Source organism: Primulina tabacum, chromosome 6, assembly GCF_025594145.1.
Source record: "Primulina tabacum isolate GXHZ01 chromosome 6, ASM2559414v2, whole genome shotgun sequence".
Taxonomy (NCBI): Eukaryota; Viridiplantae; Streptophyta; class Magnoliopsida; order Lamiales; family Gesneriaceae; genus Primulina; species Primulina tabacum.
Window position 1 is genome coordinate 5,644,154 of NC_134555.1, and position 72,089 is coordinate 5,716,242.

A 72,089-nucleotide genomic window follows, 5' to 3' on the forward strand; every position below is an offset into this window, starting at 1 on the left:
TACATTATGTATGCTAGCATGATACTATGATTTACTGCTTTAAAATACATGTTATCTAATTATCTGATTTGAATTGGTAATATGTATTATTGAGTATGAATCAGATCTGATTCATGATCAGCAGTAAGATGATCAGAGAAAGATTGGAACAGATTTGTAGTATTGGAGTACTAATGTTTTGATAAGCAGATATACCTCCACGGAGAATTCCAGAAAGGGGTAGTGCTTCGACTGAACAATAGATGTATCAGAAACTCAGATGGAAATACAGTTGGAAGAATTTCAGTTATTTCAGCCGTCGATTCTGAGTGGGGTCGAGACGTCTGAAGATTGTGAGAACTGGTTTGATGACATAGAAATACTGTTTGATTTACTTGATTATTCAGATGAGCAGAGAATTAAACTGATATTCCACCAGTTACGAGAGACTGTCAGAAGTTGGTGGATTACAAGTAAAAGAATGCTAGAACAGAGAGGTACAGTGATTTCGTGGGAAATATTCAGAACTGAATTTTATCGAAGATTTTTCTCAGTTTCGTACCAGGAGGACAAGAAAGCAGAATTTGAGAATTTGAGACAAAGCCAACTGAATATTGAAGAATATGTTGCTAAATTCTCTACTCTACTGCGTTTTGCTCCTAATATAATTGGGAATGATGAAGCTGTAGCGGATCAGTTCATCAGAGGATTGAACTCGGAGATAGTTGCATTGATGAATATGCAGCGACCTTATCATTTTGCTGATGCCTTGAGTAGAGCGAAGAGAGCGGAGGCGAGTCTGATTAGACAACTAAAAAGGGTGTGTGAGATGCAACTCCAAACACAACAACTCCCTCTTAGATTTGATAAAGGCAGTACGAGTGGAAAGCAAGATTTGCTGAAAGCTCGAAAAACACAGTTTAAGAAGTTAGGAAGCGGACTGAGTGGTTCGTCTAGCTCCAGTGGGTCCAGCCCGAGTTATACTGGAGTATATTGCAGAACTTGCGAAGGAAGACATTCCACAGAGCAATGCCAGGGAGTGACTGGTAGTTGCCATATTTGTAGACAGCCGGGACACTTTGCTAGAGTTTGTCCTCAGAGAAGTTCCCGAAGATTTTAGGGAGCAGAAGACCGAGGAACAGACATCGGACACATCTGATGATAGAGTGGCAGGTACTGTTGTTTTATGATTATATTGCATAGGTATTGATATATACTAATGCATTTCCTACGATTATCTTTGACTGAGTTGCATTGAGATATGCTGTATCTGTTGAGTCTGATTGTACTGTAGTATTGATTCCCTTATTTGTTGGGAAAGAAAGATTGATATCAGAGATTTCTGTGAAATATCGTATACTACAGTAAGATGAGAATGAGGTCGAGTTAGATTATGATGTACTTGTATTTCTGATTTGACTGTATTATTGATATTAACATGCTGAACAAGTACAGAATTATGATAGATTCCTTTCAGGAGAGTATAAAATTCAGACCAGATATGGCTGATGAGTAAAGATTTCACGGTAAGGATTCTAGATTTAGAATTCCTTTGATATCTGTATTGATTATGACTCGATTGATACAGAAAGGAGCAGATGGTATCCTTATGTATTCAGTAGATGTACTGAAATCGAGCCTAGCATTGGCAGATTGCCAGTGATGTACGAGTTGGCTGATAATTGCCAGATAAGATTTCAGATTTGCTTTATATCAGAAAAATAGATTTCAGAATTGAATTGAGATCAGGTACTGTTTGTTTTATTAGAATTCAGTACAGAATGATATTGAATGTGCAGAATGTCACTGAATGAATTGAAAGAATTAAAAGATCAGTAGAAGAGTACCGACCAGGAGTTACATCTGATTTAGTGTTTCTCTTTGGCATATTTCAGTAGGTTCAGAGATATTCTGATGATTTTATGCTCGTTGTATCTATGATGTTTTGATATATTTGCAGCATCTGATTGATTGAATCGAGTATCTAAAGATTGTATTGAATACTCTGAGAACTATGATTATTGTATACAGAAATTTTCAGATATGAATCCTGCTTGAAACAGATTGTATGCAGAATGTGCGATATCTGAAGTTAGTATACCGATTGGTTTTGACACAGCTGAGATCATGATCAGTAGATAAGAATAATACCCGATATCAGAAATTTCAGAAATGTCATAATTGTCAGAAATTTATTTTGGTCTGAGTTGGCAGATTATCTTATACGATTGTTGTTTTGTATCTGCTTGAATATTGTTATTGTTCTATAACAGTAGTTGAGACAGCTTGTATTGTTTAAGTGCATATTATATTTGCAGATGATATATAGCAGTTGATCAGAACGACGTGAAGACATAATTGATTAGTCAGAATTGACAATATTGCCAGAAATTGCCGTTTTATGAGTTTACTAAACTCACTAGATCAGTATAGATTATTGATATTTCGAATCTGATTTGATAGTACCGTTATTCTGAGTCGGTATGTGATACACATTATTCAAACCGAATTAGAGCTGAATTCGAGAATTACGGCAGTTCAGAGATTTAATCAGAGTGTTCAGAACTTAATTTCGATAATCAGAGCAGAACATCGATCAGAGTGACAGATATGTGATTTTTATTGTATGAGAATGATTATCTTGTGATGTCAAATGTTTCAGAATTGTACAACAGAATTTGATATCAACAATCAGAACCGAATACCAGGTAGGTATTTTTCTTTAATTTATATTATTAACTGATTGTTTATACCAAATAGTTCGAATTGGAAATGACAGATAGGGTCAGAAGCGCACAGAAATGGATTCAGTAGTCGTTCAGGTAACAGAAAGTAGATGATAATTCGAACAGATAGTTTTGATATAGACAGATTAAATCAGTTATGGCAGAATTTATGCTGAAATGTTGGCAGAATTGTACTGAAATGTCTGAACCGCCAATAAATGAAGATAGAAAGATAGAGATCAGAAGATTTATTACAGAATTTGTATATTCTTGACTAGACATGGGGAGTATATTTCGATGAATTTCAGTAATAAGACCACTGCAATACTTTCTAGATTGTGATATGATATGATTATGATTGACAGATTGTTCAATCTATATCTATTAGTTTGTACAAAATGACGTACAAACATGACCAAATGACACAGATCGATGTCAAAGAAATGGTAAAAATTCTTTCTTTTTTCTATAAAAAAAATGTAGAACTAGACTATATCAGATTGTGATTTTGATTTAGTTTGTAATTGTGGCAGAATGTACCATGAACTCATTCATATATTATCCACCGACTGACAGATAGCCAGAGCGTACTATCCGGATATTGAGAGATATCCAGAGAGCTGCAGTGCTGGATGCTAGCACTAGTTGAGATGACATATTGTCGCTGTGTGAATTATTGTACGATCATAGTTATCAGATAACTAGATGGATAGTGAAATAGTTACAGACGATACATTGTACAGTGAGTACTGCAGATTTCTTTGATATAAGAATAATATCTCGGAGATACCTGAGATAAGATTTGATACGGTCAGAGATATGACAAAGAAAATGTAGCTAATTCAGAAGAGAATGAAGATAGCTCAGACCAGACAGACTTAATACGCCAACGTCGGATGATGACGATTGGTATTTGGGGCCGAAGATTTAATATATCCTTGATTGGGATAAACAGATTGGATAACCGCTGACGATATTGATTTGGTATGAGCTGTTGATTGGTATATACAGATGTTGTATAGCCAGTATTGTGAGATTGATTCGGTCAGAGTTATTTCGAAGGATATTATGATATTATGCTCTTGAATTATTATTCCAATTTAGAATCACAGATCCGTACAAGAAAAAAAAATATTTCAGAATAAAGACTATTCTATTATTGAAAATACAGTAAGTTGACAGGGCATAAAAGAGACTATCTGAAAGACAGAACTTGTTATGAGATTAAGATTTCAGAATGGATTCATTGAGATGAGTTTTCATTTAAACTCTGTATACATTTCTTCTGATATATCTGAATTGAGTACTTGTGATTTCGAGGACGAAATCATTTCTTAGAGGGGGAGAAATGTAAGGCTCGAGATTTATTAGTCTTCATTGATGTGATATTCGAAAGATATGAGTATGCATGACATATAATAAGAGGCACTGAATGAGATTATGAAGTGGTGCATGAAATATAGACCGCACCCGCGGTAAGAAAAGGACCGCACCCGCGGTTGAGTTCATGAATTGTGGAAGAATTACAGTAGCATGAGTGCACCCGCGCCTAAAGAAGGACCGCACCCGCGGTGGATAGGCAGAAAGTTGGCCATTTTTACAGTAGGGTCTCCGCACCCGCGGTCCAGAAGCAGCGCACCCGCGGTGCTGCTACAGTAGTACTACCGCACCCGCGGTGCAAACCAGACCGCACCCGCGGTCGGCGATGTTAGGATATTGATAGGGTTGCCGAGAGTTAAGCGCACCCGCGGTCCGGGAGAAGCGCACCCGCGGTGCCCTGTGCGAGAAAGCCACCTTTGTTTCTTATGATGACACATGGCATATATATATATATAGAATTGTGATGAGTCTTCATTTCAGCAGTTCCATCAGTCAAGAATCGAGGGAGAGAGAGTGAGAGAAAAGGAAAGGCTCTTTCATCTACAAAGCTAGCTTGTGCAAGATTTAACCATCCCAACTTCAATCCAAACATAGATTATTGCTCCTCTCATCAAGTGCTACAAAGGGATGTAAGTATTGTTCATTTCCAGCATGTTTTGAAATCTATATGTTGGAGGAATGATGATTTGAGTAGAGATATATGTTCTTGAGATTTTGTACATCGTAGAAACGTAAACGGATTGAAGAAATGATATCGCATATGATTGTTCTCAATTTCCAGCATATACATATTCCGATTTCTGCAGATTTCGAAATGCTAACGAGTATATTAGGTTGGTTATGAATTGAGGATTATGGTTTGTTGATATATGTTGAAATTCTTATTGTTTGAGTTGATCGGTATATCGAGAATCCGCCGTTATGCCGTCGAAATGCATTGAAATGAAATATTGATTCCTATGTGTATTGAAGTGTACTAGAGCTTGATAGAATGTATATTGATGATGCCATTTCAGATTTGTATTGGCGACTTTGACATCGAGACTTCGACATCGACAGAGATTGTGCGACGAAAGGTATAATTCATGTGAATTCGGGAGATATGACTCGAATCAGACTTGGTTGGAGTTTCCCTAAATCACATACTAGATTTATTATTTATATTTGATTATGATTATGTCTTGTTTATAGATTTATATTCAAGCATTGAAATAGGAGAGTCATTGGCAGACTTGCTAAACTAGATGTTCGGTGGTATCGACGCTTCGGATCAGATTCAATCCGATTGTAGACATTCGATACAGACATGACCGAAGTCTAGGAATAAGACGTACAGTTACCCCGATTGGGAGGATAGGTAACAGACAGTGACGTCTTATTCACACCGGGATCCCTAGAGTTAGAGTCGAGTCGAGTCAGGATATGAATTGAATTGAGTTGCATGCTTATTTTATTTTGATTCCAGAGATTATGGAATCCATTGTTACTGCATGCTTATTTTGATTTGGTTTCCTAGACTATGAAACCTATTGTTATGAATTTTATGCATGATAATATGCTTTATGATTTATATTGTGTATATGCATGTATACAAGTTTTATACTGGGATTTATTCTCACCGGAGTATCCGGCTGTTGTCTTGTTTTGTATGTGTGCATGACAACACATGACAACAGGTGGGACAAGATCGGGGTCAAGAAGATGATGAGAGATCGAGATTAGAGTGGTGATTCCGAACTTGGATGTAGACTTGGTTTAATACTTGAAATTTAGTAGTTAAACCTTAGATTAGTTTGAACTAGAAGCATGTTGTACAAGATTTGTATTATTATACTGGTTTGTATAATAGATTGATTCCATTACCTTCCGCATTTTAAAAGAAAAATTTTTAGACCCTGTTTATCTTAATTGATAATTAAATCCCAAAGATGATTAAGAAGATGATTAGCGTCCGGATCCCCACAGTATTTTACCTTGTTATCGTTGTTTGCAAACTAGTGAGTTAGCTCATATGTTTAGCAGTGCATTTATTTGATTAACGTTATTTGCAGGTTATTGTGTTACCCTAATATTTTATCCTCAAAGCACACCAAAGGATTAGGGGTGTTCATCGGTCGGTTCGGTTCGGTTTTCGATTTTCATTTTTACAAATATATAATCCGATATCTGAACTATTTTTCTTCGGTTCGGTTTTCTACCGAAATGGTTCGATTTTTTTGGTTTTGATACAGTTATTTAAATTAATAAGATAAATAAATTATAAATATAATATGTTATCTTTTTACATGATTTCTTAGTAAAACCTTTAAATATAAAGTCTAAATGAATTACATAAACAACAATCAACTAAATATTATTCAAAATAATTGATCATTCACTGATATCATCCCAAAAAATATATAATAAAAATAAAATTATTAATTTAATGAAATCTCGATTTTTTCGGTCGGTTCAGTTTTGACATATATAATCCGAAACCGAACCAAATAAATTTCGATTTTAACCTTTATATCTGAATTATAAAATTCGATTTTCGGTTCGATTCAGTGTTCGATTTTTTCGATTTTATCCAAAGTCTGACACCCCTACCAAGGATAATGACCAAGCATGCTTAACGGGACGGTTCGACCTGAACCACCTTGTTAAGAACCGGTTTGTATGAACCAGAACCGAAACCGGTTCAAACTACTCATAAAATAGGTTTGGGCCAGGAAAAACGGAACTGGAACCTTTTGAAAAAAAAAAACGAAAAAACATATGGGGGGCAACAACATATATCGTTGTAATCGTTGGACCCAGTGGTTGTAAGAATTGCAGATTGGCCCCCTAAATTTTTTTATTGAAATTTAATCGCTTTTTTTATTATAAATAAACTGTTCATTTGTTAGTTGTTACAAATTCTATAATTCTCTTAACTTCAATTCTCTTATTTCTAAATTTAAAGCTCTAATCATTCTTGAAAATTTATAAAATTTACTTTAATATTCAATTCAATTGTCTCTCCAAGTTTATTTATATATATATTTTTCACCATATAATTTATTTACTTTATATATTAAAAATATTTAATATCTTTTGTGATGAACTCTTCTTCAAGCTATGGTTGTCCTAAAAATATTTCTAATATTAACATGATTCCTGAGTTCGAAGAAAATTTGAACTTCGAGAATTATGTTATGACGGTTTCGATGGCCAAGACGAAGAAGAAAATTTGGTCGACGACGACAGGACATTGGCGATGCAATTGTTTTGATTGAGACAACTGCCACGGTCGAGAGCAAGGCACCTAGTCGTGCAAAATGAAGAAAAATTTAGGTTAACTTAGAAATCCCAAAAAAAAAAAAAAACAAGGTAATAATGATTTTGTTGCAATTTGTAAACTATGCAAAACTTCTTATGCATATAAAATGGGTGGTTCCGGTGGTGATACCAGAACACTCAAAAGACACACTTGGTTAAGAAACATAATTTTGATTAACTAACTTTGCAACCACTTAGTAGAGAACCAACTCAACAATATAATTTGATCAACTTTTGTAATAACTGCTGAAATTTCTCGTAGAGCTCTTGTTAGATTTGTGGTTAGTTGCGAACAACATTTTTTTTGTAACGTCCTGAAAATTTGAAGGTCCACGTGAACTATATGCATGCAAGTTATCAAATTTCTTATGTATTTTAATTAATTTATTTGAATTGAATTAAATGCATGTTTAAGTCATGGTTTCATTTTTATTTGATTATATTACTGGAATGCATGAAATAGGACTTGTTAGAAGCAATCGACGCTTGAACGAGGAACGTAGACGAGTGACAGTTTGAGGAAAAATGTTTTATTAAATAATTATTTTTAATTATTTAATATATGGTATGTTTATTATTTAATTTTCGAAAGTGAGCATTTGTTTTAGATATTTTTACAAGTTAAACAATATTTTAAATCGGTAGACGATTTTTAGCTAAGCGGATGACTGTTTGAGGGTTCAGATATTATTTTCGAAAATGTACCTAAACGAAATATTTTACATATGTGTCATTGGGCCTAATGGGCTTTTTATTGGGCTTTTGGGCCTAGATCTCTATACTTTAATATTTTTAAACTTAGGTCCATTATCCTAATTAACTATTATGCAAAATTTTCACTACCCAAAACCCGACCCCCAACCTCCCCTCTCTCAGCCGCCCATCTCAAGAAAACAAAACAGCAGCTTTGTGCATTTTTGCAAGAAAAAATCAGTAGAAGCTTGTCCCGTCTCTCGGTGCTCGTCCCTCGCTTCGTTGGTTCGATTTCTTTAAGCGTTTTTATACTAAGGCACGCTGATTCCCTTACTTTCTCGTCTTTCACACCATAATACATGTTTTGGAATGATTATTCACGATACATGTTGGGTTTTACGCAGATGAATCCATCGACTTAGAGCTGATACAAAAGTCACAACTAATAATCTGAATTCAATAAAAGAAAAATGAATAGGTATATGATGATATGATATGCCATGATTTGATATGAATATGTTTACGTTTATGTTCATGCTTTTGAAGATCATGAAAGTTATTTTGCTTACAGTATTTTTCACTGTTGCATGATATATATATGTACTTGTTATAATGGTTCAAGTATGTTGAGTCTTTAGATTCACTAGGTGTGATTGGTACAGGTGAACAGTTTGTTGATGAGGAGATTGGAGGTGCTGAAGACTAAGTAGGCTGAGTTGGGGTGCACGTGAAAACCTGAGGACCTTGCATTTCTTCCGCACATTACGATTTTTGATACATGAGTTTAGATCGTATTTTTAAATGTTTATGAATTTTAATAAGCGGTTGATTTGACAGATTCTTGGAAACATGTTTGAGTTTTTCTTTTGAAACAGTAGACTGTGAGATCGATTACACTTTTAAGATTTGTCAACTGCAGTTATTTTTATTCAGTTGTTGGCTTACCTTTAAAATAGATGGTTGACTTATTTTATGTATATGAGTTTGTGTGTATTTTACGTCATAGATTTAAAAAGATATATATTTCTCAGTAGTATTTAAGAAGTAGACATTTCATTTTTATTTGTGAGCATGATGGTTTTGTCGAATTTGCCACCACTATCCAATAGTTTTCTAAAATTTTCAAGGCTTAGGAAATATTGTCTTGAAACTTATGAGGGATATAAAAAAATCATTAGTTGATCATCTTTCAAAAATTAAGTGCATAGTTAGTTTGACAACTGATACTTATAATAATATTAAAAATGTATCTTATCTTGTCATTACATATAACTGGATTGATGATACTTGGTGTTTGCAAACAAAAAAAAAAGCTTTGGAATATTTATATGAAATACACATTTGTTACACAATTTCTAGATATATCGTAAATATTTGTAGATATTATCATATTGAAAATAAAATTATGTCCATCACATTCGACATTGCATCAAACAATAATGTTGCGATAAGACAATTAAATATCATTCTCAAACCGATGTTAAATGATAAATTATTTTATGTTAAATGTACATGTCATATAATTAATATGTGTTAAATATGGTTCCACTATAATGGTTGTAATGAGATATAAAAATTCAAATGTTGTGGTTAATTGATGCGTAAAAAAACACATGACAACGAACTTAAACATTTATGTGAAAGTAATGATAGATATAAAATGTTTCATACTATAGTTGAAACTTGTTGAATTTTTCTTTATCATTTACTCAATACAATATTATAATATAAAGATTTGCTCAATCTGTTTTATAATTTTATTGCTACATCTTCTTTTCAACTCAAAAAAATTATTGAGATTTATTACTAAATGTATTGCTTTATTAGAAACAATTAAAGACACAACTAAAAAATTTCTAGCATTAATTATTATAGCACTTCCCTTTCATTTATCTTATTTTCAATATGTTTTATAAATTTGTTGAATATAGAGATGATAAGATCTTATCACAATTTGTTGCAAAAATGGAAGAGATATTTAAAAAATATTGGAAGGTAATCTCACATGTGCCTTGTCTAGCAAATTTACTTTACCAAAGTCAAAATGAGAGGTCATAATAAATATTTTTGAATATTATGGTAAATTTCTAGAGAAGAGTCTTGATGATCATAGGGACGTCTACGACTGTAATCTTTCCATAAAATGTTTCAATTGTATTCTAGTGAACATGATTTGATAAGGAGCCAGAGTTGGAAGAAACTTTGGTTGAGAAATCAACCAAAATTAACTTTCTACGAACTTTAGTACACTATAAATGTAAAATAAAAGCAGCTTTTACAAGCTCGTCAAATGAACTACAATTTTTTTTTGAATCAGAATTTTTAAATGGGAGATAACTTCGACCTTTTATAGTGGTGGAAAGAAAATTCAAGACAATATGTAATCTTATCATCAATTGCAAGAGATGTATTTGCATTTTAGTGCTCAAGCATAGCATCTGAGTTGGCCTTATCAACAGAGGAGTAATCGGAGCTCATAAATACAATATTTGTTTAAAATAACTTGTCATGATTCTATTACTACAAAATTGGTTTATCGTTGAAAAAATAAGACGATAGATATTATCGACGTGTTTGGGAGTCAATATTATTTATAAAGAAGAAGAACATTCTAGAAATATATATATATTTTTAATTATGATGAAAACTGATATATAATTTATTTTAGCTGAAATTTGAATGATATTCTAAATTGAAATTTCAATAAATAATACTTATTTTTTTTATATTGTTCGTAATTTAAATATAGTAGGTTGGAATGGTTGGACTTAATGAATTGAAATTAAGCAACGAAAACAAAGAAAGACTCCAACAAAAGCAATGCAGGAAAATAATAGCGCTCCAAAATCCCATCAAAGTAAGGGAAAGGAGACGCCTCCAAAACGAGCGTCCTTGTGCTCCTGTTTCTATCCGATAAATTCTCGAATAGAAATGGAGCATGGGTGAGCCCAAAAGGGGGCACTTGGTCTGTGAATTTCTCAGACAGATCATAAAATGTGGGTGCGTTTCCAGCCTTGTTTCACAGCACGTGGGCTCGAAAACGGACCGGAACCGGTCCGATGATATCGAATTGGACTTATTATGGTTCCAATTGGTTTCAAGATTATACCTTGTAACTGGAAAACCGGTTCTGTCCAATTCCTACAACTCCGACACCGAAACATGTCAGAACCGAGGAACCTTAGTCATGCCTACTATGACTTACATCGAAATATAAAAAATGTCAAATCAAAATAACCGGTTGATAAAATGGGACGTCGGCATAAATTTCAAAGAGTATGGGGACCCAAGTAAATAGATGCACTAAAAGTCCTCTCTATTAAATGTTCGATTGATGATATGAAGACCCGGGCCGAAGCTGCTTGGCTTGGGTTGTCGGATCCAATTAAAACCCACCTTTGTTCTTCCTCATCTCTGCTCGCATTTTCTAATGATCACTCACTCGAATGCTTTCTCTTTCGCAGTATAACCCCAACTCTGGAATCTGCTTTTGTTCGTACAATCAAGATGTTCCAGCTGCTGTTTTCGCTGGTGTTTGCGGAGATGGCTCTGATTGTTGTGTTCGTGTTCAAGACGCCGCTAAGGAAGCTGGTGATATTGAGTCTGGACCGGGCCAAACGCGGCCGTGCTCAATCGTCGTGAAGACGGTGGCGGGGACTGTTTTCATTATGATGATGTCCATCTTGTACAGTGTGGTGGCTTTCCAGAGACGTAGGACCGAGGATGGCGAGGTCCATCCCACGGATCAGGTTCTCCTAACTAAGAACCTTATCGAAACTTCTCTCATGGGTAAAATTTTTGTACAAGAAATTAAAGGTGTGCGTTCATTTATACTTTCAAAAATTTTTAATGATTTTTTTTAAATGATGGATTTTTGTGGAGTTGATAGAATTTTATTGACTTTTATGGAATCTCATGGAAATTGTAAAACAAATTTCATAGATTCTTATAGACTTTTTTTCAAGCTTTTTGTAGACTTTTATAAATTTTTTATAGAATTATGTGAATTTTGTAGTTTATAATTGTAATTTATTTTTTATTAATTTTTTTAAAATAATTATTGGAATATAGATAACCTCTTCAATTTTAAATTATTTTTTTTATTTATGAATGTAAATGAATTTTACTTACTTAAAAGTTAAATCAATTTAATTTGTGAAAAACGACAAATGAACTATCCAATTTATTGAAATCAAAATTTCAATTCTTTATGTCAATTCAACATATTAATGAATAATATTTTTATAAGTTCATAATAAAATTTTATTAAAAGAACACTCAAAATAATGAGTAGTCTTTTATAAAAAAAAATCTAATCATTACTGACAATTTGATCAACATTATTCTACATTCCATTGGCTATGATATTCCATCCATGCATTAGCATTTGCTCGTTGTTGTTTTTGAGTATTAAATAACTGATCAAAGTCGTCACCTTCATAAACTTGTGCTGATGAAGACAATTGAGCTTCAGTATCTAGTTCAATTTGAAATTCATCAAATTGACACTTCTTTCAAAGAAAATTGTGTAATACAGCACATTTCAATACAAACCCTGTTAGGGGTGGGAAAAAATACCGAAGTTTCGGTATACCGAGATTATCATAACAAAAAAATATTGAATTTATCGAATTTTAAGTATACCGAAGATTTCGATACGGTACGGTAACAATACCGAATTTTTCGGTACGGTAACTATATCCAATTTGAAAATTTTGGTATATACCGAAATACCGAAAAATATACAAAAATTTTAAAATATATAATATTTTAAAACAATAAATTATAAATTTTTTTAAAATGTAAGGTTTTTTTGGTTCAGTATACCGAAAATTTTGGTATAGCATCGGTATGAATTTGCTTATACAATAATTTAATATATAGATTAACTAAAATTAAAGAAAATAATTAAAAATAAAATGTTATATAATAATTAATAAAAAAATTAAATTTTAATTATGTTTTTAAAAAGTACAAATAAAAGGAAAAATAAATAGATGAGAAAAAAATGAAAGTTTGTATTGAATTTGGGAGATTTCTCAATTAAATGTACATCCAAATCTTTAGGTTGAATCAAAGACTTTTGTTGACATTTTATTGTTGTACCTTAGACTATAATTCTTGTACTTAATAGAATTCCATAGAGTCATTAAAAGTCTATTGACATTTTGAATACCTATAGACTTTTGTAGAGTTTTTAAAAGTCAAGTTTGAATACCACATGACTTTTTAAAATTCTATAAAAGTTTACATTGAATACCACTAAACTTTTATGGAGTATATAAAAGTCTAGTTTGAATACCTCTAGACTTTTAAACTCCATAAAAATCATTAAAATTCTATAACCAATACACCCCCCTAACTTAACTGATGTATGAAAAATACAACGCAATGTAATTCTTTGCTTGTTTTTACTTATTTATTTGGACCTTATAGTGAATAACTTTGATGCGTGAGTTAATTCATGTAGTTTACTTTTATTTATGTTACTGCAATAAGTGTATTAATGATGGATTTGATTTAAGGTTTGGACCGCTTGAAGTATTAAAATTCAAGGAAGATAAAGGGACCCAACATAAATGTTCTACGTCCGAATTTAGATGCTACCCATACGGGTAGTGATATAATCCTCCGGCATCATATGTGTGTTGAGTGATAAATCATGACCATTCATTCATATATTATCATAATTCACTCAGCGGACATGTGTTGAGCATGTAGCATTACTTAAATGAGTACGATGAACAAAACACCAAAATACCCTCTCATAAATCATTTGAGCTTGGTTCATTGAATCTTTTGGAGTGAATTTTGTATTCAAAGTACATCGATTGATATTTTGTATTGCTTGAGTAGGTTTCTTGATGTATCTATTAATTAATTTAAAAAATACCATTTCGACTGTATTTGTTGTGTTGTTTATGTTTAAAATGGAACTTTTAGCTCAGGTTTTTGGTGGAAGATTTATATTTGTAAGGTTAATTTGTATTAGAATATTATTTTATTGTTGTTCTTACGGACGTTTAACATAAAATTATGAACTTTTCCATGTGAACCATTTTTCAAACTCGTTGATACCCCTGTAAAGGTCCGGGTTAATGATGACCCGGGTTATCGGTTGAATAGCCCGGATCAGAAGCCAGCTGCCCGGGCACTTCTTCTCCACCCAGGTTTCTCAAACAGGTACCCAGGTAACCAACTACCCAGGCCACCTCGAGAATTGCACCACACTCGAGTGTGATCGATACAGGCAGTCTAATCCGTCAGAACCACTTGGGTTTGGAGTGTCCGAGAAGTCATCAGAAGCTAGTATGATAAATCGACTTAGTAGGTGGTGTGGTAATCAAGGTAACTACCCATTCTTCCACTATAAATAGCAGGTATTAAAGTCATTTAATGATTATGAAATCTTTGAACTAAAAGCACTTACATATTTCCTCTCAAATATTGCTTGTGTTCATTAAAAAGCCTGCTGACTTAAGCATCGGAGTGGCCACGCCGGACATCCCTCCGACGCCCATTCACGAGTTACTTTCTTGTTTACAGGTGTTGATCCAAGCCATTATCTTCACTCAAATTCCCAAACATTATAAATTATTGATTTGGTCCGTTGGAGTCCCGTACCCGGCTCACCCATTTTAACGAGATCACATCATTGGCGCCGTCTGTGGGAAAACACTGAGTTCGAGACGTTGATATGGCTCGTACGAGAAGAACCAACCAGGGTAATTCTCACGCCCAGGGTGATGGGGGGCAAACTTCAAGACAAGCTGATGTTAATAACATTGGAACAAACCTCATTACCCTGACCCCGGAAGAGTTAAAGAAAATGATGGCCGATGCCGTTGTGCTAGCTATGGCCAGGAAGGAGGTCTCTCACCCTGTCACACCACCCGGTGATAAGCAGGGACGTGATCAGGGATTTGAGCAGGAGCAGGAGCAGGGGCAGGGAAGGAGGGATAACGAGATGGTAGGAGAAGACGAGGGATCCAGCGCTGGGTCCAAATCTCCTACCGTGGCAGAGGAATTGATGGAATTAAGGCAGAAGATGAAGGTCTTGGAAGGACAGTTGGAAAGACGGAGCGTTGCCCGGGCAGTCCCGAGAGGATGCCCGTTTTCTGATATCATCGTCCGGGAGCCTCTTCCTGGAAATTTCAAATCTGCGAAGGTGAAAGACTATGATGGCAATGCAGACCCGGAGTAACACCTGGCCAGGTTTGAAAATATGGCCATGTTGCACTGTTACACTGATAGAATCAAGTGCAAGGTGTTCCTAACAACACTGGTGGATTCGGCTCAGAGGTGGTTCGAAGGCTTGACTTCCCAAAGTATCAGTTCCTTTGGAGACTTCCAGAAGGTGTTTTTACACCATTTTAGCAGCAGTAAAAAGTACAAAAAGACTGCTTTTAGTGTTTTTGAAGTTAAGCAGAACCCAGAAGAGAGTTTAAGGGTCTATATCAGAAGATTCAACAGAGTGGCCCTAGACGTCCCTACTTGTGCCACCGAAACAAAGACTACTGCATTCACCCAGGGTTTGAGAGAGGGTGAGTTCTTCAAGTCACTGACTAAGAAGGTGCCGGGAGATTTCGAGGATCTATTGTCGCGAGCAGAAAAATATATCAATATGGAGGAGGCCCAGAAACAAAAGAGGGACGCTGTGAGAAAGGAAAAAGGAGACCGGATGTCTAAGCCCGAAGAGAGGGGACAGAAAAGAGGCAATACAGGGCACTTTTCTCACCACGTGCCTCTGAAAATTGCTCGGGAGAGGGAAGTGCAGGAGTACAGCAGAGATTTGGCCCCGGATCATCAGTTATCCCGGCCAGAAAGAGTGGATTTTGCTCTTTTCACAAAGTATGCCACCATAACACTGAAAACTGCAAGGCACTAAAGGGGAATTATGCCTCACCCTTCATCCCGGGACCCAGTAACAATAGTCAGAGGCCGAGAGTGCCACCTTGGACATCTCGGCCACCAGGATCCAGCGCCCGAGGAGGAAGTGTGAGGAATATCCCGAGGATTGAGCCCAGTAGAAGAAGGGAGCCTGAGCCCGAGAGAAAAAAGAATTTGCCCCCTGCCACAGGAATGATCAAAATGATATTAGGAGGCTCTACTTATGGAGATTCTAACCGGGCGAGGAAGGGAAGAAGCAGGAGGGAATGTTTGGAGATAGAAGGAGCAAGAAGGAATGAGGCGATCATTAGTTTTGGCCCGGAAGATTTGAGAGGGGTGAATCTGCCCCACAACGACGCACTGGTGATCCAAGCCCGAGCTGGCGAATTATGATAGTTCTACGGGTCTTTGTGGACTCAGGCAGCTCTGTAAATGTAATTTTTAAAGATGCCTTTGTACAGATGGATTTGCAGGGCTACCACCTAGAGGCTGTGGAGACTGCCCTCTTTGGTTTTGCTGACCATATGGTTTACCCGGAAGGGGAGATCATGTTGCCATTAACCTTGGGTTCTCAGGATCTTAAGAGGACGGTGATGACTTCATTCACCATAGTGGATTCCCCGTCATCATATAATATCATTTTGGGGAGACCGGCTATGAACGAATTGAGAGCCATAGCATCCACATACCACCAAAAGATAAAATTTCCAGTAGGAGCTCGGGTGGGAGAAGTCCGAGGAGATCAACCATCCTCTCGGAAATGCTATGTGGAGGCAGTCCGGGCGGATCAGAGTAGAACAAGGAAGGAAGGGAAGAAGGAAAGGGTAGACGGGGAAAGAACGATGGGGAGAGGAGAGGTGCATTTTCTGGCAGAAGAAGAACAAGAAGTAATAGAAATCGGACCAGGCCAGCAAATCCGGGTGGCCCGAGATCTCAGTATACCCACTCGGGTCAGTCTGATTCTTTGTTTAAAAACTAATATTCGTGTGTTTGCTTGGTCCCAACAGAAGTTGACAGGGATTTCTCCCTTGATAGCAGAACATCAATTGAACATCCTCCCTGGATCTCATCCAGTAAAACAAAAAAAGAGGCACTTTGGCCCTGAAAAGGACAAAGTAATTGATGCGCAAATTAAGGAGCTTCTGAAAACTGGCCACATTCGGGAAATTCAATTCCCCACATGGCTTTCGAATGTAGTCTTGGTACCCAAATCCACCGGGAGGTGGCGCATGTGTGTAGACCTCCGCGATCTCAACAAGGCGTGCCCCAAAGATCATTATCCTCTGCCCAGGATTGATCAGCTGGTGGATTCCACCTCGGGCTATGAATTGCTAAGTTTCATGGACGCATACCAGGGGTACCATCAAATCCCTCTGGCTAAAAAGGATCAAGACAAAGCTAGCTTCATCACCTCGGGAGGTACATTTTGTTATATTGTAATGCCTTTCGGGTTGAAGAATGCAGGGACTACTTACCAGCGTCTGATGGATAAAGTCTTTGAGAAGCAGCTGGGACGGAATGTGGAAGTCTATGTGGATGATATTCTATCCAAATCCCGAGAGGGTGCCAGCTTTATTAGTGATCTAGAAGAAACTTTTGCGACTCTCATGCATTATGGAATCAAGCTTAATCCTGCCAAGTGTATTTTTGGCGTGAAGAGTGGCAAATTCTTGGGATTCATTGTGACAGAACGAGGGATCGAGGTGAATCAAGAGAAAGTCAAATCTGTGCTAAGCATGCCATCTCCCCGATCTGTCAAGGAGGTACAAAAGCTAACTGGGAGAATTGCTTCCCTTTCCAGATTTATTTCCTGATCAGCACACCAGAGTTATCCTTTTTTTCAAGTCTTAAGGAAGGCCCAACAATTCGGATGGGATGAGAAATGTGAACAGGCCTTCCAGGACTTGAAAATTCATCTTGCCGGGCTCCCGGTGTTGGTGAAACCAGAACCTAGAGAAAAATTATATGTCTACCTGTCCGCTGCAGAGTATGTTGTCAGCTCTGTTCTAATAAAAGAGGAAGGAACTGATCAAAAACCTGTCTATTATGTCAGCCATGCTCTGAGGGGGCCCGAGCTCCGGTATAGCGAAATGGAGAAAATTGCTTTGGCCCTGGTCATGACCGCTCGGAAGCTAAACCTTACTTTCTGTCACATCAGGTTATTGTTCTTACCAATAGTCCTCTGGGTAGGATCATGACTCACTCTGAAGTATCCGGGCGAATGATAAAATGGACAGTAGAGTTGGGTGAATATGACATCGAGTACAAGCCCCGAGTGGCCATTAAAGCGCAGGCTTTGTCAGATTTCTTATCTGAAATGATCCAGCCCAGCGAGGAGGAGGTATGGAAAGTATCAGTGGATGGGGCATCTAGCCTGGTGGGGTGCGGAGTAGGGGTGGTGTTAGTGTCTCCCCTGGGAGAAAAGGTCAAATTAGCATTAAGAATTGATTCCCGGATAACCAACAATGAAGCTGAGTATGAGGCTGTTCTTGCAGGTATTCGAGCTGCCCGGGAAGTTGAAGCTTCTCGTATTATTCTATATTCTGATTCACAGCTCATCACTCAACAAATAAAGGGCATTTATGAGGCTAAGGATGACAGGATGCTTAAATATTTACTGCTCATTCGAGCCCAAGCAGAAAGATTCATGGATTGGAGTATTGAACAATTACCCCGGGAAGAAAACAGTGAGGCAGACGCTTTGGCTAAAATGGATGCTTTCTTATCAGAAGTTAATACCCGGGAGGTGCTGCATATTACTCGGCTGGTTCTCTCTACGGAGGAAGAAGCATCACCCATGCCTGAAGATTCATGGATGACACCGCTGATCGCGTACATTACGAACCATGAGCTCCCTGAGGATAAAGCCCGAGCTCAGAAGATCAAAAGACAAGCTCCCGGGTTTGTTCTCTTAAATAAAATTTTGTACAGAAGATCATTCCAAGGACCGCTTTTGAAGTGTTTAAATGAAAAATAGGTGGATTATGTTCTTCGAGATATTCATGAGGGGTGTTGTGCCGAGCACCTCGGAGGAATGTCTTTAACTCGAAAAACAATGCTTGCTGGATTCTGGTGGCCCACCTTAAAACAAGATTCTGCTCGTTTGGTCCAAATTTGTATTTCAGCTACAGCCCGACCACTCTCATGAAGCCTATTTGGGCATCCTGCCCTTTCGATCAATGGGGCATGGACATCGTGGGTCCTTTTTCGGTTGCCCGGGCTCAGAAAAAATTCTTACTAGTAGCTGTTGACTACTTTTCCAAGTGGGTTGAAGCTGAGCCTTTAGCAAAGATCACCGAGCAGGAAGTATTGAAATTTTTGTGGAAGAACATTGTGTGCCGGTTCGGAGTGCCCAGGAAAATAATCTCGGACAATGGAAGACAATTTCAAGGCAAAAGAATTACATCATGGTTCCAGGAAATGAAAATCACTCAATCTTTTACCTCTGTTGCATATCCCCAAGCCAATGGTCAAACAGAAGTTGTCAATAGAGTCATTGTGCAAGCATTAAAGGCAAGACTTCAGGGTAAATGAAAGAATTGGGTGGAGGAGTTACCTAGTGTCATATGGGCTTACAGAACTACTCCCCGGGCACCTACTCAAGAAACACCCTTCAATTTGGTATATGGTTCTGAAGCAGTTCTTCCAGTAGAGATCGGGCAAACTTCTTCCCGGGTAGAATCTTACCCGGAGGACAATGATTAGAGCAGGGCCATGGAATTGGACTTAATAGAAGAAAAAAGGAACATGGCATTATTCGAATGGAGGCATACAGAAATCGGGTGATGAAATCATATAACAAGAAGGTCCGCATTCGAGACTTCCAAGTTGGGGATTTAGTCATGAAAAAAGTCAACCCTGCTGAGGAAGTTGGGAAGCTGGAAGCCCGATGGGAAGGACCTTACAAAATCACTCGGAGAGTCAACTCGGGATCTTTTTATTTAGAAGATGCAGCAGGGACGTCTCCCTCAAAAGGCCTTGGAATGTGTTTAACTTACAGAAGTACTATGCATAATAGATGTAAATGCTCCTTGGTTCTTAAAAGCTCAGGGCACTACACCCTGGTTTGTGGAATCCAAGAAATGCTCCTTTTGAGTTCAGGTTTAAATCTCTACATCTGGAGTATTAGTTAAGCTACTTATTTAACGTATGGATCGGGACCCCGGGTATTCGATTGAAATTACCGTTTTCTCCTACTAAGAAATACTCATAAGTTATTGCATTACCCGGGTTGCGGAAAAATTGTCAAAAATCATATTGAAAAAAGCACAGCGACGAAAAGAAATCAACATTTCCTTACAAAGTTCAAAGGCAAGAAATACAAAGGAAAAAATACAGAGTAAATTACAGGCCTATTCTAAAGTCTACTGCCCTGATGGTTCTCCGGATTCCCCGGGAGTCTTCTCAGCCTCTTTCTCGATAGCATCATCTTTGGGAAGGGAAGCAATGGCCTTATCAATATCAGGAAAGCCCTCCTTATCTGTCAGAATCAGACCTATCTCCTCAAATTGCTCCTGGCATTTCTCAAAGCCAATCGAAAAGTATTTGTAGGCCCTATCTTCAACAGCTGCTTGGAATTCCGCCGATTGAAGGAAAATAGTCCTCCATTCTTCATGGGTCAGCTGAAGAAGTCTGAGCTTATCTTCAGCAACTTCGGCCCGATGTTGCTGGGCACTGGCTTCATCCTCGAGATAGCTAATCCGAGATGCCAGGAACGCAGTTTGCCTCTGAGAAGCCTCCTCCCGGGCTATGCTCTCATCACGAGAAAGTTGAGCCGCGGCCAGCTCTTGATTAACTGCTTCCAAGGAAGCTTGGAGACTGGCAGTTGTCTCATCGTGAAGCTTCTGAGCCCGGGCCATCTCTCCTTGGAGATGGTCATGAATATCCTGAGCCGCCCGGGCTTGCTTACCCTTCTTGGTTGCCACCGCTGCCACCTCTTCAAAGGCCGAGACTAGCATCTGGGCAGCCTGGACAAGAAGGAATCTTAAAAAAAAAAAAGAAAAAGGGGGGAGGGAGAGAGAGGGAAAAGAAATAAAAGAATAAAGCTTACAGACAGAAGACGGTTGGACCCCTCCAAAAACCTCACACTAGAAGGAGTGCTTTTCAGGATAGCTGTCTCAGCAGGGCTGAGCACCTTCTTGAAACGCTTAACACCAACAGCGGAAGCCCCTTCGAAGAAGATGTTAGCCAAAGAAAGCTGGTCGGTTGGAGGGAGCTCTTGGCGAGGTTCTTCATTAGACTGGGGGGGGAGAGGAGGAGGTGGAGCAGATCGGAAGGCGCCTTGGTCACCCTCGGAAGGGTCTTCGAGAATAACCAGCTCGGGTTCTGCAGTAGCTTTTCGTTTTCTCTGAGTGAGGGGAATGAGATCTTTAGATTCCTCCGAGTTCTCAGTCATCGCCTGGGAAGCGCCATCCTGGGGAGGTTCTTCCCGGGACACCTCAGCTCTCAAGGCTGCCGCTTCTGCATCCCATTGTTTCTTTTCTTCCGCAGCTGCCCGACGAGCCGCCATTTCCTTCTCTCGGGCTGCCTTCTCAGCTGCACGCCTTTTAGCAAAAGCTGCTTGCATCTCAAAGTTATCTGCATAGAGGAGTGACAGGGTTATGATACATTAAATAAACAGGATAAAGGAATAAGGAAGCACAGAAGATAAAGTATGTACCGAGTTGAGAGCCCGAGCCAGCCACCTCATCAATTACCCGGTCTATGGGGTCCTCAGCTCGGGCACTCAACCCGTAGGCCACTAAGTTCTCTTCTGAGATAAGAATGGAAGAGGAGTACTTGTGTCCCTCCACGAGGGTTTGACTCAGGAGGAAAGGCTCCTCAAATTTATAGGATGGAGGAAGGGAAGGTTGTTGGGGAAGGGAAGGGAGAAACCGGGTTAGACAAGGTAAAGGACCGGGAGTTGGATGTAAAAAAATCTTCATTTCCATCCCTTTTGAGAGGAAGGGATGTCATCGAGGAATCGGGCGTTTAACCGGGATTTAAGGGAAAATGCATTATCCCAGAAATGGCAAGAAAAATAATAGTGAAGGATGAGGGGGGTGATGAGAAGATTATTCATTTTAAAAAGGACATAGGCCGAGGCCATAATCCTGAAAGAATTGGGATGAAATTGATTGACAGGTACACCAAAAAATTTGGCAACATCAATATAAAAGGGATGAACGGGAAACCGAAGACCATTCCTAACCTGGTCCCGAAAGAAAGTTGTGTACCTAGGAGGAGGGTTATCGGCCCTATCAGAGGGCCCAGGTATCAAGATAGAAATGGAAGAAGGAATATTGCCCAGCGCTCGGAGTTCCTCATCGCCCCCAAGCGTAAGGCGCTTCGCATAGAGGAGAACCAGGGAGTTCCCGGGATCTCGACCGCCCGAGGACTCGAGACCTTGGCTTTACCCTTACCCTTGTTCTTCGCAAGAGCTCGGGCCCGGGAGTGGCCAGAAGATAAAGGTTTAGAAAAGAGAGGTTTGGTTGGAAGTGCCACTGGTTTTTTAGAAGGTTGGGTGATGGAGCGACGTGGGGGAGAGGGAGGAGAATCGGAACGAAGTGCGGAAGACTCAGCGCTAGGAGAGCCTCACGCATTCGCTCCTGAGGTGGAAGAAGTGGAGTGAGACATTTTAAAAGAAGAAAACTTACGACGATATATGCGGTGGAAGGTTGCCGGAAATGATTTCGCACAAATAGAGTCTCGAGAAGAGAATTCGCAAGAGCTTCGCTGCAATTTAAAATTTGAGAGTAATTTTTGGAAAACCTGTTAGTTAGTATATATAGGCGGTGGGGGAAGATCTCAGCCGTTTATTTAAAAAGCACGCGTGGACGACCACGATTTGCCTAGAAAATTGTACCAGGCTTACGACAGGACACACGCAATAATTAAAAATGTCAGACTTATCGGCTCCTCGAAATACGAAACGTTCCTGAACGTTGATAGAAAGGGCACGCGTTATCATGGCACCCCGTGGGTTACCCAAGATCTCATCTTAAGCCCGGGAGGTCTGAGGCCCCGGCATCTTATCTTAATCCCGGGAAAAGTAAGGCCCCGGTACTTCATTTTGAGCCCTGGGAATTTTAGGGCCCGGTTTTTTCAGTTGATCACTTATCAGTTCTGGATATTTATTCTGATTCATTTTATGGTACATATATCATGCGGTGTCAATGAAATACGGACAATAAGAGTAACTAGATAAGCATTTTTTTATTATTATTATTATTATTATTATTCCGGGAATTCTTTACCCGTTACATTAAAAAATTCCTCTTCTACAGAGGCTATCCACTTAATCACAAAACTCTTTACAGAGCTACCAGTGAACGCCTTCATAAAGCTAGCGGAGTCGGCAATCTTCTGCAGCGTCCTCCTCTCTTTATGAAGCAATAGTTGGAGGATAAAGTCGTCCTCAAAGAGGTCCTCCGTATCAGAAATCTGCAAGCGTTCCCGATACCTTGCAAGCTTGGCCACCAGTTCAGGAGTGATAGCCTCCTCCCACTCGTGAAGAAGCTGAAGTCCTTGCAGCTCCTCCCAGTAATGGAGGATCTTTTGGAAGACTTCATCTTCCAATTCAGATTTCCGTTTCTCAAAAGCTGCTTGCATAAACTCTGCTGCCATGTCGGGAGCTTTCGAACCACTGGAACCCGCCATTGCACTTCTTGAGGACTGAATTGATGGAATGTTGGAGAATAGGTAAGCAGGTTACTGTATATATATATAGGAAGGAATCAGTCTCCATCGTCGATCCGAATCCAATCGGACGATCAGAGGGAATCTAGGAAATTGAGCAGGCAGATGAAAAGACGTGTACGAGTATCGAGGAAACAGGCTCATTATTACCTCGGAATACGAACAATTTTCGACGGTGTCACTGTTAACGCATGCAGCATAATGACATTCATTGGATTTCCCGAGAGTACTAAACGATGAATGTTCAAAACCTGAGAGATATGGAAGCCTGACACCTCATCACTTCTGCAGGATATTTAGAGACCCAAGGCTCTTATTCACTCTGGGATATGTTTTGGAGTAAACATGCATGACTGATCGGGACAGCGAGTCAAGCTCTAGCCCGACTATTTTTAGGATGTATGGTGATACCCCTGTAAAGGTCCGGGTTAATGATGACCCGGGTTATCGGTTGAATAGCCCGGATCAGAAGCCAGTTGTCCGGGCACTTCTTCTCCACCCGGTTTCTCATACAGGTACCCAGGTAACCAACTATCCAGGCCACCTCGAGAATTGCACCACACTCGAGTGTGATCGATACAGGCAGTCTAATCCGTCAGAACCACTTGGGTTTGGAGTGTCCGAGAAGTCATCAGAAGCTAGTATGATAAACCGACTTAGTAGGTGGTGTGGTAATCAAGGTAACTACCCATTCTTCCACTATAAATAGCAGGTATTAAAGTCATTTAATGATTCTGAAATCTTTGAACTAAAAGCACTTACATATTTCCTCTCAAATATTGCTTGTGTTCATTAAAAAGCCTGCTGACTTAAGCATCGGAGTGGCCACGCCGGACATCCCTCCGGCGCCCATTCACGAGTTACTTTCTTGTTTACAGGTGTTGATCCAAGCCATTATCTTCACTCAAATTCCCAAACATTATAGATTATTGATTTGGTCCGTTGGAGCCCCGTACCCGGCTCACTCATTTTAACGAGATCACATCACTCGTATATTCTGAGAAACGATGATTTGGACTAAAAGCATTATTTGTGAGATTGTAAAACTCATGGATTCACTTGGATCAACAGAGTCGGATTTGGTTTGTTTAGTGTGTCCCTAAAATAGGCAAGACATTACAGTTCTCTGGTGCACATTCCATTTTTATTTTTGGTCATTCATTGCAAGTGTTCTTTTTTTTTTTTTTGCAGGTTTTTCTCTATTTCTTGGCCTGATGATTGACAGACTGCATCATTATATTCGAGAACTGCGCATAAGAAGGAAGAACATGGAAGCTGCAAAGAAACAAAGCCGAGGTTTTGAGAATGGTAAGCCTTTAGTGTCTGAGGAAATCAGAGCACTGGAAGGAGGGATGACCACTTTAAAAGAAAGGATCAAGAAACTTGAGATACAGCTTGAAGAAAAGGCTAATTAGAGGCGAGCAGCGCAGAATCAAATGCATCAGCTTTGCAAAAACAATCAGAAAGGTTTTTTCTCGAATATGATCGGCTGCTTGAAGAAGGCCAGAATCTTCGTAGCCAGTTACAATCTATAGATCGGAGCTTGTCTCATTCTGATAGTAAGAAGTTTGGGTGACAAACAACGAAGTTTGGTTTTTGTTCCTTCATTTGCTGAAGTTTATGTGGTTGTTCTGGTGTTCATACATGGCAACAATTGTAAGGACCTCGTATTGTATTATCGTAATCATATTTTGATTATCGATAATTCATGAAATTATAGAATTGTGTTATCGTAAATCATATTTTGATTATCGATAATTCATGAAATTATAATATTAAATTATAATATTATAAGTGCATGAAATATATAAGTGACACATGTTACGGTTTTCAGTATAATTATTTGAGTATTATTTCAAATAAAATGAAACCAATTTCATTAAAAAGCTAATACATAGTACTACAACTTTCATGTTTTGAGTTTTGTCCAAAATCATTTGGAAGTAGGGGCAAAATCATTCCGAAGTGTATCGGGTGCATTGAGGTTTGTGCACTGACACATTTTGGGAGAATTAGCATAACTTTCGCATCCTATATCTAAATTGAGTGAAGTCAGTGGAAAATGAAAGGCAAGACATAGATCTAAACTTTCATGTTTACCACTTTTGCTAATTCGAAACCTAGTGTTCTGGACAGAACATGGCGCACTAGGGAGCAACTTCTTTTGCGACCCAACGAGGCAGTATCCCATCTGTTAGACAGAACCCTGACGCGCTAGAGCGCAACATCATTACCGTCCCAGCGCGGCATGGTAAAAATCGCTTCAGGCAGAGCTCGGCGCGCTAGGGCGCCATTCCTTTACCGCCCCAGCGTGCACACCTTGGATTTAAAGTGATAAGAATGAGTTTTCTTTCATTGTAATGCTGTTGAAGCTTCGAACGTCGAAAAAGAAAAGAAATCAAATTCTCTCGTCCGAATCTACCTCGAAACATTGTCGAAACTCGAAACCAATTATATATTCAGAATCCTCGTGTGGAGAGCGTTCTTTTGAGGTAAGTTTCTTCTCGATTCAGAACTTTTATTTCTTGAATCACTGAAATAGCATTTATTTGAAGTGGTTTCAATATATGCGATATAATCAACGGAAAGAAACTATTTTTCAAAGTCGGAATTGAATTATGTTATGATCTCAATTTGATATGGATTTTCAAAGTTTCAAAAGATTAATAAAACTTGAATTATTGATTTTAAATGAATTCATTGATTGAAATGAATATGTTAATGATGTTGATAGATTTTCTATACTGAAATATTAAAGCTACATTTGACTGGAGATGAAGAATTGAGATATATATTGCGACCGAGTAATATACGGTAAGTATCTGTGTCATATGATATATGTTTGATTGATTTGATTGAATATTTGTCTATATGTCTTATTTGTTGAGTTGATGTGGCATATATGACATTCATGATTGGTATATCGATATATAAAATGAATATTTTGTTAAGACACATCATTTTATTCATACATCGATACATGACATGCACGTTGAGCTATGATCTTTGGATACCTTTATATCATTGGATTTGATTCTGGAGTTTGTGAACACGATACTATGTTTGGCATTATGTGGCCTGTAAAAACATAGTCATTTGTGGCCCCGATGATTGTTTGATTGAGATTTGGGATTTGATGGAGCTTTGCCGACGCTATCATACAATCATCCCTTATACTTAATTGAGGACGGTGTGCCAGCTCGAGCATTGATTTGATAGCGATTCGATTGGTTCTGAAACATGCTCACTTGATGGGCATTTGACCTGATATTCGTACGACATGAATGCATTACATATCATATATCATTGTGTAGATACATGTTGTATATATTATTGTTGTTCCATACAGAGCGTTTGATCACCCGCAAGGGGAGCTGTTGTTGTCTTTGCGTGTAGACAATGACAGATGCTCCAGGTTATCACGAAACCGGAGATGATACTTCTGGAGGGAGTCACATTTGAGTTAGGTTGAGTGGTCTATCCCAGTGTATATATGTATCTATATATCAGGGCATGTCCCGAGGATATGAGTTGGTTGTATGCAGTCGATTTTGATTATGTGTGGGCTTATTTTTTATGTGATATATTTAGACGATACTTTATTATATACTATTTTTAGTAGTATAATTATAGTTGACACATTTTGGGCTCATTGTAAAGAAATTTTTTACTCTTTTTCACTATAATTAATTAACTCTAATCAAATTGCATTGTAATACAATTAAGAGTGAAGTACCCAACAACAATAGTGGCCTCAAAACAAAGAAACAGTTTAAAGGACAAAAAATGCATTTTACCTGTGAAGATGTAGTAGTATCTATCCAGTTGCAACCAATTAATTTTTCGTTCTTACAAAGAAATTGAGGTTCATAAATTCCTAGGAATTGGAATTTTTTTTTTTTTTTTGCTAAGGTATATAGAAATTGTACTATTTATTAATTTTTAAAACTATTCTATAATGAAATTTCAAGAATTCACTGATAAAATAAGAAACAAACTAATATAATATTGCAAAAGAAAAGATATTTATAAGTATTCGAAACAATAATTTTTATGGCAAACAATGTTTTGAAATTTTATTTAAAGAACTTGTGAAATTACTCGACACCATAATTTTATGACAAGAATAGTTTTGAAAATATTTTAAAAATTTTATACAATTCTTTATCATTGAAAAGTTTAAAAAGTTAAAAGGATTATTATTTTTTAGTTTATATTACAGATGTTTAAATAAAATTTGAAAAATATTATAATAATATTGAAGCTCTTGATAATGTGAATGTACTTGTATATCCTTGTGTTCTTTCATAATTTTTATGATTTATGGATGGTTGGTATTTTCAATGCATTTTTGGAGGTTTTGTTTGTCATTTTATTTGTTATGTGTATCTTATTTATTTACCATTTGATGTGTTAAATAATGCATTGATTGGTTTCCGCTTTCGGTGCCTTTGTATTTTACATGGGCTTGATTTATTTAATTTCCAAATAATTATTTTATTTTTATTTGATGAATTATCGATTGAGTAGAACAAATTGTGTATGATATAAAAATTTTCTTCCAAAATTAATAAAAAAGTGTGGATGAATTGGAATTGGAATTGGAATTGGAATTGGAATTGGAATTGGAAGTGTGATATATATCAAAATTATTGCAGTAACTTTTTAAATTGTTTCGATAAATTTTTTTTTGTTAAAATTCTTTAACATTCATCGCACAATAAAAATTAAGTATTTTTAAGTTTATCTCCTAGCTCGTCTGGACTTGAGGAGAATGTGAAATTTAATTATTTAATGATTAAAATTATATATGAAAAACAAAGAAAATAAAAATAATTAATAAAAAAATTTGTTTTACATTTTATCGAGTAAGAAACAAATTGTGCACGATAAAATCTATTTTTGAAATTAGTGAAAAAAAATTCTTTATGTTAAAGACAAAATTGATATATAAGTTTTAGTAGTGTCAAACTAAACTGATCTAACTCAAATTTATATTAATGCAGATTTTTAAAACTGAAATAAACAATACTACAAGTACGACAACCTACGTTGTTATAAGCTAAATTAAGTAGACAGATTGAGCTACTTAAATATTTTGATCTGATATAGTTTCTTCATCAGCATCACTTGAACCAAGTTGTTCGAACAAAACAGATCAACTTGAGACCAATCTGTCAACATTCTCTGGAGAAAAACAGTATATCTATGAGTTTATAATAAAGTTGTCAGCAAGGACTAGGGATGTAATCGAGTTGAGCCGAGCCGAACTCTTGAATGTTTGAGCTTGGTTCGTTTATAATCGAGCCGAGCTCGAGCTTTATTTAATGAATATATGCATGGCTCACGAGCTTATTCAAGTCTTTATCGAGCATAAACAAGCTTAATATATATGAATTATACATTTAAATTTTCATTAAATTAATTAAAAAGTAAATTATATATTTAAAGAAAATATATTATTCTTATTAAAATTTATAATAAATAAATTTAATAGATATTTCTATATATTTCATAAATAATATGCAAAATCAATAAATCAAATATCAAAACTATTATTTTTCATCTAAAAGATTACTCATTAACTTACCAACAAACATGTTCACGAGCTAACGAGCCGAATACTGTAAAGCTTGAGTTTGGTTTGTTTATCTTAACGAGCCTCATTAAACGAGCTCAAACGCGCTCTTATCGAATCGAGCTTCGAATAGCTCACAAACGGTTTGGTTCGTTTACATCCCTAGCAAAGACAAAGGAGACAAGGTGTATTGGTTACCTTTTTCAACTAGTGTCTTAGAATTTGAATTAGATGGTACTATTTTTGACAAAATAGCAAGGACACAAGGCAATATCTGCGTAAATATCTATTACCTAGTATATTTGTGAGTACCATATATATTTATTAATGTTGGGGACCAACACAACAAGGAATGAATCAAGACTGAAAAGATCTCTCGGAACAACTACTGCTTTATCAATCTTCTTCAAGCATTTAAATAGCACAACATCCCTCAAAATATTCATCTTTAAGTTGTTTTTCACACACTCAATTTCCTGTCAAATCTATATTTTGTATTATCACTTATCTATTACACAAGAATGTTGTTGTATTGTAAGAATCAATTGTAATTTTCAGAAGCTTGTTTCTTAACAGATCGAGTTGAAGTAAAAAATGCAAGGAATTTCAACTCATTAAGATAAGACCTAGACTTATAGTTTTGAGGTTCAACATATCCTAGTCCTTTATGCTGAGCTTTGTTTTCATATGACATTTTTTGATCTGCTTGGATTTCAAACTTATCAAGTCCATATATCGTATTGGATCGAATAAAGTTTATTACTTTAGACTTGCCAAGTGTTGATTCAATTTTATCAACTTTTGATCTTTTTTTCAAGGTGGCTTGGAACATTTTGCACATATTATCATTCTCAGTGGTTAACAGACTTGGTTTCACCTTAAGTTCGTCGAGTTCCTTTCGTTGCATGCAACTGGATTCACATGACTTTTTTTATGCTTACTTTTTCTGTTTTTACTTCCTCGAATGATTGCGACAACTTCATCTCGTTATTCGTTTCATGCAGTGCAGTGACAAAATATTCATGTGTAAATTCACTATAGCCAAAATCAAATGCCTCATCACTATCATTTTCTGCTTGTGAGTAAGCCATTAAGCATTGGACTTGTTCATCGTCACTCTCGCTTGAGTTGGTGCTAGATTCAGAAGACTCACTATTTGAATCCGCCCATTTACTTTTATTCTCCGCAGCAACAAAAACAATCTGGTCTTTCTTCTTCCCGAAAGATCTCTTTTCATCCTTCGACCATCTTCTCTCGAACTGTTTATTGTCTTCATTCTTAGGTATGTTGCATTCTGTAATAAAGTGGTCCTTCTTGCCACGATTAAAACATGCTTGATCATCTTCTGTATGGTCTTTTTTATAGAATGATTTAGTAAATTTAGATTGATTTTGCGCATGATAATGTTCCGCGTGATTCGTTTACATCCTTGTGCAATAATCATCATTTTCGTTTATCAAATTAACTAATTTTATTTCAAAACAAACAGGTTCAACATGCAACTCACGTGCACATTTCTCTAGTGTATACACACACACGAGTGCTAGCTAGTTAATGTGTTGGTTTTATTGTTAAAGAAATTTTGATTTGAACTTTTTTTTACAATCAATACCAACAAAATCAATTTTAGATTAAAAAAGAAACACAATCAATACCAACAAAATCAATTTCAGATTTTTAAAAAGTTCAAATCAAATTTTTTTTTTACAATAAAACCAACACAATCAATTTAACTAGCTAGTACTCGTATCTTGTCAAGATATTATAGCAACGCCATACCAATTTCCAAGAATCAACAAGAGTTGGGCTACTTTATTGGATCAAGAGAAAATGTTTACACCTCAAGAATCAACTAGATTTGGGCTACTTTATTGGATCAAGAGCAAATGTTTACACCTTAAAAGGCTATACACATTGCGATATTCCTATTTGTTTAAGTTGAAAACTTTTGCACGTTTATAAGTAAAATCAGCTCTAAAAAAACTGCAGTTTGGTTTCAGATTATCGAATGGAAGTTAAAGCTGATGAGGATAGAATAGGAAGCACATTTCAGTAATCTAAGAACCAAGATTAATGGGACTGTTCTGGGAGGGAATTCTACAGAGCTGCATGCTGCTACTGTGAAAGCCCCCCGGTTCTCGAGGTCCATATCTGTGCTCTTTGATTTTCCAATTTTTGCTTAAAACTTTCATCCCAGCAATAACATTACCTTGGATGATTCTTTCGTTATTCTGAGTCAGAAAGAAAACTTGAATTTACAACGTCTAGATTCCTCAAGTTTGAAGTTCGGCGGGTGGCAACAACTTGTTTTCGCCATTCACGAATTGGAATCTGATGAAATTGATAGAAACATCAAAAGAAACTTAAAAAATAATATAATCAAGAGAATATATAATGAATAGGTTAACGTAATCATTTAACTGCTAGACAAATGAAAAACAGGATCGGAGAAAATGCTTACAGCAGGGAAGCCACCATAGTCTCCTGATTTATTGATGTTCTTGGTGACGCAGCTATTAGCAGCTAATCTGACCTGCGGCAGAATATGAATAAGCACTTCCAGAAATTTTAAAAATACAACTGAAGGACTTAATACAAAAGTACACCTTTGATGTGATGCAGACATGATCGCGAATTGCGACCCTTCCACCTAATGTCACATAGTCTCCTATCCTTAAATGAAACAGTGTGTAAACAGCATATTGTCGGTGTGAAAGCTAAGAAAATGGTCTCGAGGATTTAGAATAAATAGTGGTAGCTTACGTCACTGAACCTGCAATACCAACTTGTCCACAGATCATACAATTTTCTCCGATCACTACATTGTGGCCTATCTGCATAGTTAAGCACACCTATGACTTTAAAGTTATTAAGTATTAACCCATTTTTTCAGAAATAAGAATCACACCTGCACCAAATTATCTATCTTCGAGTGATCTCCAATTACTGTATCTCGCCAGCTACATGTAAAAATAGTAGCAGTATAACGTGTTTCAGGTATGTGTAACGTAGGCCCTAACACATTATAATGGATAAACCAAGAGTGGTGACATAGCAATAAGAAATAGTCACAGATATCACATATTTCACCTGCCCCTGTCGATGCAAGTATTTGAGCCTATTTCCACATGGTTTCCTATCCTTGCTTTCAAGCTCTGGAAACATGGAAGTAGGAAATAAAGCTTTACAACGAAGAGAAATATTGAATGCTAAAATACAGGTCTGATACACCTAACGAATATGTAGAGTAAAATACAAAGAAAAAGAGTGAGGAGTATGTCATCATAAACAGCCTCAACCCCTATAGTTCCATGGCACCTCGGACTTGAACAGAAAGTTAAAAGTGACTAAAAATTGGTAGAAATAAAGCATTTTAGAAATTATCTATCACACGAGTACTTAGAATACCCATAATCAACTCGCTACTAATTACCATACTGAAGTTCAAAAATTTAAGACAGAGTGGATAGGGAAATAAGTTATACAAACTTGAGGCTTCTTCATCATGTCACCTTGTTCATTGACAAAAAACCCAAAACCTACAAGGAAAAGAAAATTCATCATTGACTAAAAGCGACGAGGAAAAGTGAATGTGGACACCAACTTAGGATCTTGGTAATCGGATGTATAGCTTATACCACATAAGGTATTGAACATAAATGCCATTTTGATAAAACCCCAACATTTAGCAAATATCATGTGACAGATAGCAAAAATAATCGAAATTCATGCCTTACCATCTTGACCTATGCAAATGCCACTGTGAATAACACCAAAATCACCAATTGTGCAATTAGTAAGCACAACATTATACCTGGACAAAATATTTAATCGGATCAAAGCCTAAGGTTGGCGTAAGAATATGCAGTGATCAATGTGAACATATTAGACTTTCTCATGTTTTTTGTGCCTGCCTATGAACAATTATATTAAAAGCTAAAATCTAAAAGGTGGATAGGGCCAATTCTATGCACATTTTGATGGCATGATGTTATATTGTTATGGCCAGAGTCGAGGAAAGTCAAAACTAATGCATTTTCAGAAGGGATAAACGAATACCCTATTTTTGTTGATTGGCCAACTCTAACCGCAGGTCCAACAATTGTTCCTGACCCAACGTAAACATTCGCTCCTATAACAGATTCTGAATGAACTATTGCACCTATTTCAATTACAGCAGTTGGATCGATGGAAGCAGATTCATTAAAGGTGCCACCTCCGTTGCACCATTTTCGAAACTCTTGATAGCTGATCTTAGCATCAGCTTCAAATCTTGAGCATAGAAAAAAGTAAAGGAGCAATTAGAGTTAAACTCTAATGAATAACTGAACCGGAAGCATTCATGTTAGCAAGGTTGATTATAAATTATAAATTATTCAACTGGAGAACACCTCAATGCATATATTAAAACAAACAAGATAAGATAATTTGTTTAAACATTCACCGATCGATAACTTTTGACCATATAAATTAAATAACACAGTGGAAATTAATCCTTATCCTGAGCCCAAGAATACCATAGAACTGCCATCATCCTAACCCCCTAATTCAAATTTGAGCACCCTATCGTCATTCTCATCCATTATAATTCAGCCATTTTTCTTTTATAATTATAATATAAGTTATGAACACTTGCATCCATCCACTAAGCATACCGCGAAATATCCAAACAAATTCGTTGCCCTTTAAGAAGTATCCATACTTGGTAAGTTCGAAAACAGAATCCAATATGAACGAACGATAAACATATAAGCGGAATTTTTACAAACGGGTGGAGAACAAGAAAACACATTCATCACTCCGTCCTCAAATACAAAGTTACAAACTTTAACGAGCTGATTCACAGCAAATTTCAATTTTGAGGGACATACTTGGGATTTGAATGACTCTGACAACTTGAAGAGTGACACCGGCTTGATGTAGGCCTTAAGACGAAAAGGGGTTTAGGGCCATTGCGTTCAGTAAAGCTTCGAAAATTGAGCATGGGAATAGAGAGAGTGTAGAGATGAGTGACTAATTTTTGTGCCCGAATCGCCATGGCAGATGGACTCTCACTCTCCGAGATTACATGGGAAACTTGAGAGGAAATCCTGTTGTCATTTAACATTCGTAGCAATTAGAGGTGGGTGATTTGAATTTTATATATATATATATATATATGTATATGTGTGTGTGTGTGTGTGTGTGTGTAAATATGTATATATAATTTGATTTGCGAACTTACGATTTATTCTAACATAAAATAATATACAAAGTATGAGTATCGTTTACAAAAGTTGTATTAAATAATTACTATTTTCAGTAATTTAACTTTAACCAAATGTACGAATATTTGACATGAATTATTCTACTAAAAATCCAACGAAAAAAAATTAGTTGTAGAGAAATTAAAATCATATTATTGAGAATATTAAAATCAAGTATGAATGAGTTTGTTGGGAATTTTAGCTCATATACCTTTGATTAATTCAAATAATTAATCTGACAGTTATATATACCATAGACAAGATCCCCTAATTCGGTAGCATGCTCCTTCAAGTTATGCTAAAATAATATAATATAATGAAATATTTAAATGTCTTTTATTATTTATCAAATGTGATTCATTAACTTTTATAGAATCTCACAGTCATACTCCCAGAAAAAGCTCGAACGACCTTTAAACAAAAGACCTAGGTCCGACAATGGATTATCACTACTAAAGTGTATTTAATTTTATATTTCTATACAGACATGTAAATATTCGTTCATATTGCAAAATAATTTTTCGAATTCAATCATAATATAATATATTATAGAAGTTAACTGGGCTTCGATAATTCAAAGAAAAACATTAACACAATCAAACATAAAGAAAAAGTCGAAAATTAAATAAATTTAGACCAACATCTTGGGGTAAGATTCCTTAAATCTCAACAAATAATGAAAATTAGCTACTAGCGTTCATCGCAAAAAGAACCAATTAAATAAATGTTTTTCACCATAGAAAAGAAAGAAAAGGAAAGGAAGAATGAGAAAACGTTGCGCGAAATTTTGCTCTCTCGACTCCAGGATCGTTTCTTTACATGTGACGGCTCTCTCGTGGCTGCGTAGTGAATCAGTTTCGTGTATCAGGGTAACCATCAGATGTAGATGTGCCCAAGAGTTCTCAAAAGTTGAAACAAATCGTGCAGATCTTGTTTCCTTATCGGGCGCACTAGGGCGAATCGATTTATGTGGCCACAGCACGAGCTGCTTGCATATTCAATTTTTTCTTTCATTCGAGCATGTTGGGCGGTCAATTTCCCCCGCCTTAGCTTGCCCTCATCCCAATTTAGCTGATAATTCTCATATTTTTTTAATCAAGTCCACTAACAAATCAACTGAAACAAGTGAGTGACGAGCAATATGCATAAATTATAAATAAATATGTTAAAATACAAACTTGATATCAAACTCATGCAATAATATACTCAAATAACATAATTAAAACATGTAAAAATGACAATTATCAATTTTATTTTTTTAAGATTTGTTTTGTAAATTGGATTCAACTCAGACTTTGTTTCAAATTTTGGACATTAGTGTCATGTGATAAGACGTCTTTAAAACTTATAATTCTAAAAAAACTTCTGCTAGAAACGTATAAGAACATGACAAAGCCACGCTTTGTGTTCATATAATTTGGATATTGACTTTAAGCGTGTTTTCATCAATTTTTGGAATATAATTAAAAGTATTATTTTATATATCTACAATTTAATATACTCCTAATTAAATAATAGTAAAAATGAACTAATTATATTTTAATAATTTTAAAACGCAGTAACACACATACAATTATTCAATGTATTTCAACAATAAAAAATTCTTGACAATGTGTTCTGAACTCACTTTTGTTTTCATTCTTTCTTTTTTTAAAAAAAAAAAAAAAGATTTCTGAACAAACATCTTTTTATTAGATTATTAATAGACAATAGTCATCTCTTGAATAAATGATTTAAAAAAGTAAATGAAATATTGCAACCAAACGGACACTAAATTGCATTTCCCTTTCAAAAGTTCTTTTGGCAACCAATGTTTTGTTTCTGTTATTTTAGCCACCAAAAAGAAACCAATCTACATCATATATCAAAAGAAAAATGACATTATTCATGCTGCTAAAAAAACTTCAACACAATGGTTAAAGGATACACGTTATTGATTGATCGACCAACCATATAATATACATCTATAGCATATAAAAAATCACAGCTTGTTAAGCTAGACATGACAAGTTAAGCATCAACTCAAACGAAATCTTCCCAACCGTATGAATTCTATAGTTCCAATAGCAAGTGTGATCACAACAATCAACTTGCTTTCTAATATTTCTCATGCTACCTTGAAGAGATGCCACGAAAACGAAAAGGAAAAATCTGCTATTACCTTCCCTTAGGAATTTTTAATGAGTTCAAGGAGCATGATGGCCTCCTTTAATCTCTTCTCTACACGTTCTCTTGCCACTGAGTGACGCAAATACCTGCATCGATACAACATTTTTACAATTCTTGAACCAGTACAGAAGGTAAGTACAATTTTTACAAAGAAGATAGTAACAGATAAATGACTTCTAACCCCTTATCATTTCCTGCCTTTCTTGCCAGTACTTCTGCAAGGTTGTTCAACCTTTTTAAATGAGCTGGTAGATTGCGCATGGCATTTAAACCTTTTTCACTACAACATATTCTTTTCAAGAGTTCAGATGCAATGAAATATCCCTCTTCTTTGTTTCTGGTGAGTCAAAAAGCAGAAGAATGACATAACTCTAATGAGAGGAATGAACTGGTAAGCTTAAGTCATAAAAATTGGGCAAACCTCAAGAATTCCCAAAAGACTACTTCTACACATCTATGACTCTCAATCAATATCTCGGTGAGGTGTGGATAATGGGCAAGATTTCTGAGAGTTGAAAGAGCATGCTTTAGTACTTCTTGATCTGGTATGCTTCTACTGATGGAACGGATTAGCTTCAGTATAGTGCCAATAGCTCCTGCAGCCACAAGCACCTCACAACATCTCTGGGAATGTTTTGTTGCCACATCTGTAAAATATAACAATTAGAATAGTTTCCTGTCATTAGTCTACATGAAAATCTAGTATGAGCTTGTAAATATTAGTGACAAATTTCTGCTAATGAGTGCTTACCTAGAGTTGCACAGGTATGCAGAATGCCGCTTACACTTCTTATTTTAAGTAGTTCTGAAAGTGCTGCCACAAGTCTGTTTATCAGACGCATGCTATCATCAATATTTGAAGCAGATTTTTGCATTCTGAAGCGCAAGTCTTGTAAATGCCCTTTTGCATTTTTCCGTACAAGGTAACCTTTCCAGTATGACTGCCACATTGAAAAAGTCAGATAATATAAAGGAATCAAGGATGACAAAATTGGCCTGAATCCTTAGCGTATTTCTAAAAAGTAATTCCACACATACTAAAACAAATTTGTATCTTAAATCAAGAAAAGTGCCTCGTTTAGTGGCTAGAATAGAATGAATTATCACTCCAGAGTTCCTAGAACGGAGCAGCAGTCAGTAACTTGAAAATCAATGCAAAGGCATTAAAAATGAGGCTGACAAGTAATCAAAATTTATTCCTCCTCAAATCCAAAGCAGGAGAAAAGAACTATCTTTATGAGAGGTCAACTTCATTAAAGACATCTGTTGTAGTTCTTTGCAACATATCTGTTCTTATGCTAACAATGGAGCTGGCCAGAATCATAACTTGAAACACACATAATCAAGATGCCTATATCAATGCCAAATAACAATCAACAAAGTGCAAGCTTGAGATCATAAGGTTCATTTATTCCTTGTCACAAGCCATTAAAAAAAACGTGATCATGTACGATGAAACGGACTCACTTGAATCAAAACCACACGCTGCTTCTCTTTCTTAACCATTTCCCTTGCCATCCATCCTCGAAAATGTGATTGGATTATAACTGCTGAATTGGTTTCCTTCTTCGCTCTCAGAATTTCCCGCCAGCATCTTTGCAACTTCTTGATAGATTGCAGAAATATTTTGAAGTTAAGACTGGGGAGGAAGACATTCTTGAATGCATTATGATCACAACAGAGTGCTCCTGTAGTAGGGTACATTCAAGGTAAGTAAAATAGAAACAATAATAATCCCACAAAATAAAATTCACTAAAGCATAACTTACCAAAAAGCCTTTTCCTATCATTCTCGCCCCTCACAAATCGTTGTAAATCTACAGCTGCGTGCTTTTGAGCAATGTATGTCTTGTGAATTCTCATGCAAAGGAAAGCACCTTGGATCCTCTTGGCAGCATCATGAAGGATTAACAACTTCTTTCTCAGTAACCACCCACGACAGTAGCTCTGATCCATATCAACAAATATTTTATTGTTACCACCATGTGCAATGTCAGAACTCAGAAACCAAATCATCGAGGAATATGACTTTACTCACTTGAATGACAACCACATGTTTCTTCTGTGTCTTTGCCATTTTCTTTGCCGTCCATCCTCGAACATGTGATTGGATTACAATAGCCGACTCTGTTTGTCGCTTGTCTTCCAGAAAAACCCTCCACCATCTTTGCAACTTCACAACTGATAAAAGAAATATTTTGAATTCAAGACCATGGAAGATATACCCTGACGTGTTCAGATAGCAGGACATTCCTGTACATGAAAGGTGAATAGAATTGGCAACAGGAATAGTCTGCAATATAGTTGGACTTCGCGAAGAGATGAGATACCAAGAAGCCTTTTCCTACTATTCTCTCCCCTGACAAATCGCTGAATTTCTGTAGCTGCATGCTTCCGAGTAATGAATGCCTTACGAAGTTTCATGCAAAGGAAAGCACTTTGGATACTCCTAGCGGCCATATTTTGGAACAACTTTTTTCTTTGCAACCACCGACGACAGTATCTCTGATCCACATGTTAATAAAATAACATTTTTACAGATGCCACCATGTTTAATGGCAGGAAACCAAGTAATCCAGGAACATAATTTTAAACTTACTTGAATTACAACCACCTGTTGTTTCTCTCTCTCGGCCATTTGCTTGGCAGTACATGCTCGAAAATGTGACTGTATAACAATGGCTGACTTTGTCATCTGCTTGGTTCTCAGAAAATCCCTCCACCATCTTTGAACCTTCTTAACTGATTGAAGAAACATTTTGATTTCAAAACCATAAATGATATGCTTTGATGCAACTTGATAGCTGCAGGACGCTCCTGTATTGGATATGTAATGCAATGAAGATAAGTAGATATGCAAACAAAAACAATCAGAAAAGATAGACTTCAGAAAAGGATGACTTACCAAGAAGCCTTTTCCTACAGACCTCTCCTCTGACAAATTGTTGGATGTCTATGGCAGCATTCTTTTGAGCAAGGAATGCCTTACGAAGTTTCATGCACACAAAGCACTTTGGATTCTCCTACAAGCATCCTCTAGGAGCTTCTTTTTCTATACGCAACCATGTTTATAGTCAAGAGACAATGAATTTAACCTATTAGTTACAAACCTAGTTATATGACTTTTGGCAAGTTACTAATGTTTGTAAGTTACCCAACTTGCCATTTTCTGCAAAGATGGAAAATTTGATTAATATATTCATCATAGGATCATGTAAATACAAAGGCAGAGCATTTCACTTCTCTGTTTCCTACTTCAAAAAACTTATGTGGAATTGACTCTGTTAGTTAGCAATCCAGAAATATGAACCCAAGTGACACTGTCTGGGGAGAAAGCCTCAAAAAATAAAGAAGCAAACCCCAGTTCAAAAACTTGTTAATTCTTTGTGATAGCCTTAAAGGCTGAAGAATATTATGTTCAGTAATATGTATTTTATTTGAATTATCAACGAGCTAATGCAACAAGAAAGAGATGATAAAAACCACTCAAAAGATACTTCAACAATTAGGGAACCACTTACCTGCATCCTAATAATTATATTCTTTTCTCTATTAGCTTTTCTACGAGCCATCCATCCACGGGCATAAGATTGAAGGATAATTGCAGAAGCATTTTCCTTCCTTTGGACATGGAAGTGCCACCTAAATCTGAAAAATCGGAAACTCCTTTGAATTGTTATTACTCCTTGCTTCTTGCATGCAAAATACTTTCTCATCAACCAACCACGGTAATAACTCTGAATTTTAATTGCAGCATACCGCTCAATTTGATTATTTTTGCAAAATAAGAATTTTCTCCAAGCATCCTGAATTGTTATTGCTGCTTTGATATGCAAACTATTCATCATATTTTTGGAAAGAACAGAAGATTCCCTTTTCTGAGCAACCATTTGAACAAACCTAGACCTCACAGTGTATCCACGAATGTGACTTTGGATAACAGTAGCAGCATCGATGAGATTTGTAGCATAACTTTGCTTACAGGATGTATTTTCATCATAATCACTCTGAGTGTTCCAGTTTCCCATGGCATGTTGAATAGCAGCGACAAACTTATTCAAGTTTAAGTAACTCCTCTCATCCATTGAGACGACGAGTGCTCCAAACTTTCGGAGATGCTCTCTCCTAGCTGTATGGTAGTTAAACATAAGACAGGGATAAAAGAATAAAAATTCAATGCATAGGCTATGATCAATCAGAAGAAATACACACTAGATAATGATAATCGTTCACTCCTCGCCCGAAGCTCCATCACGGATATATTTTTCTTCAAACACAACAAAGCCAATGCAGCACTTTGCAAGAGAAGAGCTGCTTCCATTATTCTCAAATAATTTTGACGTGCAACAAATCGTCTAAAATGAGACTGTATTATTGTGGCAGCACTGTCTGAAATAGAACATAAAGTTGGTAATCAAGATAAGCATCAATGACTTGAGAAAAATCAGATATAAAGTACTGTGGAATTGACAAAGGTTCTGGACATGCTAATCAACGTGAAAATTATTTATTTATTAAAAACATTTTATAAATTGAATAGAAGATCAAATAGAGTTTGGCATTCCACCAAATTTTGCGATGAACCTGAAATTTTTGATTGCGAATTTCTAAAATATTTTATATACAAAAATGTTCGAGCCAGATCAAAAGGCAAGTCACCCAAATAAGGTAAAATATTATAAACAATGTATTTAAAAATACCCAGTCAGTCAAATTTGCAGCAAATGTAGAGGTTTTTGTCACTTGCAACATATATTACCTTTTTGAACTTTGTTCATGCTCTTTCTGCCAGCAAAGAAGCATTGTGTAGAAAAAGCAGCTGGCTTTAGATTGCACTTGCCATTCTGTTGAGCCATCTCTTGCCACCATGCCATTATTGCCTTGAAATCTTTCGCTCCATCTTGGTCAATTATGATAGCAAAAGGAGGCAATAAACGAACATAAAAACTTTTATTAGATTATGAAGAAATCTGAAAACCTGAATTACACATCAATAAAACATGTACATTTCCACATCAAAAGTAGAATTCCTACCACTTATTATATTTATATAAAGAAACAACAGGGGTACAAAGTCACCATTCAAAAATTTGACATGTATTACAAAAGGATTAATCCATCACTTGTGTAATGAAGTACGTGAATATTGTTGGTCTCACGTGCGGTAATTTCTGATAATAAATATGAAAATAAAGAATAAATTGGACACCGAGATTTACATGGAAAACCCCTAAAAATTATTTGGGTAAAAACCACGGGCAAGATGAAAAGATTTTCACTATAATATTTTATGATGTACAACTCACTCACTGTGTTTCCAAAGAGAACACACTCTCTTAATACAGAAGAACAAAACACCTCACAAATATTATAGAACTAAGCATTCAAATGCTTATAAGATGAGAGAAAACTCGACGAAGGGATGATTTCAGAATGAAAAGAGGAGCTCTATTTATAGAGCCCGAAGACGCGTAAAACGCGTCGTCTGAAAATTCCTCGTCAAAGTTTTTGCCACCAACCCTATTAAATATAGTCTGCCCACTTTCTTTGACACATCACTTGCCGACATTTCTCCCACTTGGAGATTTGGTTGATAATCAAACACATCTCCACACATCTTTTCAATCTTTTCATTCCCTGTTGTTCACGTTTTCTCTAGGCCACTTGAGGATCTACACCAATCAAACTTATCAGTGTTCACTGGCTTGTCAGAAAATCAGCTATGTTATCTTTTGTATGGATCTTCTACATATCCACAATTTCTTCTTCTTCTACTTCTCGTACAAAGTGAAATTGGACTCCGATGTGTTTCGTCCTAGAATGAAAGGCTGGATTCCTTGCGATGTGAAAGGCACTCTGACTGTCACAAAACAAAATAACATTATCTTGTTTGTGTCTGATCTCCTCCAATAACCTTTTAATCCATATTGCCTCATTGCAAGCTTGAGTAGATGCCATGTATTCTGCTTCCGTCGTAGATAACGCAACAACTGTTTGCAGTTTTGAAACCCAACTTACTGCTCCCTCGCAAGTGTAAAACACATAACCAGTGGTAGATTTCCTCTTATCAAGATCACTTGTATAATCTGAATCGACATAGACCCTGAGTGTAAAATCTGATCCTCCATAACATAATACTTGATCTTATAGACCCATCTTTTTCCAATGGCTTTCTTCCATCGTGGTAGTGTAACAAGATCTCAAGTTTTATTCCTATCTAATGCCTCCAACTCTTCTTGCATTACTATCATCCACAAGGATACATCCGAGCTTTGAGTAGCCTCATGGAAACTCGATGGCTCACCATCCTCTGATAATAGACAATATGCAATATTGCTTTCAGTGACATAATCTGAAAGCCAACCTGGTGATCTTCTGTCGAGTTGACTGCCTCACATTAGAAATCTCAGACTCAACAGGTTCTTGTTCTTCGTGCTCTGGTACTACTTCACAAGAATTTTGACCTTCGTGCGTCTTATTTTCCACCTGAAATATAGTAGTTTCTGAATTCAGTGTGTCTTTGTCTCCCTTTACTTTATTTTCCTCGAAGATAACATCTCTGCTGATGACCAGCTTGTGGACAGTAAGATCCCACAAGCAAAACCCTTTTACTCGATCAGCAGAGTGCAGCATTTGAGGTACCTTTAATATATCTAAGGATCCTCTTAACCTGCAAACCAAGTTTTCTTTGCCTTTTTCCGCAAAACCTTCTGGCTGCAGCATATAGATTTCTTCTTCAAGATCTCCATGAAGAAACGCCGTTTTCACATCTAGCTGTTCTAGATGTAGGTCAAACACCGCACATAATGCCAGCACCACTCTGATTGTTGTAAGCCGAACCACAGGAGAAAATATCTCATTGAAGTCAATGCCTTCTTTCTGAACATATCCTTTTACCATCAATCTAGCACGATACCGCTCCACTTGGTTATTGACATCATGCTTGATCTTATAGACCCATCTATTTCCAAAGGCTTTCTTCCCTCGTGGTAGTGTAACAAGATCTCAAGTTTTATTCCTATCTAATGCCTCCAACTCTTCTTGCATTGCTATCATCCACAAGGATACATCCGAGCTTTGACTAGCCTCATGGAAACTCGATTGCTCACCATCCTCTGATAATAGACAATATGCAATATTGCTTTCAGTGACATAATCTGAAAGCCAACCTGGTGGTCTTCTGTCGAGTTGACTGCCTCACATTGAAAACTTCAGACTCAACATGTTCTTGTTCTTCGTGTTCTGTACTACTTCACAAGAACTTTGACCTTTGTGCGTCTTATTTTCCACCTGAAATATAGTAGTTTCTGAATTTAGTGTGTCTTTGTCTTCCTTTACTTTATTTTCCTCGAAGATAACATCTCTGCTGATGACCAGCTTGTGGACGGTAAGATCCTATCCTACAAGCACAACCCTTTTACTCCATCAGCATAACCCAAGAAGATACATTTTTTAGATTTCGAATCCAACTTCGATCTTTCTTGCTCATTGTACAAAACGTACACAGAACTTCCAAATGTATGCAATTGAGAATAATCTGTCGGTTTCTCAGTCCACATCTCTATCGGAGTCTTCATATCAATCACCACTGAATGAGAACGATTGATAATATAACAAGCGGTTTTGACTGCTTCCGCCCAAAATTACTTGTCTAGACCCGCAGTCCTCAACATGACTCTTGTTTTGTCTAACAAGGTTATGTTCATCCACTCCGCCACTCCATTCTGTTGATGTGTGTAAGCCGTTGTGAATTGTCTTTTGATGCCTTCATGTTGACAATATGCATCCAATTCGTCACTGATATATTCTCCTCCATTGTCAGTTCTCAGACACTTGATTTTCTTTTCAGAATCAAGTTCAACCCGCGCTTTGAAATCTTTGAAGATATGGAAAACATCTGATTTCTTCTTGATTGGATACACCCAACATCTCCTAAAGAAATCATCAATGAACGAGACAAAGTATCTCGCTCCTCCTAGGGATACAACCGGTGTTTGCCAAACATCCGAATGAATCAGTTCCAATATGCTTTTGCTCCTAACAGTAGAAGTGTCAAACTTTAATATGTGTTGTTTACTAGTAACACAATGCTCACAAAAAGGTAGTGACATTTTTGTAAATCCCGGCACCAGCTTCCATTCTAAGAGAATTTTCAACCCTCTCGAATCTTTTCGTTCTCGGGTGGTGGCGAACGATGGGCCCGAAAGAACCATTCACTAGCTAGCCCGACTAGTAGGGGCCCTATCTGGAGACCTACTGAAAACCATGCCTTTCGAACCGAATGCAACGCCTATCTTCAAAATCAAAAAAAAAAAGGGCTCGTTTGGAAGAAAGATGGAGTGCAGCCTGTAGAGCACATGTAAGGCACAGTCGGGTTGCTCACGCAGCGGATCTCTCTTTATCTATAGATAGAGTGTAAGAACCGGATTTTTCCATCTTGTAGTTAAATAATTGTAAGGAAATTTGTTTAGCATAAGACTTTATTAATAAATAGGATATGATTATAGGGAAATTAATTGTTGGAAATCTTGATTACCAAGTCAAAAATACCTACAATAAGGCTAGCATATTCTCGAAAATATGCAAAGGGATATACTATATTGGGTAGAGACCATCCAAGACTAGAGGAATCAAGGCATGGACCTAGCAATTTTCGAAATTATCACATACAAGAATAAACTATAAGGAAATTGGAAACAAATCCCATAAATTAGCCATCATATTTTTCGAGAATGGCAAGGAAATTTGGAGCCAATATTAGGGGATTTGATATGATTTTTGGTATGATTTTTAGTGCCAAATTTAGCTCCACCCTCCTCCCCTATAAATAGTGCATCAACCCCACTCATTCAACACACATAATTTCGAAATCCTAGAGCTGAAAAACTCGAAAATTCAGCAACTCTCCCTAGCCAAAATACTGCACAAAAATCGTCCCGAAAATCGTCAAAGAAATCGAGCCGGAGCGCTACCCGGACGAGGAGCGCGAAGTGATCCAAACCAAGCCGTTCACTCCACGTTTTTTTAAGTACATCCAAACACTGTAAGTGGGCTGTTTTAAATTTTGTTTTATGCACATGAAAATTTCGGTTTTGTGTTTTAAAAATACGGTCGAGCACCGTCGTTCCGTCTATACGTTTTTACGAAAGTTTGGTATGTTATGTTTGACACTGTGAGGATTCCCTGAAAATGGGTGGAATTCCAACATATGGCCCTAAACAGTGGGATAGAACTGTTTTATGGCCTCGCCCCCTTAGAGGATTAAAACTTAGGGACTGACGTCAGTAAACCGTTAAAGGTGAAAAATCGCAGTGTTATTATGTTATGGAATTTACGTTACGTTTATGAAAAGCATGATGTACGTTTATGATATGTTTTGAAAATGTTATTAAATTGGTTATGTTGTGTTCAAAGTCCCCTATTTACTGAGTATTCCCAAAATACTCACCTCCCTTACAACCCTTCCCAGATAAGTCCGAAGAACAGGTTGAGGAAGAGGAGTCCGAACGGTTCTGGGGATGGTGATTCACGAGACCAGTAGTAGTTATGTTCGAATTTATGATTTAATAATTGTAAGACGCTTCCGCATTATTTACTATTTCGTTGGATTTCGTTATTGTAAAGACAATGTTTATTTCGTGGAAATTATGATATATAAACTGGTTCGGTTTATACTGTGCTACGAAAGGCTTGTTGTTTCGATTGTGTTATTGTTAAACAACGCCGGTGTCAATCCCGAGTTTCGGGGCGTGACATAGAGAGGTGTGAAAGTAATACCTTATGTTATGGCTACCCCTCAACTTACGGTCGTTCCTACGACTGTGATGTGAGCGGTTCAAATTCCCTCGTTCTAATATATGCCCGAGCTTTCTATGCCATAACACTGTTAATTCTTCTCCTGAATCAATTGATGCAACAGCTAGTTTTGCCTCTTTGTTATTTCTCCCAAAATTACATACAGATTTGCAGCAAATTTTTCCGCCTACACAATTTTCATGATCTCATTCTCGATACGAGTTTTGCACCCGATGTCATCCAATTGCCCCAAGGACAAAAGATTTTTCGTTAGTCCCTTCAGATGCAGGACAAAAGATTTTTCTTCAGTCCCTTCACATGCCGTACCTAGTGTATGGTGTGAATGGTGCCATCAAACATTTTTATTTTGATAATACCGAACCCAACGATTTCCAAGGCATGATCATTTCTCATGAATACAGATCTTCCTGAGACTTGTTCATATTGATCAAATCATTCTCTCCGAGATGTCATGTGCCACGTCGCTCCTGAATCCATAATCCATGTGTCACAAAATTTGTGTCTGCTTTCTGCAACTATTGCCGCGCTGAATAATATTTCACCACCGTCTTAAGTACTAGCCACATTTCCTTGAGAATTTTTTTCGATACTCATACACTTTTTCTTGAAGTGCCCTTTACCGCACATTTAAAAAGCGGTAAATATTTTTCTTCTTACTTCTCGACTTTGATCTACCTCGTCTTTGGCTCCCACTGAAATTCCATTAATCTTCCTCTTATCATCGGTAAAGCTTCTGCCTGCTTCGATGTTACCAACCTATCTTCCTTATTCTTGCGACGACTTTTTTCACCGAGAAACGCAGTTAAGACATCATCGAATTTTAGAAAGCCCATAAGAATATTGTTGGTTATGTTGATGATAAGTTGATCATATGAATCTGGTAGATTTTGAAGTAAAAGCTCTCTGCACGTTCATTTTCCCCTATTTTATGCCCCATGGAAGTGAGTTGGGCAAATAGAATATTTAGTGTATTGATATGAACGGTTACCGATGATGATTCCGCCATCCGAAGAGTATAAAGCCTTCTCTTTAGGAAAATCATGTTGTGTAACGACTTGACATCTTACATCTTCGTCAAAGTATCCCAGATAACTTTTGATGTTCTTATCTCAGAGATACTTGATAGTACTTCGTCTGATTTAGCCAAGTGTAAATTGGCGACAACATTATCATTCATCTTATTTCGCTTTCCATCATCCGTAATTTCCATCGTTCTATCTCCAATAGCCGCCAAACAATTCTCCTTTCTCAAAACTGCTTGTATCTTTATTTTCCACAGCATAAAATTGCTTTTCGTTGAACTTTGTTATCTCGTACCTGCCCGCCATTATGTTTACAACAATTTAGTAGACTGAACAAAATAATCTCTTCTTAATAAAAAATCTCAAAAAAATTTTCTGATGTGGAAGATCAGTTTAGGCTGCAACCACAGAGCATACTCAGAAGTTTAAGAAATTTTAAACCAAGGCCCTGATAACACTTGTTGGTCCCACGTGCGGTAATTTCTGATAATAAATATGAAAATAAAGAATAAATTGGACACCGAGATTTACGTGGAAAACCCCTAAAAATTATTAGGGTAAAAACCACGGGCAAGATGAAAAGATTTTCACTATAATATTTTATGATGTACAACTCACTCACTGTGTTTCCAAAGAGAAAACACTCTCTTAATACAGAAGAACAAAACACCTCACAAATATTATAGAACTAAGCACTCAAATGCTTATAAGATGAGAGAAAACTCGAAGAAGAGATTATTTCAGAATGAAAGGGGGAGCTCTATTTATAGAGCCCCTTGTCCGTGTGAAGACGCGTATAAAATACGTCATCTGAAAATTCCTCGTCAAATATGTCAACCCATGTTTTATAAACGTTTTTGCCACCAACCCTATTAAATATAGTCTGTCCACTTTCTTTGACAAATCACTTGCCGACAAATATTACTTGTATTCTAAAGATCACAAACTGAACCTAATTTTCCAATGTGCATTGGACCTTAACAAGAGATACAATAATCCAATATCTTAGCACCATATTATTGGACAAGATGGCACTTTCCAGTTCACATTATTTGAAAAAACAAGATATGCTGAGAATAACTGCAGCATTCCAATAGATACAGGACTAAAATGCACCTTGTCCATTGTTCCACTCTGTACTTATGCATCTGTCATTTGGACTTTGATGCTGGACGCCCAGCAACTTATAAAAATTAATGTCATCCTAAAATGAAAAAACCAAAACGCAAAATCATTTCCGAAAGTCAAGTGACAACTCTGCAAAATAACGTGTTTAGAACAATACCATGTTTCTTTTTACAAGAAATTGAACTGAGAGAAACACCAAGAGGATAATTACGCTCTGTCCATTACATGCACCATTATGTTCGAGTAAGTCACTGACTTGTATAACCTGCATCCAGCAGTACTATGTCTCGTTCATACCTTAAATTAAATGAAAAGCTGCAAAAAGAAAATGTATACAACAGTGAAAGTACTAGAAGAACTAATAGACTGGGTGCCCAACCAGCCAGACACTGGTTACGGGATTTGTACCAATTTTCTGCATAACATTCAGTGTTCAATAAATGATAAATTTATTTTTAGCACACTTTATTTGTATGTGCATAACTGACACATATATAAAGACTGGATAATGCTATGGTCTACCAGAATGTAATTGAGTAGAAATAATAAAATACATTCTTAGTGACCACAATATCGATATCTAAATTTGTTCTCTGTCAACTAATAGCAATGAGAAAAAGGGTATTCACCTTACTCAGTAGTATCATATACAATTACCTCATTGATAAATTTTACAAGCATCAATGTAAGAATATATGGGCACATATATAAGTGCTTATGAAAGAAAATTTTCACTTTATATTAATTTTTAAAGTGGCTCTCAATACTCACGTAGACAATTTAAGTTGTGGTTATGCACCACTAATGCTCACAACCCAAGACATTATTGTATCTCCACTTGGTGAGCACGACACCTTGTTTTCCAACATCTAAGACTCACAAGGTATCAAGTATGATGTTGGGAAGTAAATTGTGTGTCGAAGTTGAGTATTCTCAGTTCGTATAAGTGCATGAATGTCCTATATGTTTTCTTGAATGAATGATATTTGGCCAGAGCAAGATGCATGGTTAGATAAAATGATTACTCAAATTATATATAAACGTGTTAAGACATTTTGAAATATACGAATAGCTATGTATTCATACAAGGGTACAAACAAGCCAATGTTCCAAGAGGATTATGGCGCGATGTCTCAAACCATTCATCAAAGTCTAGCCGGTTTAACTGAAGTCTGACTTTAACAATCAACAATTAAAAAATATATTTCATTGATCAACAATACACGGATTCAAGTATGCCCAAAAAAGAGAACTTGTTTGATTATGAATTCACAAAGTTTGTGATCCCACAGATAAGTTGTACCAATTACCTATGATTGAAGGTCACATATAATATTAATGCTTATAAAAAAACAGGAACACCTATTTTTGTCCCTATGGTTTACACTTCCTGGTTCATTCCTTCTTCTTTCTTGTGTATTAAATCAATCCTTAATGTGTGACAAATTGACGAAATTACATCCCTAAACAAGAATGTAACATCAATGATGTATACTTGTCAAACATTAGGGACGATTTTAGAATGCAAGATAGAAGATGGATTGAAATGGGAATAGGAAAAACTATAGGGACAGATATTACACGATAAGTAAAGATATTTTATGAAATTTCATCCTTATATCCCTCTTAACCTTGTATATTTTCATTAATAAAAATAGAATATTACACGATAAGTAAAGATATTTTATGAAATTTTTCATCCCTTGTATCCCTCTTAACCTTGTCCCTTTCTCTGTTTATTAGCATTATTCTTGCAATCTACTTTCTGGATTTTAGTGGATAATTTGATCTATTTGTTGGACTCTCAAAATATTTCTTCTCGACCTTGTACATGACAATAAATTTCTAATTATTTTGATGCAACGTTACAAGGCTTTATTTCTATGAATTCAAGTTTGCATTAGTAGACATTAATGTGCCACAGTGTTGAGCACAAGATGTGACAATAAGCAAAAAAAAAGTGATATTTAACTCATGGTCAATAACTTAATGTTACCTCGGGAAAGTTTCCAAGCAAGGATGTTAATTTTTGAGAAAGTATGAAGTTGTGTACTGCATCTGTATATTCAATTTCTGACATAATCGAAACTTCTACTTTGGTTCCATCAATGTCCTGTAAGACCACAACAGAAGACGAATAAATTAATGCAATATTTGTGCAAAGAAACTTGGATCAATGGTAAAAATGACCACCTTAGAGGAACATGAACGACTATGTTGTTTGCGAAAGTAAAAATCAAGCAAGCACCACATTGCCTTTCCGTCCAACAAGGAAGATTGATTTTCGACTTTCAACCCATAAGTTTCACAAATTGCCTGTAAGCGGGAAAAAACTACTTTTATGTAATTTTAACAAGTTAAATCGCTGTCAAATAAAACCTATATAGAAATGTTGTGTAATTTATTCCCATGATTAATTTTAAATCAATTTTCTCTTTAATTTGTTGATGACAACACTTAAATTGGATGTTTAGAATATGACAATCAATACATAAAGAGTATCAAATCATATAAAACCAAACACCTGAATCCAAGTAAGGAGCAAGTCCAAGAGTGTCCGGGTGCTTGAATTTTCCTATAAAATGGCATAGAAAAAGTTACCAACAAATTACTTCTTTTCAGTTATATAGATGAAAAGTAGAAAAAATTTAAAATAAATTACAAGTAACAAAGAAGATTCATAAGTGCAAGTTTTGCACGTAAATTACCAATGGAAATAGCATGAAAGTTTTCTAATATCAAGCGGATTTACGTGTTTGGTAGTTGTTTAAGTCGTTTGCAGGAATCAAGCACTGAGCGCATAACTTGCGACCAACGAGGAAGTCCAGGACAGAAGCAGGCGCGCAGCTGCGCGGAAGCGCGCGGCCCAAAATAGAAGCTAGCACGCGGCTGCGCGCAAGATGACGAACCCGCGCGCCCAGAAGACACGCTAAAAAAATAGAACCGTGCAAGCGGTCGCACGGAAGTTCGCTCCCGCGCGTGACGCAAGACCTTTACGGGCTTCTTCATGGGCTCTAGGAACTTAGATTGCAAGTGTAAAAAATTTAAACCCTAGAAGCGAAAAACAGAGAGCAGCAGACGCACGAAAGAATACAGAGAGCGAGAAACAAGAAGAACGAAGACAAAGCTCTGATTCAATTTTTTCTTCTTCTTACTATTACTTAGGCGATTAGTTTTATGTTCAAAAACATTAATTTGTTTTATCGTTTTTCCTCCATATACTAATTTATTTGATCTGGAGGACGACATAGCTTTGTCTAATCTATATTTATGAATTGTTGATTTACGTATGCGAATTTCTTCTTGGTTTATCTATATTTTGAAGATTTTATCGAAATACTTGATCACCAATTGGAGTGTCATATTTATTTGAGATTTATCACGCGGGAAAAGGGATTCGAATAAGACAATAGGAAAATATATCTTTGGCATTTATAGAGTTCAGAAGGCCTATAACTCCATCGAACCCATTAAAAGAATTATTATGCTATTGAAATCATTTACTATTTGACTTTTAATAGGGATATTGAAATCGACATTAGATAATTAATTAATATGCTTCACTTGGGAAAAGGAGCAGAAATATTTGAGAATTCTTGAGTAGTAAATGATTCGAATTTAGGAATATAGATTTCAATTATAATTTAATATAATGAAGACCAAGTGAAATCGCACATCTAGATTCTTATTCTCAGTGATTTTAAGTCGTTTGTGTGCCTCGATTCATTTTAGTCTATAATTACCAATCAACACTCAATTAAATTTTCTAAATAAAGTCTAACAATTTTAATTTTAGTGATGATTAATATATTATTAAATTGCACTATCAGTGGGAACGATATTTGTGCCTAACCGAGTATTAAAACTTGACATTATACAATTGTGCTTAGCAAAATAGTGCAACAAAGATATGTAATGTTTCATTCTATCTAATAATAGGCAGTAATCATACCATAAAAACTCCTCGAATATTTGAAATTTCTTCTAGTAAAAGCTTCCGGCTGATTAAGAGAGGTAACTGTGGATAACACACATGTTAAATTAAGTTGCTTACACTTGAAAGAGACGATTTGAGGGAATAATTCTTTTCTACTATTGAGATTGCTTTTATAGTAATTTACAGCATAAATACAGCCCAATATCAGGGATAGAATTACTAATTTAAAGGGAAAGAATATCAACCTAAAATAAAACTACCTATAATAAACTTGACAACCTATTTACCATATTTACTTGATTTACACCTCAAACCTTTCCCTAAATAATTCATATTCTCGACACTCCCCCTCAAGCTGGTTTGAAGATGTCTTCCATACCCAGCTTGCTCACTAACCATTCGAACTGTCTCTTGTATAATCCCTTCGTAAGTAGATCAGCTACTTGTTCCTTAGTAGGGACATAGTCCACACAAATCACACTATTGTCTATTTTTTCTTTGATGAAGTGCTTGTCGACTTCCACATGCTTTGTGCGATCATGAAGTACTGGATTATGTGCAATTGAAATTGCTGCTCTGTTGTCACAATGCATCTTCATTGGCACTGACTTTGAAATCTTCAACTCTAATAATAATTTCTTAATCCACAAGACCTCACAAATTCCCTGTGCTAAGGCTCTGAACTCAGCCTCTGCGCTGCTTCGAGCTACCACATTCTGTTTCTTGCTACGCCAAGTGACTAAATTGCCACCCACAAATGAGCAATATCCCGAAGTAGACCTTCTATCAGTTAGACTTCCTGCCCAGTCTGCATCAGTATAGGCTTCAACTTGCAGATGTCCCAGACGTTTAAACAGAAGACCTTTACCTGGTGTTCCCTTCAGATACCTTAGGATCCTGTACACTGCTTCGAAATGTTCTGACCTAGGCGAGTGCATGAATTGGCTGACTACACTTACGGGAAAGGCTATATCAGGTCGAGTGTGCGATAAATAAATGAGCCTCCCGACAAGTCTCTGATAGCGCTCCCTCTCCTTTACAGATTCTGTCCCTGCTGGTTGCAGTTTGACGTTGGGCTCCATAGGTGTCTCAGCCGGCTTACATCCTAGCATACATGTTTCAGTCAACAAATCAAGGACATATTTGCGTTGATTGACAAATATACCTTCCTTGGATCTTGCAAACTCCATTCCAAGAAAGTATTTCAACACTCCCAAGTCCTTGATTTCAAATTCTTTTGCAAGCCTCCCTTTAAGTTCTCCAAGTTCCTCGTAGTCACTCCCTGTTAAGATGATATCATCAACATATACAATTAACACAGCAGTTTTACCTTCCTTTGAGTGTTTGTAAAACATGGTGTGATCAGCTTGACTTTGAACATAACCAAGTCGCTTCACAGCCTTGCCGAAACGTTCAAACCATGCCCTCGGAGACTGCTTAAGACCATACAGGGACTTCTTCAGTCTACACACCTTGCCAAGTCCAAACTTTGGTTCAAAACCCGGAGGGAGTCTCATAAACACCTCTTCATCTAGATCTCCATTTAGGAATGCATTTTTAACATCCAACTGATACAAGGGCCAATTGAGATTAACCGCAAGTGACAGTAGTACTCGAATTGAGTTAATTTTTGCAACAGGAGCAAATGTTTCCTGGTAATCTATTCCGTATGTCTGCGTAAAGCCTTTTGCTACAAGTCTTGCCTTATATCTCTCTACACTACCATCCGCTTTGCTCTTTATTGTGAAAACCCATTTGCATCCTACTATCTTCTGATCCTTAGGTGCTTCAACAATTTCCCAAGTACCATTCTTCTTTAAGGCCTTCATTTCTTCGAACACTGCTAATCTCCAATCCGGGTCCTCCAGTGCTTCCTGAATGTTTCTAGGCACATCATGTTTCGAAATATTAGTAGTAAATGGCTTATGTGTTTCGGATAAATGATCATAGGTTATATATCTGGCAATGGGGTATTTGGTGCAGGTTCGAGTACCTTTTCGAAAGGCAATGGGAAGGTCCAGATCATTTTCTTGTGGGACAATTGGGGTAGGACTCTCGAGACTGACATTGGAAGGCTCAGGAATAACAGATAGAGGAATGTTTTTCTGTGAGTGAGGGAGAAAAGAGGTACCTGGAGTATCCATAGTTCCTTTGCCCGGGGCTTCCAATGAAGCTTGTGCTGGAATGATTAATTCATCTCCGCTTCTTCTGAGGACATTTCTCCTAGAATAAACCACAGGTTCAAGGATATTTCGGTTCTTCTCCATTCGTAGTATTTTCTTTTCCGACAGACCAATTTCACGGTCGACAATTGTGGATTCAGACTCCCCATTTTTTTCATTTTGAAAGTCAAGAGGTTGGTCAATAACCAAATTTGGAAGAGGTTCGGATATTTCCCAAAAATTTGATTCCCTTAGATTATTCTCCCCCTGAATTAAATTTTTGGTGAAATATGGTTTTGTTTCCATGAAGATGGCATCCATTGTCATAAAAAAACGTTTCGTGAGAGGATTAAAAAATTTGTAGCCTTTGCGATTTGCAGCATATCCTAAAAAGACACATTTTTCTGCCCTAGGATCCAATTTCGATCGGGATCTTTTAGGTATGTGTACATATGCGGTGCAGCCAAATATTTTTAGTGGTAAATCCGAATTGATTCGAGATTCCGGAAAAAAAGTTTTCAAACAGCCCAGCGAAGTGATGTATTTTAAAACTCGTGTGGGCATCCTATTAATCAAATATGCTGCAGTTAAAATTGCATCTCCCCACAAGTATTTTGGAACATTCATGTAAAACATTATGGCCCTTAGCAACTTCAAGTAAGTGCTTGTTTTTCCTTTCCGATACCCCATTTTGTTCTGGAGTGTCAGGACAGGTTGATTGATGTAATACGCCAGTTTCCTTCAAAAAAGTCTCTACATATTGATTGAAATACTCTGTTCCATTATCGATTCTCAAAATGCTTATTTTTGTCTGAAATTGGTTTTCAATCAAATTGTAAAATTCTTTAAAAAATTTTCCAACTTCAGTTTTTTCGCTCATTAAAAATACCCAACACAGTCTAGTATGGTCATCTGTAAAAGTTACAAACCATTTTTTTCCAGATGATGTAGTTACCTTTGAGGGTCCCCACACATCACTGTGAAATAAGTAAAAAGGTTTTGATTCAAGATAAGGTTTAGAAACATATGTTCTACGTTGACTTTTTGCAAGAACACAACATTCACATTGAAAGTCTAAGGGATTCATTTTTTTAAACAAATCAGGAAATAGATGTTTCATATATGAAAAACTGGGGTGGCCTAAACGGCAATGCCAGACCATTATTTGATCACGAACAGAAAGGGAACTCATACTACTAAGCCCTTGAACAATTTTATTACCAGATAAAATATTCTCAAAATAGTAAAGACCATTAACCATTCTAGCACTGCCAATCGTCTTCCCCGAGCTCCGGCTCTGAAAAATACAATGAGAGTCACAGAAAACCACACGACAGTTAGAATCTTTGGATAATTTGCTAACTGACAAAAGGGTGCAGGTGAGTTTAGGTACATAGAGAACAGACTTAAGGACTATTTTTTCAGAAATTTGGACCAAACCTTTTCCGACAATAGGTGAAAAACTCCCATCTGCAATCCTAACTTTTCTATTTCAGAATACGGTGAGTATAGTTTTAACAAGTTCAAGGAGTTGGTCATATGATCAGATGCTCCAGAATCAATTATCCATGGAGTAGAAATTCCGAAACCACAAGAAAAGGCATTTATTTCGTTACCTGTATGTGCCACGGAGACACTAGGAGCACTGGACGATGAATTAGGTTTTACCAGTGCTAGAAGCTGCTCCAGCTGCTCTTTGGTGATGGTGCTGGCAGTAGTCTCGGCCTCATTTGCAGTGGGAAAGGCACGGCCAGTTTTCTCCCCTGTTCTCCCCTTGAAGTTGGAGGGTTTGCCATGAATCTTCCAGCAGGTTTCTCGAGTGTGACGCGGCCTGTTGCAATAGTCACACCATACACTTGGTTTCTCCTCTAGTTTACGTAGGTTGGCAGCACCTCTGCGCACGTTTAGGCCTGTAGAAGTAAGAGCAAAACCTTCAACGGTAGCAGCAGGTTCCCTTCTTGCCGAGCATAACATTCCTCCGGCTCTCCTCCCTCCTAACTTCAGAGAAGACTTCGCCAAGGGATGGCAGCGGCCTCCTACCGATAATTCTCCCCCTCACCTCGTCGAACTCAACATTGAGGCCAGCCAAGAACTTGAAGATACGATCATCTTCCACTGTTTTCTTGTGGTGCTGTCCATCTTCAGCATTCTTCCACTCATAAGCATCAAAGAGATCAAGGTCCTGCCAGATTCTCTTCAAGGAGTTGAAGTACTTGGTGACGGTTTCTTCTCCTTGCCGTAATTCACCAAGTTTGAGAGTCAACTCAAAAATTTGGGACTGCTTCCCTAAATCAGAATACATCTGATTTATATTTTCCCATAACTCATATGCCGTAGGAAAACACATATAATTTGCGCCAATCTCTTCTTCCATGGAGTTTACCAGCCACGTCATTACCATGGAATTTTCTGCATCCCATGTAGCATACATTGGGTCATCTTCTGACGGAGCTTTCTTGTCACCCGTTAAATATCCCGTCTTTCCTCGCCCCCGGATATACATTCTCACCGACTGAGACCATCGCATGAAGTTGTCGCCGTTCAGCTTGATGGTGGTTATTTGAACAGGGTGTGAATCAGAGGTTGTTTTTGGCAGATCTCTAGTCACTGTGGGTTGTGAGGAAGACTGGGGAATGGTGGTGGATTCGCTAGAATGTTCTGACATGGTTCTGGCTTAGGGTAATGGCGCAAAAAATTTTGGGCAGAAAAGGGTGGCTCTGATACCAACTTGAAAGAGACGATTTGAGGGAATAATTCTTTTCTACTATTGAGATTGCTTTTATAGTAATTTACAGCATAATTACAGCCCAATATCAGGGATAGAATTACTAATTTAAAGGGAAAGAATATCAACCTAAAATAAAACTACCTAAAATAAACTTGACAACCTATTTACCATATTTACTTGATTTACACCTCAAACCTTCCCTAAATAATTCATATTCTCGACACTTACTGAATTCAGCAGATCACCTTAATTGCAATTGAACCTTCAATGACGTGCAGAAAAAAACTACCTACAATTATTTCTAATGATATTTTTATGAAATTAGGACACCGAACACAAGAAATGTATGGATCTAAGAAAAATTGCAACCTACCTGTAAGTGAACAAACATGTTCCATAACAAGGAAATTGTAAGCTCCTTCTCTCCATTAACAACATCCTCTCCAATTATCTCAATTCCTTCCTCATCAAGCAATGGTACCGCAGCCTGATTCAAATATTCTAGCGCAACACCACAATTAACCAGATTTTTCTTCGGAGTATCTGATGGAACTAACATTTTCTATTCAACAAAAAGTAAGAAATCCACGGTTACCTTCATTATATGCTGAAAAACATAAACCAAGAAAATAATGAATTTAATATACGTCGAACCATGAGAATTGAAGGATCGTGTTTTAGAAGCTCAATGGCTCTACAGAGTCGGACCCCATCTCGGAGATCTTCAAATAAGTCGGTGATTTTGAAATCATACTCAACCAAAGGACTCTGAAACGTGATGAAAATAACCGCAACATCAAGCTAGTGAAAACTAAATTGCATCTATTTAAGAAGAAAATAAACTGTAATTTTATTTAAATCTAATAAAAGTTCGGATAATATCAGATAAAATTATTGTACAAAATAAGAAAAACATGACCAGTGAGGTTGCTTACTTGCTGATACAATAGTTTATACCCAACAATCACAAGATGCGCTAGAAGATTTCCTTCCCCGTGCATCACATCAGAAGATAAGAATTCTAATTTTTAGGCCAAAAAAACAAAAATGACGAAGAGATAAAGGTCAGCCATCAAACTAGTAGTAACAACAATTACCACATTAGAAAAGTACTGGCATAAACACGGCCTCTTACCGGTAATTAATTGGCGGCTTGATTTAATATTGGATTTTGAGGAAAATAATAGTGGTGATCCACCATCTAGTCCATCAATACCATATTTAAGGGGAAGGCTGGTGTGAGATTTGGCTCTATCAACTATGATGGCAAGCAACAAAATTCTCTTCAATATGATATTTCCTAACTTTTCATAATATCCTGGCCTGTATAACCCCTCGACCTGCTTATTATAAGCATATGTTTTTGCTAGACCAGTGTGAGAGAAGAATTGCTTTTCAACTACCATCCTCAAAAATGCAATTTCTTGGTCAGAACTGACATCACCACTTGGAAACAAGGAGTCTCCACCCCATATAACGTATAACCCTATCCGAAGCCATACCGGGTTATAAGACATAAGAATTTTGATGGCTTTTTCCTTCATCCCAACATCACTTACTATGGGACAATTTGCCCTCATCTTTAACCTTCCATCATCAATAATCTGAAAAGGATAAATGATGGAAAATGTAAGATAGTCGGCCATTATGGGACTGGAGAAGACGTTGAGATGAAACAGTGAGCAAAAAACAGAATACAACTTCAACCAAAATTCACTCAAATCAATAATCAAAATTGGCAGATTTGATTTTACACTTGTGCAGAAAGATCTCTACACGCAAATGTTTCTCATTCCAAACCCCAAAAACCACAGTACACTCTTTGTGGATATTTCATCTTCCATCACTGAAGATTATGTGTTGAGTGCCATCAAAGATAGATAATTACATCCAATGACATATTATCGGATTGAGCATAAAGAAAAATGGCATGATAACCATGTAATGTATATCATATGTAAACAAAATCTATAATATATTATCGGCATCGCCGAGATATAGAAAAATACAAATCTTTGAATTAGATATAAGAATCGACAGTTCTAAATTGGAGGTTCAGTAGTAAACTACTCTTAAATAAAAGCTATTTATAAATACAAAATTCAACAATGAAAACCAAGTGTTATGGCCACTCATTACACATAGAGTGTAACTTTCCTTAAACTAACAAAGACTTTCCATTATATGACAGTTCTTAGGAAATAAACTAGTTACTCTGTCCAACGACAATTTAGAACGCATATTAAATTAAAATACCATTTAAGAACATCAACAATCACTTTGGGAAAAGCAAAATCAAACCTTTGTTACTTGAGACATTGCGACAGAGATCTCTTTGCAACTAGCCAAACTCAGATACATCCTCATTCTAATCTTAAGATCCTCAAAACTACATATCTCCTGCAGTGAATCCTTCAATCCAGAAAGCATTGAATATGAAACCCCTTCCTCATCTGCGCTCCCCCCACCTCTCCACAACAATCTCTGCCTCTTCGGGCCTCGCCATGGTCCATCAACTCCCACTTCATGTGATGGCCTGATTTCCCTCTTCCCATTATTCACCAGAGAGTCCTTCGTGACACCAACTTGACAGCAAATGGAAGCATCAAATTCTCCAGTAAACTTGGCCGTATCACATCCACAAGATATAGGGTTCTTAAACAAAAAATTGAGCCACACGGTTAGTGATTTGGAGAAGGTTCGAAGTGAATTTTCTTTCTCCATTTGAACCTTTCGAGCAGACTTGAGCTGCTCAACTTCAACAGCCTTAAGTTTACGTGCGGCCTTCGATTTCAAAGCCGAGGTTTTAAAGCAGCGCCTGGAAGAGGATAACGGGGTGTTCCTCGAAGCGGTGTAGTAGTTGGATTGCTGAGAGGAGGGTGAAGACGGGAATTTAGGGATTCTCGGTGGATTCTTGGGGGTTCTGAAATTGGACAAGTCTTTGAATACTGAAGTTGGAGGGTTCCGCAATGGCGAAGAATCTGCTGCATTTGGTTTCCGATTTCGCGACTCCATTTTCGTGGAGCTCTGGTTTGATGTGTAGAGTTCAGTTTTGGGGAAAGGGAAAAAGGGATTTTGATTCTTCGTGTTTCGAATTTGAATTTAAATGGCAACGGGATGGCGGTTAGCTGGATCGAGTATATGAAATTACAGAACTGTCAACTTCGGATTGGAAACCCGATGGGTATATTTGGAATCATAATTCAAATAAATTTTTTACTCTTTCCTTCTCCGAACTGTTTTTTTCCATTTCTACGTTTCCATTTTGTATAATTATCACTTTTCATTTACTTTTTATCATCCACAAAATACTATAATCTTTCTGAAATATTATAGGCTCAGTTTGATAAGTATTATTATGTCGACAAGATCAATAAATGGAGCAGACAACTTTGATAAAAGAATTTAGTGGTTGGCAGAATTGACAAAACTTATCAGACAACGCGTTTTTAACGCGTCTTCACACGGACATAATAATATAGCCCCCTTCATTCTGAAAGCATCCCTTCTTCGCGTTTTCTCTCATCCTATTTGTTCTATAATATTTATGATGTGTTTGTTCTCCTGTATTAAGACAGTGTGTGTTCTCTTTGGAAACACAGTGAGTGAGTTGTACACCACAAAATATTATAGTGGAATTCTTTCATCTTGCCCGTGGTTTTTTACCCTTATAATTTTTATGGGTTTTCCACGTAAATCTCGGTGTCTAATTTATTCTTTATTTTCGGGTTTTATTATCTCAAATTCCACATGTGGGACCAACAAGTGGTATCAGAGCCTTGGTTTAAAATTTCTTAAAATTCTGAGTATGCTTTGTGGTTGCAGCCTAGACCGATCTTCCATATCAGAAAAGATTTTTTTGAGATTTTTTATTTAAGGTGGGATTATTTTGTCTATTCTACTAAAATTGTTGTAGACATAATGGCGGGTAGGTACGAGATAGCAAAGTTCAATGGAAGCAATTTTATGCTGTGAAAAATAAAGATACAAGCAGTTTTAAGGAAGAAGAATTGGTTGACTGCTATTGTAGATAGATCGGTGGAAATTACGGACGATTGAAAGTGGAATGAGATAAATGATAATGATGTTGCCAATTTACACTTGGCTATAGCAGACGAAGTTTTGTCAAGTATCTTCGAGATAAAAACAGCCAACATTATCTGGGATACTCTGACAAAGATGTATGAGGTCAAGTTGATACACAACATGATTTTCTTAAACAAAATGATTTATAATCTAAAAATGGCGGAATCATAATCGATGACCGACCATATCAACACACTAAATATTCTATTTGCCCAACTCACTTCCATGGGGCATAAAATAGGGGAAAATGAACGTGTGGAGCTTCTACTTCAAATTCTACCAGATTATATGATCAAATTATCATCAACATAACCAACAATATTCTTATGGGCTTTCTAAGATTCGACGATGTCTTAACTGCGGTTCTCGGAGAAGAAAGCCGACGCAAGAATAAAGAAGATAGGTTCGTAACCTCGAAGCAGGCAGAGGCTTTACCGATGATAAGAGGAAGATTTATGGACCGTGACTCCAGTGGGAGCCAAAGACGAGGTAGATCAAAATCGAGAAGTAAGAAAAAAAATATTTACTGCTTTAAATGTGGCGGTAAAGTGCACTTCAAGAAAGAGTGTACGAGTATCGACAAGAGCTCTCAAGGAAATGTGGCTAGTACTTCAGGCAGTGGTGAAATATTACTCAGCGAAGCAGCAACAGTTGCAGAAGGCAGACACAAATTTGTGACACATGGATTATGGATTCAAGAGCGACGTGACACATGACATCTCGGAGAGAATGGTTTGATCATTATGAACCAGTCTCAGGAGGATCTGTATTCATGAGAAATGATCATGCCTTGGAAATCGCTGAGGTTGGTACTATCAAAATTAAAATGCTTGATGGCACCATACAGGAGGTACGACATGTGAAAAGACTGACAAAAAATCTTTTGTCCTTGGGGCAATTGGATGACATCGGGTGAAAAACCCGTATCGTGGACGGGATCATGAAAATTGTGAAGGGTGCGCTTGTGGTTATGAAGGCGGAAAAAGTTTCTGCAAATCTGTATGTAATTTTGGGAGAAACACACAAAGAGGCAGAACTAGTTGTTGCATCAATTGGTTCAGGAGAAGAATTAACAGTGTTATGGCATAGAAAGCTCGGGCATATATGAGAACGAGGGTTGAAAATTCTCTCAGAACGGAAGCTGCAGGACTTACAAAAGTGCCACTACCCTTTTGTGAGCACTGTGTTACCAGTAAACGACACAGATTAAAGTTTAGCACTTCTACTGCCAGGAGCAAAAGCATATTGGAACTGATTCATTCGGACGTTTGGCAAGCACCGGTTGTACCCCTAGGAGGAGCAAGATACTTTGTCTCGTTCATTGATGATTTCTCTAGGAGATGTTGGGTGTATCCAATCAAGAAAAAATCAGATGTTTTCCAGATTTTCAAAGATTTCAAAGCGCGGGTTGAACTTGAATCAGAAAAGAAAATCAAGTGTCTGAGGACTGACAATGGAGGAGAATATACCAGTGACGAGTTTGATGCATTTTGTCAACATGAGGGCATCAAAAGACAATTCATAATGGCTTACACATCTCAATAGAATAGAGTGGCAGAGCAGATGAACAGGACCTTGTTGGACAGAACAAGAGCTATGTTGAGGACTGCGGGTATAGACAAGTCATTTTGGGCGGAAGCATTCAACGACGCTTGTTATATTATCAATCGTTCTCCTTCAATGGCGATTAATCTGAAGGCTCCGATGGAGATGTGGACCGGGAAGTCGACAGATTATTCTCATTTGCATACACTTGGAAGTCATGTGTACGTTCTGTACAATGAGCAAGAAAGATCGAAGTTGGATTCAAAATCCAGGAAATGTATCTTCTTGGGTTATGCTGATGGAGTAAAGGGGTTTCGCTTGTGGGATCTTACTGTGCACAAGCTTGCCATCAGCAGGGATGTTATCTTCGAGGAAGATAAAGTAAAGGGAGACAAAGGCACACTGAATTCAGAAACTACTATATTTCAGGTGGAAAATAAGACGGACGAAGGTCAAGTTTCTTGTGAAGCATTACCAGAGCACGAAGAACAAGAACGTTTTGAGTCTGAAGTTTTCAATATGAGGCAGTAAACTCGAGACAGAAGACCACCAGGTTGCCTTTCAGATTATGTCACTGAAAAGCAATATTGCATATTATTATTATCAGATGATGGTGAGCCATCAAGTTTCTACGAGGCTACTCAAAGCTCGGATGTATCATTGTGGATGATAGCAATGCAAGAAGAATTGGAGGCATTAGATAAGAATAAAACTTGGGATCTTGTTACACTACCACGAGGGAGGAAAACCATTGGAAACAGATAGGTCTATAAGATCAAGCGTGATGACAATAACCAAGTGGAGCGGTATCGTGCTAGATTGGTTGTAAAAGGACATGCTCAGAAAGAAGGAATTGACTTCAATGATATATTTTCTCATGTGGTTCGTCTTACAACAGTCAGAGTGGTGCTGACATTATGTGCGGTGTTTGACCTACATCTAGAACAGCTAGATGTGAAAACTGCGTTTCTTCATGGAGATCTTGAAGAAGAAATTTATATGCTCTAGCCAGAAGGTTTTGCGGAAAAAGGCAAAGAGAACTTGGTTTGCAAGTTGAACAAATCTCTGTACGGTCTCAAACAGGCGCCGAGATGTTGGTACAAGATATTTGATTCCTATATCACGAGCCTTTGATACAACAGACTCACTGCAGATCCTTGTACATATTTCAAGAGGTCTGGTGATGATTATATTATTTTACTATTGTTTGTGGACGACATGTTGGTAGCAGGCCCCAACAAAGATCAGATCAAAGTATTGAAGGCACAGTTGGCTAGGTAATTTGATATGAAGGACTAGGGACCTAGCAAACAAGATTCTAGGGATGCAAGTTCACCGAGATAGAAGTAACAGAAAGATTTGGCTTTCCCAGAAAAATTATTTGAAGATAGTTTTGCAACTCTTCAACATGCAAGATAGTAAGCCAATATCGATCCCTCTTCCTGTTAACTTCAAGTTATCCTCGAGATGTGTCCTAGCAGCGAAGCATAGAGGATGGAGATGTTTCAAGTAGCATATGCATCAGTAGTGGGAAGTTTGATGTTCGCCATTATAAATACAAGACCGAACATTGCTCAAGCAGTAGCAGTTAGTCGGTATATGGCAAATCCTGGACGAGAGCATTGGAGTACTGTTAAGAGGATCTTTATATACATTAAGGGTACCTCGAATGCTACATTATGTTATGGAGGATCATATTTTACACTTAGGGGCTATGTCGATTCAGATTATGCAGGTGATCCTGATAAGAGGAAATCTACTACTGGTTATGTGTTTACACTTGCAGGAGGAGCTGTAAGCTGGGTTTCAAAACTGCAAACAGTTATGGCGTTATCTACGACGGAGGCAGAATACATGGTAGCTACTCAAGCTTATAAGGAGACAATATGTATTAAAAGATTATTGGAGGTGTAATGCCCCGAAAATTTAAAAATCCACGCAAACAACATGCATGCAATTATTAAATTCCTTGTGTATTTTAATTAAATGTTTTAATTGCATGAATTAAGTATGTGGTGCATATTTACATGTTTAAAATATATTTTTCTACATGGTTGCATTAAAATATATTTTTTAAAGGTTATTAGAGTTGCGATCGAGGATCGGAGACCGATGACCGAAAATAGAAAATGTTTTTATTAAATAATTGTTTTTAATTATTTAAGTTAAGGGGGATGCTTTTTCTTATTCTTGAAATAAGGGGTTTTTGAGATAATTTTATACGCCGAGACGTAATTTTTATCGGTGTTGGATTTTCAACAAAAATGCAAACGTTCTGGCAACCCGGCTAATAAATTCACAAACTTATTCAAGAAAAATTATTTTTAAATCCTTTAAATATTTTAATTAAGCACTAATCGGACCTAACTAACCTAGTTAATAGGCCTAAGCTATGATTAGTGTTTTAATTATTATTTAAAAACCAATACCCACCCCTTAACCAATCAAAAACTCACGCCACTTTCCCCAAACAATACAAACTCCTTCCTCTCAAATTCACACGGCACACACATCATATTTTCAAGGAAAAATTCGAGAATTGCAAGGGTTCAAGCCATCGTCTTTGTGCCGCCATTCTTCGCAATCGTCAACGTTTAATCGTGCGTTAAATACGCAAAGGCACGCCATACATCTCCTTTTCTCGTCTATCACATCGTAATATTGTTTTGAATCACATTTGTATGAAAAGCATGATGTACTTATGAATATTTTCGAAATATTTCACATACATGTGGTAAACTTATGGTTTTATATCCCAAATTCATGTTTAATATATGTTGAATGGGCTGCCATGATTAGGGAAAGATCAAGTAAGGTTTTTACACGCTTTAGGGTCCTAGACACACACCATACACGCTGCTAGCATGAAGAAAACAAGGCTGGAAACCATGGGCAAAGAACCACAAGAAGGGCCGAGAGTTTTGTAGAAGTGGGTGTATGCTTGTTAAGGTTCAAGGCTCGTGGGTTTGCATGGGGACTCACGGCTTGGCCAGGGCTAGACGTGGGTCAGGGTTAGGTGCAGTCCTAGCAGGGCCATGGCTCAAGGGGAGTGGCTAGGGAAGAGTCCACTTGAGCAAGGACTCTTCCCGAGCGTGCAAAAGGGAAGGGCTGAGAAGAGGGGTTGCGGCTGGCCTGGGCACGAGCCAGGCTGGTCTGTCAGGGTCCCAGGGAGATGGCCAAGGGTTGGGGTGGGGGCTGGAGCGGCATGGTTCGCTGGTGGCTTGAGAACAAGTGGAAAACCGTGAGGGAGCACCATAGCAAGCGCGCAGGTTGTAGCAGTTTGTGCAGGGCTTGCTGGCTCGGCCAGGGGATTTGGTCTGAGCTAGGTCAAGTGGTTAGGGTCCTAGGAGGGTTCTTGAGGGGTTGGTTCAAGGTTGGCTTGGTGGTTGGGGCCCTAGCAGCAAAAACGTGAGAATAGGGAGTTGTAGCAGCAAGGGAACACGCAGGAGTGCTTCTGATCCAGGAGGCTTGTGCGCGTGGCCAGGGGCTGGGCTAGGTCTGGGTAGGGCTGGGCTAGGTCTGGGTAGGGTTGGGCGTGGTCCAGGAAAGATTAGGGTCAGATGGGCTCTGTGGTGGCTCGGCTGGGAGAGTCCTATTTGGGTTAGGAGTCCTAGACATACAAGGAAGCACACACATACACACACACACACAGGCAGATTTTGGGGTCAAGTTCCAGCAAGTTTTGAGCTGGCCAGGGCTGGTTATTTTGGCTGGGCTTGGTCAATAGGGTTCCTAGGTGGGTTGGCTAGGTTTTGGCTCAGGGTGGCTCGGGCGTGACTCGAGTAAATTGGGAGATGGCTCGGTGGGTTCGTTAGTGTGTCAAAAACGAAAATTAAAAGGCTAAAATTGAATCCATGGGTCCACGGGCGTGGCTCATGACTTGGAAGGGTAGAACAAATCATAAAAAGGTTATGTTAAAAATTTGGGATCAAAATAACGAGTTTTGGATTTATTCGGGATTTAATCGCCGCACGAAACAGTAATTAACGAATTAATTGAAACGCCTAGTTTTAAGCATTATAAAATTATAGAAAATTATATTTAAGCTCAAATAATTATTATAAGTCTAATTTTTTAGATTGGGAAATTTATGTTAAAGTTTGGTTTAATTCGGGATTAAAACGCATTAATATGTTACATTTAAAGATTAATTTAAAAATCCTTGATTTAAGATAAATAAAAATATGAGAAAATTCATGTAAGCTTAAATAATTATTTGGGACATGTTAGAGTCAATGAAATTAAGAAAAATTCAAAAACGTGAAGTTTTATGTCTAGGGGTAAAACGGTCTTTTATACATAAAAATTAGTAAACGTCATGGCAGTGCTCTAAATGCTATTTTTATGATATTATGATTGTTTTTAAATGTTTATGAAATATTCATGAACAAATTATGATTTTTAAATGTATATGGGATTTTTATGATTTAAGGAAGACATTTAAAAGACATGTTGCATTCTTGGTTTCAAAAAAAAATTATATGTTATGCATGATTTTTATAAAGTAATGAGAATGTAAACGTTGAAGGAAGTGGAAGTAATTGTGACTAATTCGATAATGTTGGAGATATCGTGAGGGTGACGATCCCAGTGGGAGCCCGACGATCGTATTTCCATTATTACGAATATGAGATAACGGTAAGAACGGAATATCGTGAGGGAAAAATGCCCTAGAGGGAGCCCATTTAAGGGAAAAGGCCCCAGAAGGAATCCCGACGATCGTATTCTATTCGAAAGAGGATAGGCGAGGGCCCAGTTGACCGGTGAGAGTGTTGCTGGTGTCCCCCGCCGCCCAGTACTGCGGTTTCGTGTAGATGGATCCATCGACTTTTTGAGGTTTGAGGAAAGTCACAATTAACGATCTGAATTCAACAAAAGAAAAGGAAAAGGAAAAGGGAAAGGAAAAATGTTTATGATCATGAAAAATATTTTATGTTATGTCATGTTGAGGAAAAGAAAGGAAAATGTTAAGGTTTATGTGATGCATGTCATGAAAATGTTTATACTTAAAGTTGATGCATCATTATCAAAATGTTTCTATTTAAGGTTCATGCATCATAAAAAGGTTTACGAAAATGTTCATGTTTGAAGTTTATGCATCTTCATGAAAACGATATTTTAAGTACAAGTATTTTTCACTGTTATATTTTGACTGTATTACGTATTACTTGTTACCAATATTATGGTGTGTTAAGTCTTTAGACTCACTAGGTGTGATGGATGCAGGTGAGGTTGAGGGTGGGCTTGACGGATTATTTGACTGGACTGAAGGCGCACACAACCCGAGGACCAGCGCTTTTACTTTTTCCGCATTTGCGATTTATGAATCATGATTTATGCGAAAGATTTTAAAACTATTTATTTATGCTTTTGAGAGATTTTTGAGAGGTTTAGTATGTGTTATATTTTTCAAAATTATTGCTTTTTAGGCTTGGTAAAACAGTTGACGATTTCATTTTATGATTATTGCACTTGGTTTTTAAAAATGTTAGATGGATGATGTTTTATATTAAAAGGGTAAAATATTTTATAAAAATATTTTCATGTGATAAATATACATGGCCGAAAATTTGGTGTTTTAAAAAAAATTTCTAGTACTTTTAAAGCAATAAAAAAGGCAGACGTTTCAGGAGGAGATCGGGCACAAACAAGAGAATGTTTCTTTGTTTTGTGACAGTCAGAGTGCCTTGCACATCGCAAGGAATCCAGCCATTCATTCCAGGACGAATCACATTGGAGTACAATTTCACTTTGTGCGAGAAGTAGTAGAAGAAGGAAGTGTGGATATGTAGAAAATCCATACAAAGGAATAACATAGCTGATTTTCTGACCAAGCCAGTAAATATTGACAAGTTTGAGTGGTGTAGATCTTCAAGTGGCCTAGCGAAAACGTAAGCAGCAGGGAATGACAAGATGAAATGTTGTGAGAGATGTGTTTGATTCTCAATTAAGTCTCCAAGTGGGAGAAATGTCGACAAGATCAATAAACGAAGCAGACAAGTTTGACAAAAAAATTTAGTGGTTGGCAGAATTGACAAAACTTATCAGACGACGCGTTAAAAACACGTCTTCACACGGACAAGAGGCTCTATAAATAGAGCTCCCCCTTCATTCTGAAATCATCCCTTCGAGTTTTCTCTCATTCTATTAATTCTATAATATTTGTGAGGTGTTTGTTCTCCTGTATTAAGAGAGTTTGTGTTCTCTTTGGAAACACAGTGAGTGAGTTGTACATCATAAAATATTATAGTGAAATTTTTTTCATCTTGCCCGTGGTTTTTTACCATAATAATTTTTAGGGGTTTTCCATGTAAATCTCGGTGTCTATTTTATTCTTTATTTTCGGGTTTTATTATCTCAAATTCCGCACGTGAGACCAACATATTAAGGTTGGATTATTTATTAATATTTTTTTGCTTTGATTCGCAAATTTGATATTGATTATCTCTTTGACTATTTTTACTGTTTGCGTTGGAGAAGAAATCCATGCCTTGAAGATGGATAATAACTATCCGGCTACACTCAAAAAGAGTAATCACCAAAATACCCCTGATTGTAAATACAAAAATTGCAAGTGGGTCTTCTACACGTCATTGTCTTAATTTCTTCAGAAGAATCGTGCAGATGACTGCTGCTGAATCGCTTCGAAATTGAAATGAGTCAACCAAATCCTCATTTCTAAGACAGATCTGAAGAAATTTAAAGCTTATTCGATGGTAAAACGTAAGAAATTACAGCTTTGAAATTATGTGTGATTATTGATGTTGCATCTGATGCATAAAGCCTTTGACAGCAGATAAATCTGAGGAACATTAGCCACTGATGAACAATTTCTTGTTGTTTGTTTTCGATTTTTGGTACAAATGTATTGTAGAAGCTGAATATTGTTATGTTGTTGTTTGTTTGATTTGTTCTCCTATTGTACTGAGAACTTGTTTTTTTTTAAAAAAAAAATCCTCAAAAATTTTGCTCATGTGAGATTGTAGTAGACATTCGTTGTCATTTTGTCTTGGGCTGTTGTACAACAAATATCTCTTTTTGTAACTTGTAGAATTTTTTTGTAATGCTACAGAGTAAAATGATATATAAGAGTTAAAATTTTATTAACTATGTTTCTGAGATTAGTTAATTTTTATGTATTGGCTTGTTCTAACTTTTATTATATTTGGTAAGTAAGTGTGCAAAATGGACCGTAGACGTCATAACATTAGAATTTTCTTGCTGCTACACCAAATGATGATCCGTACAATTTTTATGGTACGTATTTTAATACGACATCGCACAAGATTACTCGTCGAACGACATCGTCAAGCACATAGAACGTCAGCTTCGTACAGCATGACGGAAAGAATGCACAAATGAACCATTTGAGAAGAATTATTGAAACCGGAGATGTTCAATGTGTGGTGAATTTGAGGATGAATAGAAATTCATTTGCACAACTATATTACTTGCTAACTCATGTCGGCGGGCTGGACCATTCTAAATATGTTAGGACCAAAGAAAAAGCGGCTGTGTTTTTGTCTATTTTGGCGCATAATAAAAAAACCGAGTCATCGGTCATGATTATCTACGAAGTGGTCAAACAATCAGCACACATTTCCATGAAGTGTTGGGGTCAGTACTGAAGCTACATACTATACTGTTTGTGAAGCCTTCCCCTGTCGATGAAACCTGCACCGACGAGACGTGGAAATGGTTCAAGGTAATATGAACATTTTCTGAATACTTACTAATTACAAATTCCACTTATAATGTTGTACATACAATACCTTTTATTAGACATCTGATACATATTATTCATTATTTTGTAACTTATTTTGCTAGGTTGTGTTGGTGCTTTGGATGGTACATAAATAAATGTTCATGTGCCTATTTAGAGAAGGGAAAGTACAGAACCAGAAAAGAAACCATTGCAGTGAATGTTTTGGGAGTGTGCAACTGAGATATGAACTTCATTTATACGCTCTGTGGGTGGGAAGGATCGGCAGCGGATGCCCGAGTTCTTCGTGATGCATTATCACGTGATGACGGACTTAAAGTTGAAAGAGGTTAAAATATTGTTTCATATTATCATGTTATTTCACCATACTTTTTAATTGGATTACTGTTTCATTATTGTTTTAAATGGAAATTTATTAACAAAATATATGACTTCGATGGTAGGTTTGTTACTATTTGTGCGACAATGGATATGCAAACGTCCAGGGATTCTTGACTCTATATAGAAGAGTATCATACCATAGGAATGCTTGGGGCAATCACACAAATGCTCCACATAATTATAAAGAACTCTTCAATTGGAGACACAGCAAAGATAGGAATGTGATTGAAAGAGCTTTTGGCTTGCTTAAGAAAAGATGTTCTGTTCTTCGAAATCCTTCTTTTTACCCACTTAAAACTCAGAACATAATAATGGCTTGCATTTTGTTACACAACTTCATCCAATCTCAAATGCCGGATAATCTTGTTGACAAGATTGAAGAGGAGACATTAAGCCCAACGCCACAGAATGAGAATTACTTTATTGAGGATTTTAATTCCTCCGATGCATGGGATATGTTGAGAGATAACTTTGCAATGTCGATGTACCACAACTAAGACAAGTGTTATATGTTATTGTATTTGGATTACACACTTGATTTTCTTTGCTAGTTACGTACTACTGATGTTTGTGAGAACAATTGTTTTGTGAATTATGTATTGGATTAATTGTTGTATTTTAAATTATATTTTCAAATGTGTTTATCACTTTTGCAATATAATGTTGCATCTCTCATTCTAACTTATCACATTAATGTGTAACATGTTAACATAGCAATAACATTTGAAGCAATGGATTAGCACAAGTGTGACTTCGAAAGGTAAAAAAACAGATAAATTGTGTCGTAGTTGGACAGGCCCTGAGGAAGAGGTTCTAATTGTGGCATTGAAAGATATAATAAGCAAAGGATATAAATCGGAGAACGGATTCCGTGATGGCTATTACCTTTATTTGAATCTGCATTGAGGAATGCATTCAAAGAT

General features: G+C 37.0%; 2 protein-coding genes and 1 pseudogene across 2 annotated transcripts; 1 reads left to right on the top strand and 2 right to left on the bottom strand.

The window, feature by feature from the left end:
• The first annotated feature begins 11,340 nt into the window (after positions 1-11,340).
• LOC142548964 (uncharacterized) lies at positions 11,341-25,291 on the top strand (annotated as a pseudogene).
• Positions 25,292-31,069: 5,778 nt separating this feature from the next.
• Positions 31,070-34,354, bottom strand: LOC142548966 (putative UDP-3-O-acylglucosamine N-acyltransferase 2, mitochondrial). Its single transcript, XM_075657650.1, has 10 exons — positions 34,095-34,354; positions 33,283-33,495; positions 32,961-33,037; positions 32,713-32,762; positions 32,314-32,378; positions 32,132-32,183; positions 31,987-32,057; positions 31,830-31,896; positions 31,685-31,756; positions 31,070-31,554 (listed from the first exon to the last, which is right to left on the bottom strand). Exons 1-10 carry the CDS (start codon positions 34,328-34,330, stop codon positions 31,450-31,452), a joined length of 1,008 nt encoding a protein of 335 aa, XP_075513765.1. The 5' UTR covers positions 34,331-34,354; the 3' UTR covers positions 31,070-31,449.
• A 4,883-nt stretch (positions 34,355-39,237) lies between these two features.
• Positions 39,238-60,654, bottom strand: LOC142548967 (uncharacterized). The gene is made up of 16 exons (XM_075657651.1): positions 59,733-60,654; positions 58,567-59,035; positions 58,367-58,452; positions 58,086-58,199; positions 57,805-57,993; positions 52,557-52,622; positions 51,129-51,179; positions 50,798-50,920; positions 50,601-50,717; positions 48,762-48,869; positions 48,593-48,680; positions 41,398-41,538; positions 40,851-41,027; positions 40,160-40,767; positions 39,544-39,690; positions 39,238-39,455 (listed from the first exon to the last, which is right to left on the bottom strand). Exons 1-15 carry the CDS (start codon positions 60,444-60,446, stop codon positions 39,634-39,636), a joined length of 3,108 nt encoding a protein of 1,035 aa, XP_075513766.1. The 5' UTR covers positions 60,447-60,654; the 3' UTR covers positions 39,238-39,455; positions 39,544-39,633.
• Positions 60,655-72,089: the final 11,435 nt, after the last annotated feature.

Excerpts from the sequence above, each read along its gene's own strand:
- LOC142548966 (XM_075657650.1), bottom strand. The coding sequence starts at position 34,330 with ATGTTAAATGACAACAGGATTTCCTCTCAAGTTTCCCATGTAATCTCG. Across the intron at positions 33,038-33,282 it reads GGCCAATCAACAAAAATAGG|GTATAATGTTGTGCTTACTA; the intron begins GTATTCGTTTAT and ends TATTTTGTCCAG. Across the intron at positions 31,757-31,829 it reads ATGTCTGCATCACATCAAAG|GTCAGATTAGCTGCTAATAG; the intron begins GTGTACTTTTGT and ends ATTCTGCCGCAG.
- LOC142548967 (XM_075657651.1), bottom strand. The coding sequence starts at position 60,446 with ATGGAGTCGCGAAATCGGAAACCAAATGCAGCAGATTCTTCGCCATTG. Across the intron at positions 59,036-59,732 it reads CAATGTCTCAAGTAACAAAG|ATTATTGATGATGGAAGGTT; the intron begins GTTTGATTTTGC and ends TATCCTTTTCAG. Across the intron at positions 41,539-48,592 it reads AGAGTGGAACAATGGACAAG|ATGGAGCGAAAGATTTCAAG; the intron begins GTGCATTTTAGT and ends TAATTGACCAAG.